The sequence below is a fragment of the Neoarius graeffei genome, chromosome 2 (assembly GCF_027579695.1).
Source record: "Neoarius graeffei isolate fNeoGra1 chromosome 2, fNeoGra1.pri, whole genome shotgun sequence".
In the NCBI taxonomy this organism is placed as follows: Eukaryota; Metazoa; Chordata; class Actinopteri; order Siluriformes; family Ariidae; genus Neoarius; species Neoarius graeffei.
Window position 1 is genome coordinate 121,476,036 of NC_083570.1, and position 63,948 is coordinate 121,539,983.

At 42.4% G+C, this 63,948-nt stretch overlaps 2 protein-coding genes and 1 gene segment (V, D, J or C); 2 read left to right on the forward strand and 1 right to left on the reverse strand.

The window, feature by feature from the left end:
* Positions 1-253: 253 nt before the first annotated feature.
* LOC132870866 (immunoglobulin kappa constant-like) lies at positions 254-1,385 on the forward strand. The segment is given in 3 exon segments: positions 254-304; positions 441-489; positions 957-1,385. Coding segments are annotated over 3 exon segments (420 nt in total).
* Positions 1,386-19,577: 18,192 nt separating this feature from the next.
* Positions 19,578-38,562, forward strand: glmp (glycosylated lysosomal membrane protein). The gene is made up of 6 exons (XM_060915488.1): positions 19,578-19,703; positions 32,679-32,951; positions 34,306-34,470; positions 35,150-35,368; positions 35,451-35,713; positions 36,008-38,562. Exons 1-6 carry the CDS (start codon positions 19,602-19,604, stop codon positions 36,174-36,176), a joined length of 1,191 nt encoding a protein of 396 aa, XP_060771471.1. The 5' UTR covers positions 19,578-19,601; the 3' UTR covers positions 36,177-38,562.
* A 5,168-nt stretch (positions 38,563-43,730) lies between these two features.
* On the reverse strand, positions 43,731-51,974 carry tmem79a (transmembrane protein 79a). 2 transcript variants are annotated; one of them, XM_060915489.1, is made up of 6 exons: positions 51,848-51,974; positions 46,051-46,144; positions 45,331-45,952; positions 45,042-45,230; positions 44,557-44,779; positions 43,731-44,354 (listed from the first exon to the last, which is right to left on the reverse strand). In XM_060915489.1, exons 3-6 carry the CDS (start codon positions 45,767-45,769, stop codon positions 44,162-44,164), a joined length of 1,044 nt encoding a protein of 347 aa, XP_060771472.1. In that variant the 5' UTR covers positions 45,770-45,952; positions 46,051-46,144; positions 51,848-51,974; the 3' UTR covers positions 43,731-44,161. The 2 variants fall into 2 exon arrangements, with proteins under 2 accessions (XP_060771472.1, XP_060771473.1); XM_060915490.1 differs by lacking the exon at positions 51,848-51,974 and adding an exon at positions 51,575-51,837.
* Between the last annotated feature and the right edge of the window lie 11,974 nt (positions 51,975-63,948).

Below are 63,948 nucleotides of genomic sequence, written 5' to 3' on the forward strand. Positions count from 1 at the left end.
AACTGTCAAATGTTAAATGCAGGAGCATGAGAGACATCAGTGCATTTTAATTTATGAAATTTAATATTCATAATTTTTGGAAGATGAACATCAGAATTCTCATATTTTCAGCATTGTTGTGCATCACCTGCTTGTTGCTGTACTGCCTCATTGTTGGTCTGGGTATCTCAATACATATCTTTCCGGTGAAGTGCAGTGTATAAAAAATGATCCATGGTTCGGAGAGTGCTACGACAGCCAGGTGCCAAAACTTATGAACAGGAGAAACAGCAATCTTAGCACTCTCACACTTGACTGGTGGCTGGTAAGAATGAATGAATCCATACTGCTCTTTTTTTGTTTATTTGATTGTTATTTTGTGTTTCTTATGTCTGTGTGTGTGTGTGTGTGTGTGTGGTCACTGGAGTGTAACAGAGGTTTTTGTACGACGGCTTTATTAGAATGTATCACTGTGGTACACTTTCGGTGGAGGAACCAAACTCATCATCAAAAGTAAGTGATTTTAATTTTTCCTTAAACTCTAAAATGCAATTTCTTTTCTCCATCAGTTTCACTGATAACATTAGATGTAAAGTTAAATATAATTTCTGCCATCACTGACATTTCTATAAAGCAGTCTGTGTAAATTGTGTTGATGGGTAAAGCAATGTTCTCTTTGTTTGTTCGTGGACCTGAAGCCAAATGACTTTAAGCCTAAAGCTTTTAGACTTTAATGAGTTTTAGAGTTCAGAACTGTTTTTATGTCTATGGGTAGAGTTTATAGATGCTGCTGAAGGTCATAGAAGTTTCCAGAACTTTCTCCTGAACTGCAGTAATGTGAGAACAGTGTGGATCACTGCACTGATTACTGAGCACACATGAATGTCTCCAGTCTGGACTCTTAATCAGCAGTAATGAGTAAATGTTGTGTAAGCGTGTGTAAATGTGTGTGTTTATTGTGTGTTTGTGGTCTCCAGCCGGTCCCACGGTGAAGCCCTCCGTGTCTCTGCTCCCTCCCTCCTCTCTGCAGCTGTCTGAGGGATCGGCCTCGCTGCTCTGCCTGCTGTCTGCCTACTCTCCACAGGGGGCGCTAGTGAGCTGGACAGTGGACGGCTCAGAGGTGAAGAACGGGGTTCTGACCAGCGCAGAAGAACACAAGAAGGACGGTTACACACGCAGCAGCACCCTGACCCTCAGCAAAGCACTCTGGGAAAAGGGGGAGGAGTTTGTCTGTACGGTCTCCCATGACGGCGTCAATCATCCGGTCACGTTCAGAAAGAGCCAGTGTGAAGGCTAACAGCTCCAAGATAGAATTTAACACTCAGCTGCTTACACATCCATCTACAATAGAGTTTCAATTCTACACAATGCTGACATTTCTGTCTTTACTTTCTTCACTGTCCTGTTGCTCTTCCTGTAGTTTTGCTCTGCTGAAATAAAGCTTCATTTTGGACATTGTGTGTTCTTTTATTGGAGTTAATAGTCATTATCAGTGTGAGGAGAGAGTGTGTTTAGCTGGAGATTCAGTGCTGTGTGTTGTGCTTCAGTGAGTTTGGCTGAAGGAAGTTGAACATCTGGTGAAAGTGCTGCTCTATTCTGGGAGAAAGAGGATCACTCAGCCGTCTCCATGTAAATTTCATCCTCTACACCGGTGGTTCTCAACCCGTGGGGCCTGCCCCCCTGGGGGGGTGCAGACACTCTCCTGGGGGGGCGCGAGTAGACTAGGATGAGGGGAAAAAATCAGGAAAAAAATAATTTAAAAAAATCACAAAAATTCCCATGTTGAAATTGCAAGTGGTTGGACTACTATAACACAGAACCAAATCAACCACACAGTTTCATTTCAAATTTACCATCACAGGGGGTAGTATTTTGAGCCTGTGACGTGATGTCATGTAACTGCTAGGCTAGCCTACTATATAAGCATCTGCACACATGTTGAGCTTCATTCACTCTAGTCTAGTCTCTTGCCAAGTTCGCTTGTGCCAGCCCTCACTAGTCTATCTGTTATCAGTGTTGATATCGATCTACTTTAGGCCTTTACTTCAAACTAGAGGTCTGCGCGGGACAGAATTTTCAGTCCCGCTCCCGCCCACTCCCGCATTGTGCAGTCCCGCTCCCGCCCGCTCCCGCAAAGAATTATGATTTTCAGTCCCGCTCCCGCCCGCACCTGCCATATTTTGTCCCGCTCCCGCCCGCAAAACCCGCATGATGCAGACGTTCGTGCTATTTTTCATGAAAGTTCTTGTCATTGGCTTGGGGAATTAAACATGCTGAGCTAAGCTGAGCTCTCCACTGACAGATCCTTCATTTATTGTAAGTTTATTGTTTAGATTCTGACATTCTGCTGACACATTCCAAGTTGAGCGCTGCATGCGCTCATGATTGACAGCTCTCGCTTTGATTGACAGCTCTTGCTTTGCGCACTCGCACTCCCACTTCCGAGTCTGTGGCATTATGATTCCAACCATGATTTCATTCTCCTCTCATATGAAGTGCTGCGCAACCACAACCAGCTCCTCAGATTATACACTGTCTATTTCTCGCTTGAAATTGAACAATCTGTGCGATACACAGTCCTTTTTAATACTAGTTAATACTTTTTTTTAATACTTTTTAATACTTTTTAATACTTAGGACTAATACTCTAGACTTTTTAATGATAAATGTACCTCTTTTTAAAGCAGCACTTACTTCTGAATCACTGTGAGCTTCACTAGAGGAGCTCTGCTCTTCTGCCATGATTGGAGATCTCAAACACGGAAGAGCGGAAAGGAATCGGAAACGTACGCGAGATTACATGCTGACCCGGAAGTGAACATCGGGGTGTGGCGCTGCTCTGCGGCGACACAGACAGCAGAGCTGCTGCATTTTATGTTGTTTGTTTATGTTGTAAGTCGTAATGTTCTCGTTTTTTCGGTCTGACTTTGTTTGATGTTACACGGCATTGCGAGATGGTGTCGCTGAAAGTTGTCGGTATTGGAGTGCTTCTGTTGCTTTTGGCACTGAAGCCATGTCAAACAGTTGACAGCAACCAGGACATGTTTATCTATGACAGGGGAACACTATTGTCTCTGCGCAACAGTTACACTGCAGAAACACAGCTTATTGTCAACCTGCCCAAGGAATTACAATGACCCACGGGAGTAAGCTAGCAGGACGACAACGCAGACAACAGGCCGAGGAGACCGCGGCGAAGGGGCAGAGCCGGCGGTGTGAAGAAGAGGCTCCGACGGAGAGGGAATAAGCCGCCACTACCGTCGATTATTTTGGGTAACGTGCGCTCTTTAAAAAATAAAATGGACGAACTAAAACTGTACACTAGAAACTGCAATGAGTACCGTGAGTCATGCGCTATGGTTTTCACGGAAACCTGGCTTCACCCGGACATTTCCAATCCACTTGTTGAGCTGAGCGGTTTCTCCCTCGCTCGTTTGGACAAAAGTTTTGAGTTGGGCAAGAGGAGAGGGGGTGGACTATGTGTTTATATAAACGATAAGTGGTGCAGGCAGTATACAACACGAGAGTCGGTCTGCAACCCGGACATTGAACTGCTGTGCCTGAGCCTCAGACCATTCTTCCTTCCAAGAGAGTTTGGAAACATCTTAATTTGCGCTGTTTACGTACCACCTAGTGCCAACACAGGGAGAGCTGCAGGCATTGTAGCTGACTGTGTACACAGACAGCTACAGTGTACACCTGACGCTCCCATACTCATCTTGGGGGATGTCAATCATTGCAAACTGGAAATGACTCTACCTGGGTTTGAACAGTACATTACATGTCACACCAGGGTTAATAAAATACTGGATAAATGTTATGGGAATATTCAAAACGCATATACAGCCATATAGCCAAGGCACCACTGTCCAACTCAGACCACAACATTATACATCTTATTCCCATTTACTGCTCTGCACTAAAGAGGTGCAAACCTCTGGTGAAAACTGTTAAAAACTGGTCCATGGACAGTATTGAAACCCTCAAAGGGTGCTTTCTAAGCACATACTGGGATATCTTTCATGAACCTGACCTGAATACATCCACAGATGTCATCACTTCATACATCAGCTTCTGTGTGGAGGCAGTAATACCGCACAGGACAATAAAGATATATCCAAACAACAAGCTATACATTAACAAGGACATTAAAGACTGCATCAGACGTAAGAGGATTGCCTTCAAAAACAAGGACTTACTACAACAAAGACTAGTACAAAAGGAACTAAACCAGAAAATAACCTCAGCAAAGCGATGATATAAGGAGACCATTGAAAAGGACTTTAATGCAAATAACACCAAAAAAATGTGGGACACTATGAAATCGATCACAAATATGACCCCTACCAGGAAACCATTGCACACAACTGATGATAGTGCTATGGCAAATGACTTGAACAACTTTTACCTCAGGTTTGATACACAAGATCATACCTCAGAGTGTGATAAGGTCATCAGCACCATATCATTACAGGGTGGTGTTCCAAAAATAGACATAGATTACTTGGCTGCTACAAAACTGTTTAAAAAATTAGATACAAACAAAGCAGCCGGCCCAGATGGTGTCTCGCCATTCCTATTAAAGACATGCGCAGAAGAAGACACCAGCTTGGGCTCCTGTTTACCAAAGGTCAGTGGACTCACATACAGTTCCATCTCTGTGGAAGAGGGCGACTATCATCCCTCTCCCCAAAAAAGCGGTCCCTCAAGAGAACAACGACTACAGACCAGTAGCCTTGATTTCTATTGTAGTTAAGTGTCTAGAGAAGTTGATGGTGGGGAAGCTGAAATCAAACCTACAAGGTCAACTAGATCCATATCAGTTTGCCTATAGAGACAACCGTGGCACTGATGATGCAATTCTGACCATAACACACTCAATCCTGCAACATCTTGAAAATCCTAAGGCTTATGCCAGACTACTGTTTGTTGATTTCAGCTCTGCATTTAACACCGTGCAGCCACACATCCTTCTTAGTAAACTTCAACACATGTCTGTTAATCCATATATCATCAGGTGGTACCACTCCTTTTTAACAAACAGGACACAACAGGTCAGAGTGAACCAAACAACATCTCACTTAAAAACAATAAGTACGGGAGTTCCTCAAGGTTGCGTGAGTTCTCCCCCCTTGTTCACAGCATACACAAATGATTGCATTAGTAGACACCCTACTGTTTCATTTGTTAAATTTTCTGATGACACTGCCATTTTGTGTCTGTTAGATGGGGATCTAAACACCTCTGTCTATAAGCAAGAGGTACATAGGTTCGTGCAGTGGTGTGAGGAGCACCACCTCACTGTAAATGTGAAAAAAACAGAAGAAATGGTCTTTGACCCCAGTCATGTAGGAGACCACACTCCATTACTCATTTTTGATACCAATATTGCTCAGGTTGACTCTTACAAATATTTGGGTGTTTACTTTGATAACAATCTGTCCTGGAATGTTCATGTTAATAATGTGTGTACTAGGATCCAGCAGAGACTACACTTTTTACGTAGACTCAGGGTGTTTGGTGTTTAACAGAGGATAATGTTACTTTTCTATCGTGCTGTTGTTGAGAGTGTATTACGCTATGCAATCACTGTTTGGTTTGGAAATCTAACAGTAAGAGTAAAGTCCCAAATCAACAGATTGACCCGCTCTGCACTGAAAGTAGTGGGGGTGAGGGATCACCCCACCCTCCAAGCAACATATGAAGAATCTGTACTCAGGCAGGCCAGGAAAATAATTGAGGACCCATCACATGTTTTGAACCCAGAGTATGAGCTGCTACCCTCTGGCAGGCAATACAGAGTCCCAGTTAAAAACAAAAAAAGGTTTTTGAACAGGTATAAGTTCTCTTTTATTCCAATGTCTGTGAACTTATTGAACTCATGTCATTAACAAACTACCAGTCTTGTAATCCTATGTATGTATGTATGTATGTATGTATGTATGTATGTATGTATGTATGTATGTATGGGGCTGCACTAGGTATGCACTTTAAGTACACACTTTATGCATCTCTACGATGGCACTTTGTCTTTTTTTTGTGTATGTGTGTTATGCGGCAGCTATGTGTATGTCCAAGACAAATTTCCCTTGGGACGAATAAAAAGAATCTTGAATCTTGAATTAGACCACATCCGCAAATTTAGGCATCTTAAAATGTTTTTATTAATGCCAAATAAAATATCCAGCACAAATTATATACGATAGACATAAATTAATAATTTATAAATTTTACTTGAAACACATTTTTAGTTAGCAGGACTGCAGCTTATCACCTCTCCCGCCCGCTCCCGCATTGTGCACTCCTCCTCCCACCTGCGCCCGCAATGAGCTTTCAAAATTTGTCCCGCGCCGCACTGCTTTGCATCGGGTCCCGCGGGACTCCCACGGGAGTGCAGGGCTCTACTTCAAACCCAAACAAACAGTCTTTTTAAAGACTAATACCACAAAAAGTCTCTTTAAAGACTATCCCAATCTCAGCCCTAGCTATTTTTTAACTGCAAAGTGTGCACTTATCTAATAGGGTAAGCCTCTGCCTTTTTCACCGTGTTGCAACACATTCGACACACACGACTAAGACAATCACTCACTCACTCACTCACTCACTCACTCACTCACTCACTCAGGACTACAATCTTAAGTCTTCAAATAAAATTGGTATTGCCTGCAAAATTGTTAAACATTTGCATTGAAGAAGGTGCATAAGTCCCATCTGATTAGTCCCCGATACTTGTCTCTTAACATAGCCACACATCCAAATTATAAGTAACAAAAATGGAGAGCTTTCTAGTGAGGACCAACAAGGCAGCTGACGCACCACCAGCTGCAAAAAAGCTTCGAAGGTACAATGAAGCATAGCTGCAGTTTGGATTTACAGTCACGGCTGATCTGAGACCTCAGTGTGTCGTGTGTGCCGAGGTGCTAGCAAATGACAGCATGAAGCCCTGCAAACTTACAAGGCACCTCAAAACAAAACATGCTGCTATTAAAGATAAACCGGCAGAATATTTTAAAAGAAAGCTTGATGGCCTCCATCAGCAACAGGCAGCCATTTCAGTGTACAGCACTGTGTCTAAACAGTGTTTGGAGGCATCGTATGTAGCGGCCAAAAAAAGAGCTAAACTGGGTAAAACGCATACAATTGCCGAGACTCTCATTTTGCCGGCCGCACAAGACATGCAGAATAATAATAGGAGATAGTGCAGCAGCCAAACTCGGTGCAGTACCACTGTCCAATGACACAGTCGTTAGGAGGATTTCAGACATGTCTAATGACATCAGAGAGCAACTCATAGAGTTCATAAAACAGAGTCCTTACTATGCGCTGCAGCTGGACGAATCCACTGATATTGCTGGGCAGGCACAGCTCCTCGCCTACGGTATGTCAGGTATCTACGTGACAAGGCGATTGAGGAGGATGTCCTGTTTTGCCGGCCTCTTCAGTCGCACACTACAGGAGAAGCCATCTTCAATGTCCTTGATATTTTTATCCGTGAAAATGGTTTGGGTTGGGACCGATGCGTTGGCCTATGCACAGATGGTGCATGGGCAATGACGGGCTGAGAGCGTGGCCTAGTTGCTTGTGTTCAGCAAGTAGCTCCACTTGTGAAATGGACACATTGTATGGTCCATCGCGAAGCATTAGCTGCTAAAAAAATGCCAGTTCTCTTTGACTCCGTGCTGGACCAATCCGTGAAAATGACAAATCTAATCAAATCACAGCCGCTAAACTCTCGCTTGTTTGGGGTCCTCTGCCAGGAGATGGGGTCAGGGCACGAACAGCTGCAGGGGGCGGGTGTTGCAGCAGTTGTATGAGCTGCGAGAGGAGGTGAAGTGTTTTTTGACAGAAATCAAATCAGATCTGGCGAAGCATCTGGATGACACTATGTGGCTTGCGTCTCTGTCCTATTTGGTCGATATATTTGACCATTTGAATGGCCTCAACCTGTCTCTGCAAGGCCGCGAAACTCATATTTTGCTCCTCGCAGACAGAGTGGACGCCTTCACACAAAAAATTGACCTCTGGCATGGCCGCATCAATCGAGGGAACTGCGACATGTTCCCCAGCCTTGCAGACTTTATCACTGATGCAGGCACGCCACACGATTTCTCCTCTCTATTTCAATCAGCGTCTGAGCACCTGTCTGCAATAAGAAAAGAATTTGCGATGTACTTTAAAGAGGATTATCGCTTTTTTGCATGGGTTCGAGATCCATTTGTGTGCACAGCAAACGAGCTGTCAATTGATATGCAGGAACAGCTTATTGAGCTGAAGAGTGACCATAGGCTGAAGGAACTTTTTACCTCCTGCCCTCTTTCGTCATTCTGGGCAGCATTGATGCAGGAATACCCTCAACTCTGTGATGTCGCCTTGAAGATTCTCTTCCCTTTTGCGTCCACATATTTGTGTGAGGCAGGATTCTCAAAAATGACTGCACTCAAAACGAAATACCGCAATCGTGCACAAATCAAGGATGATTTGAGGCTATGTTTATCAGACATTGCACCAAGAATTGAGGATCTTTGCAAGGCAAAGCAGGCTCAGGTCTCACATCAACATTGCCTACCTGCAAGCTTCTGTAAAACATGCAGATGATATGCCTATTATTAGGCCTAGTAATAATAACAATAATAAAGCATAAATTCATATCAGAGGTCTAGTGCCAATTCCCAATTATAGCAATAGCCTAGTAATGATAATAGGCCTACTGATAATAATAATAATAATAATAATAATAATAATAATAATAATAATAACAGCAAAACATGTAATCTCATAATTATATAGCTATAGCCTAGTAATGATAATAGGCCTACCACTACTCATAATAATAATAATAATAATAATAATAATAATAATAATAATAATAATAATAATAATGCCTGCAAGCTCACATTAGAAGTCTGATGCTACTTCCAGTTATAACAATAGCCTAGTAATGATGATAGGCCTACCTACCATTACTGATGATAATAATAATAATAATAATAATAATAATAATAATAATAATAATAATGTGGGCCTAAAAATAATAGTCTATCTATCTATCTATCTATCTATCTATCTATCTATCTATCTATCTATGCAAGGTGGTGTAGTGGGGGTGGGGCTGTGGCGCCGGGAGGAGGGGGGGCCCCAACTGCAATGAACCAGCTTTTGGGGGGGGGAGCTTGAAAAAGGTTGAGAACCCCTGTTCTACACTGATCTGTGTTTTACTGGTTCAAACTGACTCCTTCTGTTTTGCTAGATGTGGAGCATGAAGCTGGTTTCATGTATTTCTTTACTGCAGGATTATGACTGAGTTCATTGACAGATGCATTATGAGCTCCTTTACTCATTCCTACTTGGTGTCAGAACTGAAAACTAATCACCTTCTGACATTAACTGCCTCAGAATTATTTCTAATTTTTTGTTTGTGTAGAATTTAGCAATGTAACTAACTATATGGATAATTATGAGGTCTATTTTGATCCACATTTAAATTTAACAAAATATATACTATAAAATTGATTGTATCTCATTCTCAGAATGGTGTGGAATTAAGAGAGAACTTTCTGTAGGCACAAGGATGATGGTGGCTGATTTGTAACAGGTGAGGAAAACATCCCATACTAGGAAGATTTTAAAGATGTCTGTGAAGATGTTCTTGGGCCCACACTCTTTTAGCACATGACTGCTGCAGACATGAACTTCCTGAGACAGACTGCTGTCCCCAGGGCCGTCGACAGGGGGGGACAACCGGGTATTTTGTCCCGGGCCCAGGCATGAGGGCGGGCCCAGAACTGGTCCCTCATGAAGATGCCATTAATCATTCTGTTTCATTTCAAAATGTGTTGATTTGGGGGAGAAAAATGTGCTATATTTGCATTCAATGAATGATTTCTGGTTCTTTTGCCTTTATTGTCTTTGAAAATAGATTCAAGAACCCACGTACCACCCCTAATGCAGAAATGGTTTGGTCTTTGATTAAGGCGCCAAATAACATGGCACTATTCCATCATAACGCTTCGACAATAAGCGTGCGAGCCTGTTTGCCAACATGCACAAGTCAGGAGCAAAGAAAAGAAAAGAGAAAAAGAGATGAAGAAGCCAAGAGCCTCAGGGGCTCACTGCATAGATATTTTAGAAAAGATTCAGAAGATGCAGCAGGTGGTGAAGGCAGTGGGGCAGCTGAGCCAGGTAAGACACAGATAACTTTTTTCCAGCCCCGTATAACCCCAGCATGCGCGACGCGCCATTCATAATTATAAAGTAGGGGATAGCAGGGTACACTGAGTGAACACTGAAATGCACAGGGCATTGAATTATTTCATAAACATATCGGTTTAATAACACTGTGTTGCATATATCTCAATGAAGCAAAGAATAGCACATTGGTCCGCAATCATATCCAAATGTTTTAGGCACGCTTGCTGAGCTGCGCTGAGCTGGACTCCGGTTAGCTGAAAGCCCGTGGAACGCTGCCTCTTGTTAATTAAACCTTATTTTGTTGGAAATCATCCCGTGTAGATACGACGGCATGTGAAATTGCCAGCTAGATAGAGTTTAATGTAACGAATGGGCTATAAATGGGGTGTTTTGAGGTTAGTCTGTTGCAAAACATTAAACTTTCACTTAGACTGGATACTCTTCAAACAATTCCCTTGCTCAAGTGAAAAATGATAGGCCTGTATGAAAAGCGCAATTAATGAAAGTAGCCTAATAAGCCCTAAATGAATAAAACAACCTTTGTTTTATTGTTGTTGCTTACACGTTAAGATTTTGAAATCTTCTCGGTCCAGTTCTATATCCAGGGAACGTTGTAATCCTTTTGGTTTATCCGTAATAAACGTGTCAGCCCCCAGGTCAGATAGGCTAATGTTACGTGGTTGGGAGGGTGTCAATTTTTTTTGTAACATTCTAAATCGAGTACGGAAAGGACGTTTATGAAAAACAAGACAAAAAAATACACTGAAAAACTCACTGTACACATCACTAGTGGTGATGCTTCTATGTTCAGATTTTGGGAAAGCCATAACTCTGTTCTCATTGAGGCCCAGTTCCATCCCGTAAACAATCATTTTGGTTTATCAACTACCTGCACTCAAACATGTCACAGGAGAGCCTCAATGGGCTGGCTATGCTCTCTATAGAGCGCGAACTTGCAAAGAAGCTGGACTTCAATGACCTTATTGACGACTTTGCCACAGCAAAAGTCCGGCGCATTGCATTTTGCACCTGAATAGTTGCAGACTAAGGAAATGTTCAAACTGTAAATATGTTGAAATGTTGAAATAAAATGGTTGACTGTTATAATGGGCTTGGAATACCTGTTATTTAAGGGTTGGAGTGAATGGAGACTGTGAAAAGAGGGGTTGGGTGTGGGTGGTTGCTGTGTGGCGATGTGCGTGCGCGCGTATGTGTGTGTGTGGGGGGGGGGGGCACTCAGATTATTTGGGGGGGGGCACTCAGATTATTTTGTCCTGGGCCCAGCCAAAGCTGTCAACGGCCCTGGCTGTCCCCACCTTGTCTCTGAGATGTTGTTCATGTGTCAGAGGGCTTGGCTCTCTTCGTGCTGGTGGTGAGGTTGATTCTTCCTGCCCTGAGAGGTGATCTGTCACATGATCTGAATGCAATATCACAGGATTAGGGTTAGTGAGTGGACATCAGAGTTCAGCCACGGCCTCTGATTAGGTTATGTAGTGATAGTGCGAGTGATATACACTTGCTGATGTAGCTAGTGACAGATGATGCATACTCCTGTGAATCTACATAACATCCTTGAGCTTGCTTCAATCAGTGTGATCAAAACAGTCCTGCAATATTTTGATCACACTGAGAAACAATCACTTCCTCTGGCCAAACTTTGATAGTTTTAGTGGCAGCAGTTGATATGCAGAAATTAACAGCATAGACTTGTGATCTGAAACTCACAGGTGAGTTGATCACATTGTGTACACAGCAAAATCCCCAGTGTTGAATTAACACCCAGAGTGTTTATATAGGTCCAATTGGACCCAAATTAACTCTGAAAGTGTTAATTCAACACTGAGGAATTTGCTGTGTAGTGTCCCCAGCACATCCACAGCCTTCACACTCAGGGGTAAATTTCCTTGGCAGATAATGTGGATGGCACGTTCTCCTAAGGTACTCTACTGCTACAGCAAAGTAACTACTAATATTTGAAGCATTTGTAACTACTAATATCTGAAGCATCCTATGAATACACACACAATCCTCCTCCCCTGGTCTTCCCAGATGAGTAGTTTCTATCCACATGGAAACACTTGAGACCATCTAAGTGAACCAACTAGTAAGGAATGTTGCAATGGAGCCACATTTCAGTCAGAATTTAAGCACAGCAATCTCCCATCTCCCTCAGAATGATCAGTCTGAACCTAAGTAAGTCCATTTTATTGTCCACAGAGCGAACGTTTGCAGAAATAACAATAAATAATATTGGTTTGTATAATGTCCCATTATTGGCTGTAAACATGGACATAGAAAATATCCATCTTTTGACCAGATGTTTCTCAATATGAAAAAAGAAAAATCAGTTTGGAAAAATATGCAAATCACAGACATAGTAAAATGCAGGACATTGGACAGAGTCAGGATAGGAATGACATGCTCACTGAAACTGTTGAGAGACTTGAAAAGTGTGTGAAAATCATCGTGACTGCAGAAGCAGAAGGTGATGAACAAAAACGGACTGAAAGAAGTTGTTGTTTAAACTTGACACAGGTGCAGAATGTAAGGTAATGTCAGCCAAAATCTATCAAGCACTAAATATTCAAAGAAGTCTTCTCTCACCCAACTGCAAACTAGTTGCATATTCACACCATAAGATGGCACCATTGGGCAAAAGATTCATCCATCCATTATCTGTAGCTGCTTATCCTGTGCACTTATCCATCGGTTACAGGCGGGCTGGAGCCTATCCCAGCTGACTATGAGTGAGAGGCAGGATACACCCTGGACAAGTCACCAGGTCATTGCAGGGTTGACACGTACAGACAAATAACCATTCACACTCACGGTCAATTTAGAGCCACCAATTATCCTAACCTGCATGTCTTTGGGGGAAACCAGAGCACCCGGAGGAAACCCACACAGACACGGGGAGAACATGCAAACTCCACATAGAAAGGCCCTCGTCAGCCACTGGGCTCAAACCAAGAACCTTCTTGCTGTGGGGCGACAGCGCTAACTACTACACCACCGTGCCATCTGGGCAAAAGACCAAAATCAGAATCAGGTTTGTTGTATGTTGACACAGAAGGTATCTGGTTCCAGCAGTTGGTGTGGATTCTAGCAATACAAAAATGAAGAAGAAAAATGTATATATGGGCGGCACAGTGGTGTAGTGGTTAGCGCTGTCGCCTCACAGCAAGAAGGTCCAGGTTTGAGCCCCGTGACCGGCGAGGGCCTTTCTGTGTGGAGTTTGCATGTTCTCCCCGTGTCCATGTGGGTTTCCTCCGGGTGCTCCGGTTTCCCCCACAGTCCAAAGACATGCAGGTTAGGTTAACTGGTGACTCTAAATTGACCGTAGGTATGAATGTGAATGTGAATGGTTGTCTGTGTCTATGTGTCAGCCCTGTGATGACCTGGCAACTTGTCCAGGGTGTACCCCGCCTTTCGCCCGTAGTCAGCTGGGATAGGCTCCAGCTCGCCTGCAACCCTGTAGAACAGGATAAAGCGGCTACAGATAATGAGATGAGATGAGATGAGATGAGATGAGATGAGATGAGATGAGATGAGATGAGATGAGATGAGATGAAATGCATATATGTATATGTGCAATATAGACATTACACAATATACATAGTATATATGCAATCTACAATGCAGGTTATTTACAGACAAGACATAATATACGCAAAATAATACACATAAGACAGTCAGTGTACATAGAGTGCAGTGTGGTAGTGCAAACAAGCGAATGTGATACAAGAGGAACAAGTGGTACAATAGTATATGGCAGGGGTTCTCAAACATTTGCGATCTGGGCCCCCCGACTGTAGCAAGTGTACGTTTAGCCCCCCCTCCCCCCCAAAAAAAAAGGATAGATAAGCTATTAATTATTAATTTTGGGGCTGTTTTTTATTGTTGTGTATTATTGTATTCTTACAATGTTAGACAACACAGTCCGAGACTGAAAATGTTCAATTTTGCCCTTTATCCTTTTAAAAATTTCTGGATCCAGACACGGTTCTGGATCACCTCCAAAATTTAAGTTCTTCATTGGGATTTCTTCAAAATCCATCTGCACATTTTTTCTGCAAAGTTGCTAACAAACAAACTCATGAACAAACAAACAAACTCTACCGGAGTACCGGAGGTCGTGTTAATGAATGTCTCAGTGTGACACATGAGTCTGCTTTGTTTGGCAGAGTTCTCGAATTCTCGGCTCAATTTTAGTTAAACAGCCTCAGGTCATCGTCAATCTGTGCGCGATTGCGGTACTTAGTTTTGAAAAGCTTGCATCATACAAGTATGTTGACACGAAAGGTAGGAGAATTTTTAAGGCAGCATCACAGTGCTGGGGAGGTACTCCTGCATCAGTGTTCCCCAGAAGGATGTAAGAGATCAGGTGCTAAAAAGATGCTTCAGCCTGCTGTCACTGTTCAGCTCAATAAGCTGCTCTTGCATTTTCAGTGACAAATCTTTTGCAGTGCAAACAAATGGGTCCCGAACCCATGAAAATGACCGGCAGTCCCCCTTGAAATAAGAAACTAACTGCTGTTTAAGCCCAGACAGGTGATCTGCAGCTGATTGAAAAATAGAGGAGAAATCACTGCCGCGTGCCTCAGTGATGAAGTCTGCAAGGCTGGGGAACGTCACAATTTCCGACAATTACCGGTACATGGTCATGCCAGAGGACAAGTTTTTGGATGAAAGCATCCACTCCGTCAGCAAGGACCAACACATTGGAATCTCGGCTTTGCAAAGATAGATTCAAACTATTCAGTCTGTCAAATATGTCGACCAAATACGACACGGAAGCTAGCCACAGGGAATCATGGAGGTGCTTGGCCAGTTCTGAATTGCTTTCAGTCAAAAACAACTTCACATCTTCTTGTAGCTCATACAAGCGCTGTAACACTCTCCCTCTGGAAAGCCAGTGAATCTCTTTGTGCACGAGCAGCTGTTCATGCCCAGAACCCATTTCCTGACAGAGGACCCCAAATAACCGTGAGTTCAATGGACGTGACTTAATGTAATTTATCATCTGAACTGCCTGTTGAAGCACAGACTGGAAGAATGTCTGCATTTTTTTAGCTACAAGTGCCTCGCGATGGATCATGCATTGAGTCCATCTTGCTAACGGAGCTACTTGTTGAAGGTGTGTCACTAGGCCACTCTCACGTTCTATCATTGATTGCACCCCATTGGTACAAATACCAACACACTTCTCCCAGACCAAGTCTGCATTTTTGACAAATGAGTCAATAAGATGAAAGATTGCTTCCCCCGTTGTACGGGTTTGAAGAGGAAGACAAAACAGAACATCCTCTTCCATCCCCTGGTCTTTCACAAACCTTACATAGGTAAGCACCTGAGCCTGCTCAGCAATATCAGTCGACTCATCTAACTGCAATGCATAATCAGGACTCTGTTTAACTAATTGTAGCAATTGCTCCTTAAAGCAGATACGCAGAACCATGGCCTCACTTTCGTTTATAAATGCCTTGAGATCTCAAAAATGGCACAGGAATAGTTTTAAGCATTAACAATAAATCTAATAGAGTAATTTTTATGATTAAAGTGATTTATATAGGTCACGGTCTGAGTGAATGACCTTGACATCCGTAACGTCACAGCAGGAAGTCTATCGGTCTCATCGCCATTTCTGCTATACTACTGTAAAACACAGAGCCAACTGCAACTCTGATCCTCCATTTTGAGCTAATTTATCACCATGCCATGTAGATGTGTTGCTGCACCCACCAGCAACATGACAGAAGGTGGATTTATGTTGCATTCATGGCCCAAGAATGTTCAAACTGCAAAGATTTGGAAGCGTTTTGCAAGAAGTTCACGGGCACATTGGGCGCCTACGAAGTGGTCTCTCCTCTGCTCTGCACATTTTACTGAAGACTTGTATGAGACCTCTGATCTGTTGAGGAGTGTTGGCTATAAGCCTGTATTGAAAGAGGGTGCAGTACCAACAATTAAAGGAAAAGAAAACTACAAGAAAAGGAAAGTATTTATTTTATACATTTATTTTTTTTAAAAGCAAAGTTCAGTTGCACCAATCCTCCTGGAGTGAGCCGAGGGTTGTTGGTAAAACCAGGGATGGAACGGGACGTGACATATCGCTCAGGCAGTGACCTCCCCGCGGTTGTTGCTAAAACCAGTGATGTCCCGTCCCGTCCCGGGTTTTAGTAATTGCCTGAGCCCAGCAGTAATGGCGGAGTACTCCGTATGGACAAAATGGAGAATGAGTGGAGCAGCCGTCTGATTTCTAAACTGGATATTGCTGCCATCTCGCCCTTACATGGAAGAAGTGAATGAATGGAGAACTGAATGAACAACTGAAAGTCAGATTGTTTCAAAACAATCGGCCACAAGATCAGCCTTCAAGAAGCGAGAACACAGACGGGTAAGCTCCGACTCTCATTTGGATAAAAAAACAACAAAAACGCTTTGTTTACCTGCATTTAGATTAATACATGTAATTTGTATTGTGTGTTTAAGTTACTGGTATAAGATTATTTAATTTGCTTCAGAATGTTATTGTCTCAGTTCATCTGATTATTTAATGAGCCTTTTACGTTTTATCAGTGAAAATGTATGCATGTACATGTATGTTGCATAAGTTATAACACCCATCCTGTTTTAATGAGAGTCAACCCACAATCATCTCATCTCATTATCTCTAGCCGCTTTATCCTGTTCTACAGGGTTGCAGACAAGCTGGAGCCTATCCCAGCTGACTACGGGTGAAAGGCGGGGTTCACCCTGGACAAGTCACCAGGTCATCACAGGGCTGACACATAGACACAGACAACCATTCACACTCACATTCACACCTACGGTCAATTTAGAGTCACCAGTTAACCTAACCTGCATGTCTTTGGACTGTGGGGGAAACCGGAGCACCCGATGAAACCCACACGGACACGGGGAGAACATGCAAACTCCGCACAGAAAGGCCCTCGCCAGCCATGGGGCTCGAACCCGGACCTTCTTGCTGTGAGGCGACAGCGATAACCACTACCACTACACCACTGTGCCGCCCATGAGCCAATATTTGGCATGAAATTTCAAAATGTCTCACTTTCGACATTTGATATGTTGTCTATGTTCTATTGTGAATACAATATCAGTTTTTGAGATTTGTAAATTATTGCATTCCATTTTTATTTACGATTTGTACTTTGTCCCAACTTTTTTGGAATTGGGGTTGTATTCACTCCAATCTTGCCATTACGCCGATCGGTGTACCGACCGGGGAATCGGCATATACCGCGGGGTACACACTCGAGTCCACCCATACAATGTCAGACACACGAAAAGCGGAAAGTCAACTATTAATTTTCATCAACATAAATGTATCAAGTTATATACGTTTGTAACTAATCATGTGTAGTCAGGGCAGGCGGGAGATTTTTATGTTGTCAGCGGGAGGTCGGGAGGATTTTCTAAATGCTCCTGCCCATGGTGAGAGAGTTGGAGCCTGTACAGAGAAGGAAAACACATTTGATGCAATCCAATAATCCTTTCATTCACTGTGACTATTTGAAGAAATGATAAACATTCTTCTAAAGCATCACTTGTGTTATTTTCTGTGGGTCTCTGTATGGACACAACATTCAGGCAGGAGATTTTTCAGCTCAAAATCTGATTTAAGACTTCTCTTTCACTGTTATTATATTAAAATTCAAGACAAGAGTATTATTTCAGATTTTTCACTCTCAGGTCTGATACAGGAATCCCATAACCTACAGGAACTGATAGAACAATATCAACAATTCAAAAACTCTTTAATTGTATAAGGGTGGTTCTCCACTATAGTTGCAAATTGGGATATGGACCTTGAGCAAACTGATAAGTTCATAAGGGAGAATTCTGGTAGCCAATTTTGGAGTTTTATCAAAGTATCTTCTTATTGCTCGATATGGCAAAATTCAAGGTCAAAGGTCAAGGTCATTTCAAGGTCAAGGTTGCCCTTGTCTCTGTCAGTATACAAGCAGGTCTCTGAAATGCCTAATAAATCCATAATCTCTGACCAAAATCAAAATGTAATTGACCCCAATTACAAATCTGGGCCTTATTATAAATAATTCTATTTGAAAATGTATATTTATCACAATAGAACAATAAATATATGTATTAAAAGGGTGCAGCGTTTGTGTACTGACAGCATGTTTGTGTACTGACATGTTCAAAAATAAGACAACGAAGTTGATTATTTGAGCAGAACAGTAAAGATCAATCATTCAACCAGGTAGTAAGTAGGGGAAGCTGGAAGTAAAATTAACAGTTTGTAAAAGGTGAGTACGGGGGGGGCAATTTCAAATTTTTAAGTCAGTACACAGACACTCTCAGAAATTGACTAGGCCTAATCAGAAAACCTTTAAAGATATCCTGGTAGGATACATGTACTAGGTAGGCCTATATACTAGTAGGTTGACAAAAGGGATCGAGAGACATCAAACTGTCATCCTATCAAATTGGTCAATACACTAACACAATAGTCAGTACACAAACAGACCCTGGTGTTAGTGTATGGACTGTTAGTGTATGGACAAATAGTTCATCATCTGGTCACCAGGGTGCAGATGTGTATATGATGCCTGTGCATTGTAGTCTAGTTGAAAGGTCTTCTAACTCACATTCATGGCACAAACATGTTTTCATGACAAAGCTGGGCCTACATCATTCTAGAAGTGTTAGTGTATTGACTGCTATTATAAATTCTGTTAAAAATTGCCATACAAACGTGAACAATGCTGGAAAACTACCACAATATGAAATTCAATGTTTCCCTCCCTTGAACTTGTGGGATTCCCACAATGCACTGCAGTCATCTCAGTAGAATAGTTCTGTCCATTTTCCCCAGGTGTCTCTAGTAGTTAGTACTGTTAGTGTACTGACTTAATTACTTGGGACACCAAAAATCAATTTCTTGGTGGGAAAATTTCTGACTAGTATTGGAAATATTTTCAAAATGTGCTTTTCTTCATGCTGCATGGACAATATTGATCATATTTCAATGGGTGACACAAAATAATACCAATAAATATTTTTCAGCAAGGGTTTATTTTCCTTCTGGGATGTATGAGACACACATTTTGGACCCCCTTGGGTACTTCCAATGAAAAATTCTACCAACACTATTATATTTGAGTGGATAAAATTTAATATCAATTCATTTTTATAATCAGTAGGAAGGCATATAAACACAGACACCCTGATTTTATTTAAAGGCCTGGTCTCAGAATACTTGTTAAGTGAGGTGACACCAATTTGCAACTATAGTGGAGAACCACCCATAAATCTCCCCCAGGAGGAGTTTGAGCAGTTGGCACGCATGCGCAGAACCGCTGCGCCATGACGGTGTGAGTCAGCTGACCGGGGTCACGTGAGAGCAGAGTTTCACTTCCGCATGAGCAGAGTGCTGTGTTTGCTGCAGCATGGCGGAGTCTAAAGCGCTTTACTGCGTTTATTTCACTTTAGTTCAGGCAGTGTGCTGTGTGAGTGGATTCATGGCGAACGGGGACACTTTCAGACGGAAGGTAAAGATGTTTACAAGGAATTATTTCAGAGGGAGATCATAAATATGCTTTTATTTTCATACAATAATAGGTTTTTCCCTTCCAGTGATTGTTATTGATCAGACTGGACTGATCTGATAGTTTTGTGTTTGTACACAGTGTGTATCCTGATCTCTAGGACTGCTCACAAAATGCCTTGAGTGTAATTTATTGACTTTGCCACATTTACACAAAAAAATGTGACAAGGAGGATAACAGGAACAAACACAAGAACACTGTCATTCCATACATTTCTGGTCTATCTGAGAAACTCAGGAGGATCTTCTACAAACACAACATTCCGGTACATTCATGCCCCTTTTCCACCAAAGCAGTTCCAGGGCTGGTTCGGGGCCAGTGCTTAGTTTGGAACCGGGTTTTCTGTTTCCACTGACAAAGAACTGGCTCTGGGGCCAGAAAAACCGGTTCCAGGCTAGCACCAACTCTCTGCTGGGCCAGAGGAAAGAACCGCTTATGTCAGCGGGGGGGGGGGCGGAGTTGTTAAGACCGACAACAATAACAAGACTGCGAAAGATCTCCATTTTTAAGTGCCGAGAAGCAGCAGCTGTACAAACGCGAAGTCATCCATTATTATTATTGTTGTTGTTGCTGCTGCTTCTTCCGTGTTTTTGCTTCGATATTCGCGCCAAGGTTTATGCAAGCGTAGTGACGTAACTGACGTATACAGCGATGTAATGACGTGGCTTCTCTTAGCACCACGAGCTATGGAAAAGCAAACTGGTTCTCAGCTGGCTCGCAAGTTGAACGAGCACCAGCACTGGCCCTGAACCAGCCCTGGAACTGATTTGGTGGAAAAGGGGTATCAGACCCAGTAACACCCTGAAGCAGAAACCGGTCCACCCTCAGGACATAATAGCCAGACACAAACAGGACAACGCAGTGTATGGTTAGCACTGTCACCTCACAGCAAGAAGGTCTGGGTTTGAGCCCCGTGGCCGGCGAGGGCCTTTCTGTGTGGAGTTTGCATGTTCTCCCCGTGTCCGCGTGGGTTTCCTCCGGGTGCTCCGGTTTCCCCCACAGTCCAAAGACATGCAGGTTAGGTTAACTGGTGACTCTAAATTGACCGTAGGTGTGAATGTGAGTGTGAATGGTTGTCTGTGTCTATGTGTCAGCCCTGTGATGACCTGGCGACTTGTCCAGGGTGTACCCCGCCTTTCGCCCGTAGTCAGCTGGGATAGGCTCCAGCTTGCCTGCGACCCAGTAGAACAGGATAAAGCAGCTACAGATAATGAGATGAGATATTGGGGAAACAAAACAACCGCTTCACAGGCGCATGGCTCAACACAGGAGAGCCAGTTCCTCAGGCCAGAACTCTGCTGTCTATCTTCATCTTAACAACAAAGGACACTCATTTCAGGATTGCAACATATGCATTTTAGCCAGAGAGGATCGTTGGTATGAGCGAGGAGTTAAAGAAGCCATTTTTGTCAACCTGGAACGGCCATCACTGAACAGAGGTGGGGGTCTAAGACATCATTTATCAGCCACCTACAATGCAGTCCTTGGCACACTTCCCAGACAACTGAATGCACACCAAAACCCAGCTGTTTTCAGTGACTCACAGGAGGACTGATGCCCTTTTTTTTTTAACCAACTTTATTGGACTGTTACAAAATAAACATAAAAATAAACATAATAAAGTAAGTCAGCCCAAAGGGGAGAACACGAACGGGCGACTCATGCAAGGTGTTTCCTCGAAGGTATAAAAGAGAAAAATCATACAATTAAAATTAGACTAAATTGATCTGTGGCAACCACAGTCACGGTACACAGACCAAGTACATGAAAAGTCCGTATTATAGGTGGAGGTCAGTAATTCAAAGTACAGCTTGAACAGGGATGATTTGAAAACAGGGAGGCTACGGAATTTATCTGGGGAAAAATATTTACATACATAGTTCCGAAAGAAATTATCCTCCATAAGAGTACGAAACGCCTCGTCTACTGAAGATACGCCCGTGTTTGCTGGGGTGATTCGTCCGGAGACCAGATGACAGAACGAAGATTGACGTCTCAGACGAGAATAAAACAAGCTGGTGACTCTTGCAAAGAAAGGTTGAGCTCGTGTAGATCCTCAGGCCCCGGTTCAGGATGATAAAATGTATAAAGAATAACCAGTGAATTATGGTTCTTGTAGAGCTCAACAACTATGAACTCGGCATTGTCTCTCTCTAGTTCTTGCCGGCGTCAAGCCTTGATTTCGGGCTTAACTGCAATAAGTACGCCCCCGCCAGTTTTGTTTACTCTATCCTTGCGAAAGATAGTGTATCCTGTAAAAATCTCCAAAGATAAGACTGACTCAACCAGCCATGTTTCACTAATGCAAACCACGTCGTACGAATTTCGGTAGACCAACTTTTACAGAATGGCTAGTTTGCATATTTTACGTGAAGGGTTCTCTTCGAGTGGAATGAGAGCCTTGACACTTCTAGCATTTAAATATAGCGCGTTTAAACCACGCTCAGATGGAGCATTAGAAAGGCCAGGGTTGGGGCTCAACGTCTCCTCCGAGCAAAAGCACGCCACTAGCGAATAACTTGAGAGCACAAGATCTTGAATTGAGTGACAGTGAATCCAAAATGGCCGATTGACGGCAGAGAGCCAAAGTGAAGTAGGCTTCTGATCCATATGGCAAATAGGCAGCATGTGACGGGCTGCCAAATAAAACAGGACGTAGATGGTGTCTTTGCAGAGGATTTCTCAGAGGTGTTTTACATCTGGCTAAAACTGTTAACGCACACAATGTGAGACAAAGCGGAGCTAGGAAACTGGTTTTCGGCATTTTTTTGTGTTTACTCCACAAAATGAGTTCCAGTGCTGGTTCACAACTCGTTCAACTTGCGAGCCAGCTGAGAACCAGTTTGCTTTTCCATAGCTCGCGGTGCTAAGGGAAGCCACGTCAGTTACGTCACTACGTTTGCATAAACCTTGGCGCGAATATCGAAGCAAAAACAACACGGAAGAAGCAGCAGCAACAACAATAATAAGGGATGACTTCGTGTTTGTACAGCTGCTGCTTCTCGTTGCTTAAAAATGGCGATCTTTTGCGGTCTTGTTATTGTTGTTGGTCTTAACAACTCCGCCCCCCTGCTGACGTAAGCGGTTCTTTCCTCTGGCCCAGCAGAGAGTTGGTGCTAGCCTGGAACCGGTTTTTCTGGCCCCAGAGCCAGTTCTTTGTTCAGTGGAAACAGAAAACCCGGTTCCAAACTAAGCACTGGCCCTGAATCAGCCCTGGAACTGCTTTGGTGGAAACGGGGCAAGGGAAAACCAGCAATCCATTGATCACCCCAAAGACTCTCTAGGCCGTTCACACCCAGCCCCCAGTGACCCACACCAACAGGATGACTCAACGACACCTTAGGATTGCTTCTCATCCATGAGAGGATAAATACCTGATACTCCTTATTAGTCAGACAGAACTGAAGAAGCGTTTCGGATGAGAGGTGAAACGTCTTCAAGCAAGTCCAGTTGCTCTCTTTTACCACCCACAGTTAGCTAATTATGAACAAATGAAATGTGACAGAAGAAAGGAACAGGACCTGCATCCCAATCATCACCTCACCCCTACATGCTCACACATAGAAGGCAAGGCAAGTTTATTTATATAGCACATTTCATACACAATGGCAGTTCAATGTGCTTTACAGAAGTAAAAACAAAAACAGTAAACAATAGAGAAATAAAATTACATAAAATAATTTTATTTTTATTCTAAAACAATTAATTAAAAGAAATTAAAAGAAAATAAGAATTAAATAATAGTAAAAAATAAAATAATAAAATGAAGTAGTAGTTCAAATAAGATGAGAAAGAAGAAAAAAACCCCAACAGAATAGAATAAAGAATAAAATAGGATAAAGTTAAAGTAAATTTAAAACATGCAGAGAAGTAAAGATTATAAAGAATGTAAAGAAGACAATATTTAACAGAAAGCATCTGAAAACAGCTTGGTCTTTAACCTAGATTTGAAGCTGCCAACAGCAGGAGCATTTTTAATGTCCTCTGGCAGTTGGTTCCATAGCTGCACTGCATAGTAGCTAAAAGCTGCTTCACCACACTTTGTTTTAACAACTGGTTTTAATAGTAAATTTTTCTGTTGCGATCTGGTAGATCTGATTGGGTTAGGCCGTTGCAACATATCAGAGAGGTAATTGGGCCCTGTACCATTTAGAGATTTGTACACCAGCAGTAATACTTTAAAATCAATTCTGTAGCTTACTGGAAGCCAGTGAAGGGACCTTAGAATTGGAGTAATGTGCTCTGTTCTTTTTGTTCGTGTGAGAACCCTAGCCGCTGCATTTTGAACCAGCTGAAGTCGTTTGATGGTCTTTTTTGGCAAGCCTGTGAAAAGGCCATTGCAGTAATCAACCCTACTAGAGATGAAGGCATGTATTAGTTTTTCCAGATCATTTTTTGACATAAGTCCTCTTAGTTTGGAAATGTTTTTTAGGTGATAAAATGCCGTTTTAGTGATTGCTTTCATGTGACTGTCAAAGTTTAGCTCGCTGTCAATGAAAACACCAAGATTTTTAACCATTTCTTTAGTTTTAATCCCTTTTGTGTCAAGAATAGTGGTAATCCTGAGTCTTTCATCTTTTTTTCCAAATAGAATTACTTCTGTTTTATCTGTGTTCAGCTGAAGAAAATTTTGTGACATCCAGCTATTGATTTGATCGATACACTGGTAGAGACATTCAAGGGGGGCATAATCATTAGGTGATAGAGCAAAATAAATTTGGGTATCATCTGCATAGCAGTGATACAAAATTGAATTTTTATTGATAATTTGCCCAAGTGGGAGCATATAAAGGTTGAAAAGTAATGGTCCAAGAATCGACCCCTGGGGGACACCACAGGTCAAGGACATTGACGCTGAGGAACAATTTCCCAGGGTAACAAAGAAGCTTCTATCTTTTAAGTATGATTTTAACCAATTGATAACTTTACCAGTCAACCCAACCCAATGTTCAAGTCGATATAGCAGTATGTTGTGATCAACAGTATCAAAAGCTGCACTGAGGTCCAGTAATACCAGGACCGATGTTTTGCCTGCATCAGTATTAAGACGTATGTCATTTATAACTTTAATCAGCGCTGTTTCAGTGCTATGATTGGCATGAAATCCTGACTGAAAATTATCAAAACGGCTGTTTGATATCAAGAAGGCAGTTAATTGATTGAAGACAATTTTTTCCAGGATTTTCCCGATGAATGGTAGATTTGATATTGGCCTGTAGTTATTTAACACTGAAGGATCCAGATTATTTTTTTAAGAAGGGGCTTTACAACAGCTTTTTTTAGGGACACAGGAACAACACCAGTCTCCAAGGATGTATTTATAATTTGAAGCACATCTGTAATTATAAGATGAAGAACAGACTTAAAAGTTGGTGGGCAGAATGTCCAATTCAGATGTTGAAGAACTGAGATTTTGTACAGTTTTTTTCAAGAGTCTCATAATCAATTAAACAAAATTCTGACATTGTGTTGAAGTTATCTATCTGTGTCATTGGTGATTGCAGTTTTTAAATTTTTTGCAACTGAGATATATTATGAGAAATATTCTGCCGTATTTTATCAATTTTACCTTTGAAAAAGGATGCAAACTCATTGCATTTATTAACTGAGAGAAATTCAGGTGCTAATTGTGGTGGGGGATTAGTTAGCTTCTCTACTGTTGAAAATAGCACACGGGCATTGTTCATATTCCTGCTGATGATGTTGGAGAAGAAAGACTGTCTTGCTTTACGAATTTCATAATTATAATTACAAAGGATCTCTTTATGGATTTGATAATGGATGTGAAGTTTAGATTTGCGCCATTTTCTTTCAGTCTTTCTACATTCTCTCTTTAGCAGTTTAACAGCCGGGTACTGCTTCCATGGTGCTTTCTGCTTATCATTGACTCTTTTTTTTTTATTTTGAATGGAGCAATATCATCCATAATTTGGGTCATATTTAAATTAAAAAATTCCAGTAAATCATCTACAGAGTCTGACATTTTGGTTGAGTTCTGAGAGAGAGCTTGCTCAAAAAGAGCACGTGTTGTCTTTTATGACTCTCCTACCTATAGTCGTTGAGCTATTCTGAATGTGAGGAGACATAGAAACTTCAAAGAAAACACAAAAATGATCGGATAAGGCCAGGTCAACAACAGTATTAGAAACAGTAAGACCCTTTGTGATGACGAGGTCAAGAGTATGACCACGAGAATGGGTCAGTCCCTGTACATGTTGTACTAGGTTAAAGTTATCAATAATTGCAAGTAGTTCTTTGGCATAAATGTTATCAGTATTATCTACATGCAAGTTAAAATCCTCAGATATAATAAGACAGTCAAACTCTAAGCAAATGACTGACAACAGTTCACCAAACTCTTCAAGAAAGACTTTGGCTGAATGTCTCGGAGGCCTGTAAATAGTTAATAATAATATGTTAGGAGAGCATGTAACAAGTGCACATAAGTGTTCAAAGGACATAAAATCAAGTGAGGATTGTTTACATTGAAAAGAGACTTCGAATATATTTGCGATCCCTCCACCTTTCCCTTGTCGGGTAACATTCAAAAAATTAAAATTTGGGGGAGCTGCTTCAATAAGGGTGGTAGCACTATTTGCTTGATCCAGCCAGGTTTCAGTTAGAAGCAAAAAATCAAGATTGTGTTTACAAATAAGATCATTAATTAAAAATGACTTGTTTAAAAGTGATCTAATGTTCAGAAGAGCTAGCTTTACAGAAAGTCTAGAAGTAGTATCTGGTTGTGCATTCTGATGCTGTTTTAAAACAGGAAGGAGATTAGATTGGTTCACCCCCAGGGTTAAATGTGCTCTGTTTTCTGTTTCTTATCAACACAGGAATAGTGTCATGGGGTCCCAGCTTGTTTTCAACACTACACCCATTTGCAGGGACCCAGAGTACATCAAACAAGACTTTCTAAATGTTCCATTTGGTTTAAGGGTGAAAGGATTGGAGATGACGTATCTTTTGGATGGTGAAAAAGATTTGTAGCCAGCTGAAAGTCCTGGACGAACACAATTTTGATTAACTGGGTACACTGCTTGTCGCGACAGATTTGGGCTGGAAAAAGAGAGTGTAGCCATTGGGAGCAATTTTTTCATGCTATTTGGGAAATCCATCCGAGGAGAAGTGGAGTCGTCTGTCCTTGAATGTTGGGAGGCCTGCAAGTCAGATGTTTGTGTGTCCTTGATGACGACTTGCAAAGATGATTGTTTAGGCTTTGTAACTATGTCAGTCTGCGACATCTTATCAACTGTTTTCCTCGGTGCTGGCTGAGAAAAGATTGCAAGTTTGTAGTGGTCTGCTAAGACTTTGGCTCCAATCCAGCTGAGTTCAGTGCTATTTGGCTTGTAAAATTCTTTGCGATTCCAAAAAAGGTTAAAATTGTCTATGAAGTTCATACCAAATGAAGAACAAGTTTTTCCAAGCCAGGTGTTAAGACTGAAGAGTCGAGAAAAAGCAAAACTTCCTCTCGCTGGGAGTGGGCCACTGATAAAAGATTGAATTCCAGTCTTGTAGAGCTCAGAAAGTTTTCTGAAATCATCTTGGACAAATAGCTGTTCTCTGAAAACATCATTTGCTCCCACATGCACAACGATACGTTTAATAGTTTTATGCTCGGACATGAGTTTCAAAATGCTGTCTTTGGTGTCAGAGATGGATGCATTTGGAAGACAACAAATAATCATCTCATAACCTTTTAATTGTCTTACAGTGGAATCACCAAGAACAAGGGTTGTGGGATCAGGTGGTGTTACGAGCTGCTTTTTGCCTCTTCTCACAGCTCTTCGATCTTGGTGTGATCTCTTTTTACTATGTGTTTGTCCGCTTGACAAATCCTCTTCCACATCCCTGAGGCATTCAAATTTGTTCTGAAGCCTTATGGGCTGTGGATTTTCCATAGGATTGTAGATCCTATTGTAATTTGTAGAACAAGCTGGTGTTGAAGTAATTACTCTTTGTTTTTGGGCTTAGCACCCATCATTTGCCAGTTTTCAGTACTCACAGCTTGAGTTATGAATTCTTCCACTTGATCTGCAATGTCCTCAGTCTGTCGGAGTGCAATCTCTGCATTCTCAGCCACTGTTTCTGTACTCCTTTCCTGAGATATCGCTTTTAATTCGTCCGTCTTTGGCAGAGCATTAATCTTTGATTCCAGAATAGAAATCCTCTGTTCTAGTTCCATGCATTTTCTGCAGGATTTTTTGCTTCCTGGCATTTAAAAAAAAAAAAAAAAATAGTGGAAATTAAATTAAAATTAAATTAAAAGCTTATAAAGATGAAAAATAAAATGAGAAAAAATAGTGGAAATTCAATGAGAAAGTAAAGTATAGAAATAAAGATTAAGAAAGCAGGAGCAAAGCAAAGAAGCATCCTACTCGCTTGAGTAGGAGGAGCAGAAAAGTCAAAATACATGCAAATGCATAGAAATACAAAGATTACACTATAAATAAGAAGCCATGGCCTGATGGTTAGAGAAGCAGCTTGGGGACCAAAAGGTCACTGGTTTGATTCCCTCGCCCAGCAGGAATGGCTGAAGTGCCTTTGATTAAGGCCCCTGACTGCTCCCCAGGCTGCTCCGGGTGTGCTGTATGTCACTCTGAATGAGTGTCTGCTAAATGCCATTAATGTAATGTAAATAATTCCACCATAATAACAGCAAACATTAGAAAAAAAATTGTGTTGACATGAATCAGGGTTCGTGTTGATGAATAAATATATGATCTATAAAATTTAAGTCAGACACCGGTACAACATCAGGACCACATAACAAAAAGTGTGTGGGGGGGGGGGAGCCAAATAGACAGACATGACGAAGGCTATCTGTTCAAAGCCAGGTACTAAAAATTGAATGAATCTGATGAATGAGCAAAACAATATCATTACATTTTCATTAGACTTTAATGTAGTGGTTAGCGCTGTCGCCTCACAGCAAGAAGGTTCCGGGTTCGAGCCCAGCGGCTGGCGAGGGCCTTTCTGTGTGGAGTTTGCATGTTCTCCCCGTGTCTGCGTGGGTTTCCTCCGGGTGCTCCGGTTTCCCCCACAGTCCAAAGACATGCGGTTAGGTTGACGTGAGGTGCCCTTGAGCGAGGTACTGAACCCCTGACTGCTCCCCGGGCGCTCTGGTGTGGCTGCCCACTGCTCTGAGTGTGTGCACGCGTGTGTTCACTGCTTCAGATGGGTTAAATGCAGAGGGTGAATTTCACTGTGCATGTGACAAATAAAGGTTTCTTCTTCTATAAGTTCCTTGTTTTGACTGAGAAATATCAACGGATAATGAAACAAAGGATTTAATGTAAGATGGCAAAGTGATCCAAGGCTCAAAAGATCTAAAAACATATGATTTCCTATAATAATCTTGTCTATGTTCATAAATAAGGTGGTAGTTGTTGTTCTTAGGAACAAAGTTCCGTGCATCATGACGAGGTCCAAAAGTACGCAGGTATTTCCTAATATCAATAGATATTAGACCATTTCTCGATTTAAAGAAGTCGTAAGTCTGCGATCTCCCTGCAGTATTCTAAAGGGAGTAGTATTACAAGTTGCATTAAAGACAAACCTGGTGTTTGGTTAAACTTCTGATCTGACATTTAACACAGAAAAGCAGGAATGAAGAATTATTTTAAAAATCTACACAAATATTACGTACAAGATTACGTACAAAATTTTAGCAGTAAATCTGCTGCTTCTAATCAGATCACAGAAAAAAAAAGCCCTAAAGTCATGGTACTGTGATATCTTAAAGTAATTGATAATGATATTGATGTTATATCGTCATTGCCCATTTCTGGTTTTATGGATAAAATGTCACTATTTTAAGATATCAAAAGGAGGAAAAAAAAAACATATCAGTGTCTGGTTTATGATGACTGGTGTAAAAATTACAAACATGGCATCAATAAACTGTGTACACAAGAAAAATATTGTTTTGAAAGATTAAAATAATCATTGCAGGGCTAAAATTTTGGTGCGAATCGATTCGCGTGAGTATTCGCGTAAATTGTTCCCCAGGCGAATCTCAACGGATTCGCGCAAAATATTCAAGAAATATCGTAATTTTATCGTAAAATAATCACTTCAACACAAATTCCACAAATGGTTTCGATAAACAAATGTTCTGCGCATGTGCAAAGTGTGTTTCACTCTCTTGGTGTTGCTTGCATCTAGTCCGCCGAGTACTCGCCAGGTGGCTTTTGTTGTCAAGAATAACAAGATGGCGTACTCCAGCTCAAGTGATAGTCAGCCAAACACCTCGAAATCCGTTGAAAAAATGAAAAGAATATCGCGGCGCAGTTTACAGGCGTGGGGCGATGACCTACTTGGACAATTATGACTTCGACTTTGAGGACGATTTCGCGGTCAAGGCGAGGTGTAATGGCCCTTTTCCACTACCCTTTTTCAGCTCACTTCAGCCCGACACGGCTCGCGTTTCGACTACCTCAGAGCAGCACGACTCAGCTCGCTTCAGCCCTGCTTAGCACCCAAAACTCGCACGGTTTTGGAGTGGGGCTGAAGCGAGCCAAACCGAGCTGGGTGGGGCTAGGGGCGTGAGGAGACACTCTCCTGTGCACTGATTGGTGAGGAGGAGTGTCCTCACACGCCCACACACGCCCCGCGAGCACGCTGGGATCTGTAAACACCGTAAACCCGGAAGAAGAAGAATTACGAGAATTTCTGAAGCCTTATGCGCCTCGCCTCATCTATACGCTCTTGCCAGTATCTGTTGGCGTTGTCGGTGACAACAAGCCACAGCACCAAGACCAGCAACACTAACGACTCCATGTCCTCCATGTTTATTGTTTACTATCTGGGTCATGAGACTACCGCTTAAAAGGCCACTGATGTCACTGTTTGCGCCGCCTAACGACGTCACGTGACATCCACCCACTTTCGCTAACTCCACCCAATGTGTCCACCCACTTCCAGCCAGCACGGTTCAGCGTGGTTGTAGTCGAAATGCAACTCCAACAGCCCCGCTCAGCTCGACTCAGCACGGCACAGCTCAGCCCAACTCGGCCGCGTTGGTAGTGGAAAAGCGGCATAAGACATGCAGCCTGCACTATGACAAAATCAAAGCACGGTGGGCATTCTGTTTCACGGTCGATGATCGTCACGCGCATATATATATATATATATATATATATATATATATATATATATATATATATATAATATAGCCTATACAGGAGTCTGACACACACAAAGTGCAGTCATTCAGAATCAGAAAGACAAGACTAATGAAATGAATGAATAAATATATGATAAACACACAAAAATACAGGTTACTGACATGAGAAAAGACAGAAACAAGATCCTCCATGGCTTGACCCCAGAATGTCACTCAGACAGCTCTACTCCTGCCAGTACTGACTTGTATGCCGTTGTGCATCCTGAGCCTGACTCTAGTGTGGCTGCTAGTAGTGATGATGATTCAGACTCAGCTGTCTGTGATGACGCAGAGTAAACTAAATGATAGTTTGGCATGACCCGGACACATTGGTGCAGTTAGGCTTCTGACATCCAGATGTTCTGTTGTTCAGTTTTTGATGATTAAGGACTGAAACAGAGTGATGAGTTTGTTACTGTGAATAACTATATGTATTGTAATGTTTACTGTAACAGTTACTGTATTTGCGGCAGGCTTTTGAAGATGTTGTCCTCGGCTCCATTCTTCAGTTGTTGACTTGATTAAGGAGTGAAATAAAAGTGATGTGTATTTTAATTACTGTAACTGGTACTGTATTTGTGGTTTGAGGGCTGAGTTGGAGGCTAACTGACTGCCTGTGAAAAGAATTCAAACTTGTACACACAGTCACAACAAACACAAAAGTTGTTGAAATTATTTTATTGGATTCTCAGGATTCTCGCAAAACCGTTTTGTGAGAATCTAAACAGATTCCTGCAAATTTTCACGAAATTCTAGCCCTGAATTACATCATCTCAAATATTTCTGTTCCTGGCCTGCCGAACTTCCCAGTGATGTTTAATTCAGTAAAGTGTGATTTTAAAACAAAGCCCAGTATTATAGAGATGGGAATAAAGTGTAAAAATAAAGTATTTATATTAATCATTTGGAATCACTCATGAATAATTCTCATTTTAAAATTGTATTTATATAATTATAAAATATATCTTTAGCTGGATGAGGAAGTCCTAGTGTGTGTGCGCGCGCGCACTCACGAGAGGGTGCCAAAACTAAACCACTGAAATCCATTCAAACCCTATTGGTAGAAAATTAAAATGCATGTTGTCTCAAGTTTCAGTTCTGACTTTCTAAAAGCCCTGGTACACTTCCACTCTTCACTTCTGTTCTTCACTTCCTCTTGTTGGCCGGTCATCGTGGCATGGCGTTTCAAACTCCAAACCGTTTTGGAGCGCGTCTCCCGTCATCATGAGCAGAGACAAGGCGACTGTTTTGGACAATCTCAGCTACAGGGACTTGATGTTTGACCTCACACTGATGTGTACGAGCTCCGCATTAATCACACAGTGTGTGTGTGTGGTCATGTGACCTTTCAGGATGAACACACACATCAGTACTCCACAATAAGGTGTGATATGATGGTGATGTGACCTTTGACACGCTGTACAGGGCTCGGATTTGGCTGTGGCGTGTCCCAGTGCGAAAATTATAGAAAGATCCAGCATGAATTGGAGCAAAAATCCTCATGATCTACTGGAATGAAACCCAAATTAATCAGTTACTTATTGAATATCTTATTTAATTTTTTTTTTTGTCTTCATGTTAATAATAATAATAATAATAATAGTAGCAAAATAAATTAAGAGAATAAATTGTTTAGAAAATATATGAAGGAATGAGTGTTATTTGTTTTAATTTATTTTACAGATGATTTTTGAAGCACAATCACTGTCATTATTAAATTTCTAAGTCGCATCTCCTCTTTCCCTGTTCAGGTGTCACTGGAGATGAACCCTGGGTTAGCCCCGTCCACAGAGTTGCCCCCTGGGGTCTCGGTGCTCCATGCACGGGCCCTCGGCCCCAACGACACGCTGCACTTCCTGTTCTGCAGCGGTGGAGCTCCAGCCCTGCTACTGATCCACACACACTCCAACGAATCGACGCTGGAGATCAACTGGAGCAGCTTCTTGAGTCCCAACCCAACCGGCAGTGTGAAGGTGGAACCCGAGAGCAGCGTGCAGTACCGAAGTGCTCTCGTCTTCACCCGCGTGAGTCTCACTGTCCCTCTGAGAACACTTCTGATCATGTGCTAATCAGAGCCGCGGTGGTACGCTGTGCCTCGGAAGTGAAATGTGAGGTGGTGAAAGCATTTCCTGTTTAACGAGCTGCTCCAGAACTTACAAATGTTGTTATAAAATGTGTATAATCTCCAGCACCTGGAGAGAGTTCTAGATCTGTGTACTCACAAGTGCTCTAGAACGCTCCATCTGTTGGAGCGGTGCTCTGGAAAGCTCACCCCACCCAGTACATGTGCTAGAACATTAGAACCAGGAAATGCTCTAGGAGGCTTGACCAGAACATTCAAACTCGGATGGGTTCTGATCAACCAGGAAGTGTTCTCGAAAGCCTGAAACCTTCTTCTGTAGAACATTTAAAACCAGAATGCTTTAGAAAGCTTGATCTTGATCTAAAAAGGCTGGAAGAGGAAACTCTCTAGTGCCCCTTTTCCACCAAAGCAGGGGCTGGTTCGGGGCCAGTGCTTAGTTTGGAACCGGATTTTCTGTTTCCACTGACAAAGAACTGGCTCTGGGGCCGGAAAAACCGGTTCCAGGCTAGCACCAACTCTTTGCTGGGCCAGAGGAAAGAACCGCTTACGTTAGCAGGGGGGCAGAGTTGTTAAGACCAACAACAATAACAAGACCGCGAAAGATCGCCATTTTTAAGCGGCGAGAAGCCGCAGCTGTACAAACACGAAGTCATCCATTATTATTGTTATTGTTGTTGTTGCTGCTGCTGCTTCTTCCGTGTTGTTTTTGCTTCGATATTCGCGCCAAGGTTTAAGCAAACGTAGCGACGTAACTGACGTATACAGCGACGTAATGACGTGGCACCGCGAGCGATGGAAAAGCAAACTGGTTCTCAGCTGGCTCGCAAGTTGAACGAGTTGTAAACCAGCACCAGCACTGGCCCCGAACCAGCCCTGGAACTGATTTGGTGGAAAAGGGGTATATGTGAGCTGCTTCAGAAGTGCGTGAGAGTGTTAAAACTGTGAAGCGTTTTAAACGACTGAACCAGGAAGTGCCTGAGAAATGTTCTCGAGCTGTGAAGGGTTTGTGTACCCGCTTCATATATATATTACAGCCATTTTGAAAGCTGCATCTGAACAGAGCAGCAATGATGTGTTGACTCAAACACGTATCTCTCACACGCGAGGAGGTAGACGAGGGTAAATGCCCTTAGGCGAAGTGTTCCAGGGCTGTTTCTAACACTTCCTGTCCTTTCAGTAACCTGAAGCTTTCTAAAGCATCTGATAAATCACACTGTGTCTTTTGGAGCAATAACTTTCCTATGTGACTCCATTTTTTTGATAATTTTTTTTTTTTTTGTGTGTGTGTGTCTCAGTTGTGGGAGTATGATGAGTCGAACAGCACGGGGCAGAATGTCTTGTCTCCATATGAGCTCAAGGACTTTGACTGGGACGATGTGAACAAGACGGTGGATTACACACACCACACGGCTCTGCTCTGTGGGAGACTCGACAGCAGCAACTCCTCCCTGTGTCTGCATGTGAGGACACACACACACACACACACACACACTCTGAGGAATGATGATTCTTCAAGGGCAGGTAACCTCCAGGTCTATATTACGAGCATCTGTAGTCTCTCATGCTGCTAAGATGATAAAGACGTTCTTAAAGGGCCAGCGCACAGTTTTCTGTTCATCAACTTTAAGCGTTCCACCATCTTCAGGACAGAGTTGTTTACGCTACTTTGCACTTTTTCAGTAAAATGACAAGCTGTTTTGTTTTTTTCCCCTCCATAACAGCACGCCCCCAAGTATTTTATTCCTTACGTAAAATATAAAAGCTTTTAAAGCTTTAGTTTCCCAAAATGCTATCCTAATAATGTTAATAATAATAATAATAATGAAAATAGTCACAATGAGACAATCATGGCGTGGTTCACTCCAGCCCCGTGTAGTCCAGAAGGAACGATCTAAAGTGGGCCACCTTGCACAATAAATGTTGTGAGCTATAAACACTACAAGCTATATATAGAAGCGATATCCACCCTAGGAATACCGACCTATTTACCAGAAAGAATCTAAAACGGTGAGGAATTGAGGGAGAAGTAGTGATTTTCATGAAACGTGGACGATGCTGGACGGATGACGGCCAATACTTGACTGTATAAACTCCGCACCTGTCAGCTCGATGAGATGATGATGTATTCATTTTTCTCAGTTTTCAGTGTACGATTCTTCTGGCCGAGAGGAGGCGTGGCCTAGTCTCCTCCACAATGCCAACTCCTCCCAGCTGCGCATCGTGTTGAAAGGTGTGATGCCACGAACCAACCAATCACATTTCGCCCTGGAACTCCAGACAGTGAGCGAGGTGGACCTTCAGACCCAAGTCGACATTCACAGGTCCATCGACGATGAATACACACCTTCCATCTTCCAGGTGGGCGTGGACGCAAAGTTAATTTACATATTACTGTATAATATTGTGTCTAAACTTGACATTCATAATCCTTCTTTCTCAGGTGTCAGAGTGGGTGTGGTCTCATGATAACTCCTCCTCCACGGTGGGATTCTCTCAGTGGAAGCCTGTAGTGTATCAGAAGAATCTTCCTGCCATTGAGGACGCAGCACCGTGCAGCCACTCAGAACCCGCCATCCTGCCTCAAGCTCCAGCCTCACACATCATCGCAGCCTATTTTACCCAGAATCCCCTCACACACGGTCTCAACATCACCTTTAACGTGACTTCTGAGCCTGCCCCAAACTCCACCCACTTCCTCAGCTGGTCAGTCAGTACACACAGCTCAGTGTTCATTAATAAAATGTGAAATATAATAATTTGCCAGAAATAAATATACAAAAATATTAGTTATTTCAATTTATGATCAAACATTTTTAATTTTATTTCACCAATAATTAAACCAATAATTTTAATTTCATGTAAAGAAATCGATCAGTAACAATATTGTGTGGGAACACAGGAAGATGATGTAACCATAGCAACAACTGTGCAACAGTAAATAAAATGGCAGTGAGTTTGTGATTATTTTCACGTAATTATTTTTTTTCTCTGTCTCAGGACCATGCTGGTGGGAGTCGGGACTCCTCCGTCAGATTTCTTCTCTGTGCTGGTGATCGCCATCATGGCTGTCGGTCTCGGTACTCCTCTCCTCCTCCTCATAGTGGGCGGAGTTTACATCTGTGTACGAAAAAGGAATATGCTCAGCCATTATGAAACGATCAACTGAGGCTGGCAGCTGCGACACGAGCCACACCCATATGTAAAAAAAAAAAAAAGATCAAAGGGAAGACATTTCACCTGACGATAAACCTCAATCAACTGATGTCATGCTGCAAGCCCCTCCCACGTGCATAAAATGACTACTGACTTATAGAATTTTTTTTTTTTTCTGTAAATCTATGTTCTAAATATTAATTACTTCAGTTTTTTTTTTAAATAATGTTGCAATAATAAGTCAACTGATATGGCATTCTAGGCCCCGCCCACTTGTGCAAACTGACTAATGCAAAGACCAGTGACAGGGCAAACAGCGAATAACAATCCACTGTGTTCTCTGTATAATTCGGCTCGGACCTGAGCATAATAACTGACCAAAAATTAATCAAGTCCGAGCTGAATGTAACCTCGACTGTGATGTAATATTTAAGCCCCGCCCATGTTTATACTGACCAATAAAACATCTCAATGACAAGACAAACAGCAAATCACAGTTCACGACACTTTCTGAAGCCAAGCTCTGTTTGAAAATGTAATCAGTAAAAATAGTTACATGCCCTGCCCACTTGTAGAATATAATGTGTAGCCCCACCCTTGTACAAACCAGCCAATGAGAAGTCATGATTTAATCACTGCTGGGAGTGTGAAAACTGACCAATGAGAAGAGTAGTAATTGACTGTGTCAATCAACTCTGTACCATATGTAGCCCTGCCCACATGTAAAAACTAACCAATGGTCAATCTCAGTTCACCATCATTGTCGTTCATATTAATTTCTCTCACTCCTTCCTTTCTTTCTCTCTCCATGGTGGAATTTGTCATTGTTTTTTACGGAGACTGACTGACCAATCAGAAGTCACCTTTGGATCTGAATGATGATTGGTGTGGGCGGGGCTTAATTAATTTGACTGCTTTTCACACAGTAATGGGGTGTGAACTGGAGCCAGACCTGGTGTTGGCTCAGGGATTAGAGAACCTTTTTAAGAAGCGGTTTAAGAATCAAACTGCCATGATACTGGATGTGGGCGTGTCCTAATACAGTATGTCAAATTACTGCCTTTGTCCCCTCCCTCTCCTGTTGTTCACACCATCACACTGGGGTTCTGTTCTATTTCTGTTAAAATGTTCTCACAGAGGGAGCACATCTAGTAAAATGTCCCCCAGCACTGTTGGATTCTGGACTCTGATTGGCCAGAAGGCATTGATTAATTCTCTATAACAGCAGCTCTGACAGTCGTGCAGCTGAGAATCACAGGTTTATATAAATGCTCGTTCACAGGGACTTGTGATGTTCCACACAACCCCGTCTGGTTTTATTGGTTGAATCGACCTCAGTGATTTTCAGAGGCGAAAGTGAGACTAAAACATTTCCACACAGAATCAGCCTCAGGGATGCTATTGTGTTTCACTGACTCACTTTACTGAAGGAGAACCCAGGGATCTGCGCTAGGGATCTACCGAGAACCTTTAATGGTTCCCACAGAAGGACAAACTGGAGAACCCTGACTTTTTTCTTCTCACCTCAAATTGTTTTATATGACTTGTATTGTGTACACAAAGACATACTGTATATTATTATATAACTTGCTCCTTTGTGACAAAATTGAAACACTTCAGATTTACAGGGAAAACATCTCTAAACTGCCTTATACATGATACTTTCTTTCTCTTGGGTTGTTTTTTTTTTTGTTGGTTTTTTTTTTACATTTTTCAAAAAGAAATTCACATGCTTTTGTATAAAATGCAGAGCTCTGGGAAGAGGGCAATATTCTGAGGAAAAATACCTCAAATTCTGAGATTTAAGGTGTAAATTTATGAAGGGAAAACCCCGTATTCTCTGAGACAACAATCATGCTTTCTGGCTGCAGTGCATTCTGGGAAATATTGGAAATCTGTTGCATTTTCTTCTTTTATATTGTGCAATAGAGGAGGAAAGACTGCATTTCCCCGACCTCTCGGCTCAGCCGTGGCGTCTGTGGTGTGATGGCGGTGATCTGCAAAGTGCAATAACACGGGTCTTTAACCTGCTATTTTTCCAAGGGTTTTTTTCCCCCTCATAAATGTATAACTTTTTAATCTGAGAATTTGCATTTTTCTCTCAAAGTTGTGACTTTCCAAGTTTTTTTTTTTTCTCAGAATATTACACACACACACACACACACACACACACACACACGCTCTGTAATTTACTTCTTTAACCAACACGGGCCCTAATACATCATCGTACTTGGGTTTATTTTGATGGACAGTAATCCACACTGAGATGCCATGAGAAAAGATCAGTCTTGACTTTAAGCTGTAGAACTGACCTGAGCATGATGTGTGATGTACAGAAGGTTTGTATGAATATGCATTTTGAATCTAACTGAAGAAATAAAATTCATGATTATATTTAAGACCATCTTGTTCCTGAAAGTTTGTTTGTTTTGTCAAACTTTATTATACACTCAAGTGAGTCTTACAAAAAATACTAAAACAGTAAATATAAATACACGTAATCAGTTTGTTGGACAGCAGTCTAAGATTAAAGATCATCCTTCATAACCAGTCCATGCTGACCTTGCTGGCCATTTGGCCAACTGCATTGCAAATCTCCACATTTACCAAATCCACACTGATTCCAGGTTTAATAGATCTGGAGCCTCGGATACAGAGACCTGCTGATCGAGTGAGGTAGAAGGACAGTTTGGTTCTCAGCCAGTCTACTGAAACACTCATTTCAAGGTCTTCTCACTCAGCTTTAAAGAAAGCTCTGTTAGAAAGCACTGTTTCTCTCCCACTTCCTCCATACAAACCAAAGGGCTGAAGGAGCCATGTTCAGTTTCAGTGATGTGTTGGTTTTAATGGTGTTTCTTCTTGTTTTCACTGGAAGTAAAGGCAGATTGTAGTTTCTGGTTTTGGTGGGTCTTTGTGAAAGGATGGAAGATCATTACATCGAAGGATGCACATTGCCCCCTTTGCCAAAAACCACGAGCACTTGTGTCCAGACGGGCTTCATCAGATGCGTTGGCGCTGTTTTCCAGTGCTTCACCTGCGAGTGGCTGAAACTGAGGTTCCACTTGGACATCATGGCAAATATCATTCAGCAGGTTGGCAAATAGATCACAGATGTTATTGTGTCTTTGATATATGAAACCGCCCTTCATATAGTACATGGCATAGCATGGTCACCATTGAAGGATTTCCCACATGTGCACACACCATTGGCAAATACTTTAGTGGCCATTGGTGTCCAAGGCAGACAGCATCATAAAACTCCCTTTTGTTCAATCGGAAATTTTCTTGGTACTGAAAGCTGGACAGCCTTGCAATTTCATAAAATCAATGAAATTTAGTTCCGTCTGAAATGTGGTCATTGTGATATGTTTATTTCTGTAATATCTCACAAAACATCAGGCCATTCTGTGGCTGGGAAGTTACTTAATTTGAGGGGATTAAAGCAAATAATGTTCATGAAATCGCAGTCAAGCAGACAGAGGAAGTCCGTGTGCGCATGCGCAGGTTTACCACCTTCTTCTTTTGGGTTTTACAGCAGCTGGCATCCACAGTGTTGCATTACTGCCATCTACAGGTTTACCTTTGAGCGTGCACTGACAGTTCCATCATTCTGTCTCTAAACGAACAGCTGTAGTCTGATAGCCAGTCCTATATGCACCATAGTGAACCCAGAAATTATAACTACAAGAAGGTTTTTTGATTGATTTGCATTGTATGTGGTCTACAGATGAATTTTAGCTTGGTTGCTAAAAGTTGCACTTTGGGCAATGTTTCTAATTTGCATAATTTATTCATAATTAGCAAAAATCAAATTTTTGGTAAGATATGGTTCTTGTGTGGTGATACAAAAAGCCATATTTGGCCAGAATGACTGTCAGGGGTCACTTCTTTCAAAATACAGATGTTGCCGTCTGAATTCTAAGATGGCCGCAGAGAGATGTTGATCTAGAAGAGGTACTCCAATATGAACTTTGCGCAGTTCCATCTGCATTAGTTGATGAATTAGGATGCTTGAGGAAAGGAAACAAATCAATTCTTGTAAAACATCTGGGAGTCACAGAGGAGCCTTTGAAGTCTGATGTCATGCTGATTGATGGAAACCAACTCTTGTATCACATTGTCTGGCCAGCACCAGGAACAGGACATGTTGGAGACCTGGTAGAAAGCATGAAAGCTAGAATAGGAAACAAGTACATGGGAGCACATCCTGTTTGACAGATACGATGGTCAAAGTGCTAAGGACCATGAGCGACAAAGGCGTGGCAGGGAGGGCTCAACTGAGTATAACATAGACCACATGACACCACTTGTGGGGCGAGAGGCAGTGATGAAAAACACAGCCAACAAGCGAAAACTCAGTTGCTCTGCTCATATGACTTGGGACTCAATGTCTACATGGTCAGCAGAGATGAAGCAGAAGTCACTCATGATGAAGCTGATATCACATTGATAAGCTACATGCTGAAGGCTGCTGAGAAAAGTGCAAACACCATCCGAATAGTCAGTGATGATACTGATGTATTTGTACTTCTTGTCTACTGGACATGGAAATATGAAATTGCAGCAGAAGTGCAGATGGAGAAGTGGGATCAGGAAGGGTCTACGCTGTCAAATCAACAGAACAGTTGCTAATCTTCGTGACAAATGCAAAGGGCTACTTGTGATGCATGCCGTCTCTGGATGTGACAGTGCTTCATACCCTTGTGGAAAAGGGAAGATATCTGCGATCAAAGCCTTGCAGCAGTGCAATGTAACAGAACTAGACCTAGTTGGAGAAGAGTCAGCTACTGAAGATGATCTGATGAAGGCAAGCACAAACTTCTTCCTCATCCTGTATGGGCAGAAAGATAGTAGGAACATGGCTGAAGCCAGATACAAGGTTTTCAAAAGGAAGAAGAAGCCACGTGCTCTGAAGAAACTGCTACCAACAGATGAAAACCTCCAACTCCACACTCAGCGGGCTCACCTTCAGGTGTTGTTGTGGAAAGCTGCACCCAAGGATAGGCCACTGGAAATAGCAAAAGACAATCACTAGCTTTGGGTGGATAGTGACTGAACAAGCAGTTATGCCTGCACTATCCATCCAACCAGTGGCTCCTCCCCAGCTTTTGGATGTCGTGAGTTGTGGGTGCAAGTCATGCCAAAAGAACTGTAAACGTAGAAAGGAAAGATTGTTCTGCACTGACTACTGGAACTGTGAAGGAGGTGATGGCTGCTAAAATCCCCACACAGAACCCACTGATAAACCTGATGATGCAGAAAATGATGAAGAGGACTAAAGTATACAGCGGCTCATTGATTATAATGTACATTTATATAATTTGAACTGTAATGTACATATGTGAACTGATTTGTTAAAATATTAATGTCAAAACATGCCAACTCAGTTTATTTATATAGCACATTTAAAAACAGCAGCAGTTGACCCAAAGTGCTTCACAGATAAAGGCAGTAAAAAGACATTTAGAAATCAGAGCAGGACGCAGACTACAGCATAAGAAGGAAGGGCAAAGAATATAAGACAAGTTAAAGGGAAAAAAAATAAAGATATCTTTATCATCTTTATTATTATTGATCATCTTTAAAAATGAATAGTGTGTGAAGTTACATATTCTTTCTTGTTGTCTTTGAATTATGAATATATACATAATATTATAATGGTTGTGATTAGAAAACATATCCCCAAATTTTTCAAATCCTTAAATCATCTCATTATCTCTAGCCGCTTTATCCTGTTCTACAGGGTCGCAGGCAAGCTGGAGCCTATCCCAGCTGACTACGGGTGAAAGGCGGGGTACACCCTGGACAAGTCGCCAGGTCATCACAGGCTGACACAAAGACACAGACAACCATTCACACTCACATTCACACCTACGCTCAATTTAGAGTCACCAGTTAACCTAACCTGCATGTCTTTGGACTGTGGGGGAAACCGGAGCACCCGGAGGAAACCCACACGGACATGGGGAGAACATGCAAACTCCACACAGAAAGGCCCTCGCTGGCCACGGGGCTCAAACCCGGACCTTCTTCCTGTGAGGTGACACTTTTACCACACAAGAGCCACATCTCACCAAAAATTAGATTTTTTCAAATTGTGAATAAATTATGCAAATGAGAAAAAAATGCCCAAAATGCAACTTTTAGCAACCAAGCTAAAATTCATCTCTAGACCACATACAATGCAAAATCAATCGAAAAACCTTATTGTAGTTATAATTTCCGGGTCCCCTTCCCTGCCTACCAGACTACTGATCACACCGAGGTGCTTGCTGAGCGCCGATATTTATTAGTTTGGTCCTGCGTTTCCTTTCCTTCGTATATAACATAATGTCTTTTCTTCTCGCTTTCCGTTACTGTAGTCGCTCTTTCACGGTTCATTTGCACACTCGCGTCCTTCATTTTTCTCTCCTGTTTCAAATTTGTATCTCACAATGCCTTGCGTGAACGGGGAAAGCCCACCACGTGATGCATGACGTAGTATCTTGTATTGGGTCATGGTGAAGCAGGAAAAAATATCAGAGAATTTACAGCCATGTGGCTTTAGTCATTAATTGCTCAATTTAAAAAAATCTAATAAAATTGGAAGTCTGTGATTCAAATTCAGTAGCTTTCATTCACTAAACAAAAATAACTGGGTGTCGGGAAAGTTCTTTTTATGACCTACATTTGAACAATCTGAAAGACAGTCTACGCTGAAAGCTGCTGATTTGCTGCTTCTTAACAGGAGGTCAGAACATTAGCCATGAGATTAGCTGGAACTTAGTAGGTTTAATCCTCTCATTAAAAACCTTAACGTTAATGTAAATCCATATGTTCCCATCATTGTTTATAACCAGGATAAAAATAAATGTTATTAATTTTGAATGTGTTTTTAATCCATGTCTCAACCTGATATGTATCCATATAAAATGTCCCTTTTTATTTCTATGCATGCAGGTTACATGTTTTTGTGCTTTTTGATTCAAAGAACAGAATAAATAGATTTTTTTTGACGCCAGTTCGTGTGAAAGCTTCATGAATCCGCTGCTTGTGTAAGAGATTGCTAGCAGAGCAATTTGGACACATGTTTAAAAATCTCCTGAAACAGTCCAAACACATTTCTATCAAGCTTTCGTCATAAAATCAGCTATCGTCTTCCCTCAAAACACTGATTGGGTGAGGAATTAAGTTACCTCGCCACCTGGGGGGCAGAATAGTGAACTGCAATAAGTCAGAGGCCCCTGAGGCTGTGTGCAGTGGGAGCAGGGAATGGGTTCAACACTGAGGAGCAAAAACACACTAAAGTAAGAACACACTGGAATTATTACTCACAAATAGCACATAACATTAAACTTAACAGCTGTGTAAACTGTGATAATCTGATAAGTTATTTAATGACAGGTTTAATTATAATGCAGTCAGAAAAGGAAAATACTGAATAAATTAAATGAGTGAGCAGGGATATTTCAACAAAAACAGAAATAACTTGGTTTAATGAAAAGGACATTTTTTAAAAGGTGTTGCATTTTTTTCTTAAAAAAAACCTTTATAATATGTACTTATATATTATATATAAAATACACGGAAAGTTCAATAACTTAAAAAAACAGATTTTTCAGTAAAAGTGTAAATTCATAATATGACTAAGCAGATCTGAGTAACAAAAACTAAAATTTCAAAAGACTTCTAATCACGTATGAATAAAAGGGTTAATCACACAGTAAACACCATCATTATGAAGTTTATATTGCAATTTATATAATTTAAAAAAAAAAATACAGATTATTCTTAAGACTAAAAGGTCCAGTACTGAGTCCTGACTCCAGGAGGTGTAAACAGGAAGTGGGGGAAAATACAGGAAATCAACTCTTCAGGATTTCACGTTGCGCAATCTCTAGAAGACAGATCTCCATTCGAGCAAGACGTCTCATCACAATGGTTATTCAGTGTGTGTTGCCCATAATGTCCTGCACATGAGCAGTGAGTCAGAGTTTTATTTATTAGCGTGTTTATTCTTCAACCCCACCACCTAGCTTTAGGGGGTGGGGGTGTGGTCGGTGGAGTTACATCAAACACAGCCCCCTCTCCTGTTGAGGAGCAGACGAAGTAGAGATTGAGTCCCACCAGAGCAAGAACAGGTGTGAAGGAGAGGGAGAACCCCAACACACGCACACTACTGCTGAAACACACACTTGGCCAGTAGATCAACCTGCAAACACACACACACACACACACACACACACACACACACACACACAAATCAAGTCTCCATTAAGGAATGGTTAACACACACACACACACACACACAAATCAAGTCTCCATTAAGGAATGGTTAACACACACACACACACACACAAATCAAGTCTCCATTAAGGAATGGTTAACACACACACACACACACACACACACACCTGCCGAAGACGAAGACTATGGTGAACAGTGGGATGAGTTTGAGAGCGTCCTGGTGAATGTACGTCGATGTCACGGCGAGCTGCACGAAGAACAGCAGGAAGAGACGGAGAGAATCGTGGACGTAGGTTATGTGGACGAGTGTGTGACGACTCACACGCTTCCCCTCAAACAAAGGATTCAGAGAACTGAACTTCAGACGGGACACGCCATGTACCAACACACCTGAAACATATGCACACACACAATTTGTCAAATCATATCCCATCATTCTTTACCACAGAAAGTGTGTTCTGACTGGCTGAGAGCAGCGGGGATGACAATTAACCGTGTAAACAAACAATACTGTGTGTTATTGTAGCTCGCCGTACTGTAGCCTGCATTTTTCCAGACATTAGTTAACTCTTAGTTTTTCTTACATAATTAATAAAGTTATGATGAAATTGCAAAGCATGTGGCTGCTACATGCAAATTTATACTAACTGACCGAGTATGATGGGGAAGGTGGCGAAGAGCGCACAGCGCAGTGTGTACACCAGCCTGGTGGGGGCGGTCCTGAGCGTGGGGAGGTCTAACGGCAAGAGGTCATGACCCCCCCACACCAGGAGAGGAAATATCACGACACCCACTAAAAGACACACGACCGAGCTCATCATCTCACCACAACACACACAACCTGAGAGAGAAAATAAAGAAAACAGATTTCACAAAATGTACAGGAATTAAATTTTAAAATATTGATAAATTACAAACAAACAGTGAAAGTTTTTGCTCACGGCTCTGAGGACTCTGCTTTGTGTTCTCCCAGTGTGTGCAGACATCACTGGCTTTGACATAGTCAACGCTGACATCGTCAATGCTGACATCAGTGGCTTTGAGATAGTCAACACCAACCTCGTCGCACTCCATTTGTTTTTCAGCCGTTTTCCTCACAATCTTCACCAGAGGAGTGAACGCAAAACTCATTGCATGTCCATCATCATCATCATCACCTTCATCTTCATCATCAGCCAATGATCCATCTCCTTCATCCCTCCATGTCTCCTGTCCTCCATCCAGCTGTCTCTCGCTCTCCGTCTTGCTCTCCTGACCCGTCGACCTCTCCTCTCTGTCATCTAGCCTTTCTTCGTCTCCGTTTTCTACCTCCTGTCTTTCATTCATTCCTTCTTCTCTGGATGGTTCTCGGTGAAAGACTGGAAACTGTTTTTCTTCCATTGCTGCATGGGTGTGGATCCTCTCTGTATGCCTTTCTCTCCTTTAGATCAAAAGTGTGTGTGTATCTCTCTCGCTCTCAAAGTCAGATTGTCCAACCAGATTCACGGCACATGTGCAGGAGGTCAAATTCAATAAAAGGTAAGATGTCAACAAGTTTCTTCTTTTCAAAATCACTGGTGGTTCCTGAAGAAAGCAAGACGAAAGAAAGACGGATAAGAAACAAAGTCCACTCTGAGAATTACTCATTAACTGATCCAGTTATCAGCGTGTGAAACACCTACACAGGAGGAGAGGGAAGAAAAACAGCACAGAGCTCCGTGAGGTTGTTAGAGGAAAATCTTTGCTGTTCAGTTAAGATGGTGGATGAAATCTGATCTGTGTGGGAAAAAAAAAACAAAAAAACAGAACAAGTGACACACAAAGAAGGACAAAGCATTTGCAGGTGACCGATGATCAGGAAACGACTTGTGGTTGAGCGTTAACCCGGTTTTTGTAGCTTCATGGGAAACAGACTGTATCACAGAGAACATATTCAATATCTTTCAATAGATCAGTTTATACACCCTTACCACACCTGAGGATGAAACTGTACACTTGAATTTTAAGACACTGGTTTTTATTTTAGTTGCAAAAGTCCACAGAAACACTCGTGGAACTTACAGACTTCCACGTGCTGCTCATACCGAACATCCTGCCTACTCATCTACACCTGTACACTCTAATGATCACACAGTCTGGTATCGCCCAGAAGAGGACAGGTTCCCTTTAGACTCTGGTTCTGGATCCATGAGAAAGAGAGCTTATATTTCACCACCATCACCTCTGGCTTGTTCATTAGGAACCTCAATCTACATCTGTTTACGTTCAAGTCATTCAGCAGACACCCTGATCCTGAGCGACTTAGAGTTGAAAGAACATTTCTCATTTAGCAACTGAGCATTTAAGTGTTAAAAGGCCTTGTTAAAGGGTCCAGCAGTGGCAGCTTGGACAACCTTTATTGTCATTCGTGTACACCAAACAAAATTTTGTTGCAAATTGGCTCAGCACAGAAATAAATATGAAGAGTATTAAATTAAATTATGCAGCAGCAGAAACATTATAAAGTGCGATAGTATAAAGTGACCTGTGGAATTTGGAATGTTCAAGTTATAAATAGAAGTTTAGCGTTTGGGTTTGGAGTTCAGCAGTCTGGTGACCTGGGGGAAAAAGCTGTTACAGAACCTGGTGGTCCTGCACCGAATGCTGCAGAACCTCTTTCCAGAGGGGAGAACAGTCCATAATGAGGGTGTGAGGGGTCACTGATGTTTCTGGCTCGAGGTGGTGGTGCTGAGATTTGAACTCATGACCAGTAGTCCAGTGTCTTAACCACTTCCAGATTTCTGAGAAGTGCAACTGAAAAAATCTGAACTTTTCCTAAATGTATTGGCCAAATGACCTTTGTCACTTAATGTAAGAAGACTGGCTTGTCAGGAGAAGCCATGGCTTAATGGCTTGAGAAGCAGCTTTAGGACCAGTTAGGTTAATGTGGGGTGGCTTTGGGCTGAAGTGCCCTTGAGCAAGGTACCGAACCCCTGACTGCTCCCCGGGCGCTGTAGTGTGGCTGCCCACTGCTCTGGGTGTGTGTGCACGCGTGTGTTCACTGCTTCAGATGGGTTAAATGCAGAGGATGAATTTCACTGTGCTTGACGTGTGCACGTGACAAATAAAGGTTTCTTCTTCTTCTTCTTCTTCTTCAAAAGGTCACTGGTTTGATTCCCTAGACCAAGAGGAATGGCTGAAGTGCCCTTGAGCAAGGCACCAAACCCCCAACTGCTCCGAACGCCCTACCCATTCTACTAAATGTGAAGACTGAGTAACTCCTAAACACCGGAAATAAACAGGTTTTCACTTCCTAAATGGCCATTGCCCATCGCCTTGGAGCTGACTAGTGGACATTCCAGGCTCTGGTTACCTCGGTGTCCCTTTCATATATTTATTTATAACTCAATGTTGGTGTCATCTATCGGTCAACAGTATCCCTCACTTCCCCTGGTAGTCGCCTCAATCACATCATCTCAAAGTTGAGATTAGTTTAGCTCGGTACTCGCCTCCTTCGTGTCACCTGGAATTACAGAGAATTAATGAAGAAGCAAGACACCGAGAGACAGACAGATGAAACAGAATCACACTTGAACATCAGAAAAAGCACAGAATTGATTCAGAATGATTCTGAATTTTTTGTAATGTAGTTTGGTTTGAGCATATTCTCATGTTCCTAGCTAATAAATCTTTAGTTTACTTTGTTTTCTCAGTCTTTCTTGGCAATCACATGGCTATCAACTCAACTTTATCATTCTTACACACACACACACACACACACACACACACACACACACACAGCATACAGAAAAATGATATGTCGTTTTCATATGGACCAAGGGGTGCTTAGACAGTGCAAACAACAAATATTAGGACAAAACAGGAAACAAAATATTGCAAGAGTTGGTACAGAGCTGTGCAAACATCACATAACACAACAGAATGCAGTAGAACACAAGCTGTTCTACTCCAAGAGTGAACAGTTATTCTTGGAGGAGTGCTCCAAGAATAACGCAAGGCCAAAATATAGGACTTAGTGCAAGTTAGCTCACAAGCTGCAATCTCATCTCATCATCTGTAGCCGCTTTATCCTTCTACAGGGTCGCAGGCAAGCTGGAGCCTATCCCAGCTGACTACGGGCGAAAGGCGGGGTACACCCTGGACAAGTCGCCAGGTCATCACAGGGCTGACACAGACACAGACAACCATTCACACTCACATTCACACGTACGGTCAATTTAGAGTCACCAGTTAACCTAACCTGCATGTCTTTGGACTGTGGGGGAAACCGGAGCACCCGGAGGAAACCCACGCGGACACGGGGAGAACATGCAAACTCCGCACAGAAAGGCCCTCGCCGGCCCCGGGGCTCGAACCCAGGACCTTCTTGCTGTGAGGCGACAGCGCTAACCACTACACCACCGTGCCGCCCCAAGCTGCAATCTGTACGTGTAAACCTGTACCTGAAGTAGGAGACAGCTGCTTGATGCCTTTCTCTCATGAACTACAAAGTTTCACCTAAACAAACAGTTTGAGACGCGTTTTGAAGGTCACAGGATATCACAATGCTGCCCAGATACAGGATACCGACAAACAGCGATATTCACTCATCCCAAAGCCTCTGTTGGGTTGATAAAATATTCATAATCATTGAGAATGTTAAAGCTGATGCAGTGCTTTATGTACATCAGCTGAGGTCAAAATGATTATCAGTAACTTCTACATGTACATGCACCACGCCTGTTCCTCCAGGGTTGCCCCACACTGCCTGCTGGACAGAATCATGGGATACATACATGCAAACATATGACAGACAATGAAACGTGTATGCCACCTTCATCAAACAGCATAATGGTGCAGGTTCCTGTAAAAGTGCATAGCTGAGCTTCAGTGGAGGAATTTCATGGTGAAATTTCAGTAATGCAGGCTCTGCCTTCTCTCTCTCCAGTCTAAGAATGCTGTTCCTCCACTTTACCTACCACTACCAGCAAACTCAGAGAAACTCACACACCATCCTAAACAGTCTTGGCAAGTCTGAAAGACTGAGTGTAGTGGAGGATTGGTGAATCTGAGAGAAATCCTTGCATGAGGTCAATTCAAAGTTCTTCGCTAGTAACCAAACATGGAAACAGGAGAAGCTTTACCAGGCCCATCAGGTTCTCCTCTTACTGCCATTCAGTATACCCTGAACTATTCATTCATTCATTTCATTCATCTCCAGTAAGAAGTTTAAATCCACTGGATAGATGGGATGGTCCATCACAGGCATCATACATTATTCACTTTGCCTGGGGACGTTTATGACACTTCATTATACACAATATGTGCATTCCATCAGTAACACCACATCACATGATGACCTCTTATCCTGCAACAATAAAGCTACAACAAAGAGAGAGAGAGAGAGAGAGAGAGAGACAGGAGACAAAGGAAGAAAGACACATTGGTGTGTTACTGGTTGAACATCTACTGATGTGTGTGTAATTATATATATCACACACACCGTTAGGTCCATAAATATTTGGACAGAGACAACATTTTTCTAATTTTGGTTCTGTAGATTACCACAATGAATTGTGAACAAAACAATTCAGATGCAGTTGAAGTTCAGACTTTCAGCTTTAATTCAGTGGGTTGAACAAAATGATTGCATAAAAATGTGAGGAACTAAAGCATTTTTTAAACACAATCCCTTCATTTCAGGGGCTCAAAAATAATTGGACAAATTAAATAATTGTAAATAAAATGTTCATTTCGAATACTTGGTTGAAAATCCTTTGTTGGCAATGACTGCCTGAAGTCTTGAACTCATGGACATCACCAGATGCTGTGTTTCCTCCTTTTTAATGCTCTGCCAGGCCTTTACTGCAGCGGTTTTCAGTTGCTGTTTGTTTGTGGGCCTTTCTGTCTGAAGTTTAGTCTTTAACAAGTGAAATGCATGCTCAACTGGGTTGAGATCAGGTGACTGACTTGGCCATTCAAGAATATTCCACTTCTTTGCTTTAATAAACCCCTGGGTTGCTTTGGCTTTATGTTTTGGGTCATTGTCCATCTGTATTATGAAACGCCGACCAATCAGTTTGGCTGTATTTGCCTGGATTTGAGCACACAGTATGTCTCTGAATACCTCAGAATTCATCCAGCTGCTTCTGTCCTGTGTCACATCATCAATAAACACTAGTGACCCAGTGCCACTGGCAGCCATGCATGCCCAAGCCATCACACTGCCTCCGCCGTGTTTTACAGATGATGTGGTATGCTTTGGATCATGAGCTGTACCACGCCTTCGCCATACTTTTTTCTTTCCATCATTCTGGTAGAGGTTGATCTTGGTTTCATCTGTCCAAAGAATGTTCTTCCAGAACTGTGCTGGCTTTTTTTTTAGATGTTTTTTAGCAAAGTCCAATCTAGCCTTTTTATTCTTGAGGCTTATGAGTGGCTTGCACCATGCAGTGAACCCTCTGTGTTTACTTTCATGCAGTCTTCTCTTTATGGTAGATTTGGATATTGATACGCCTACCTCCTGGAGAGTGTTGTTCACTTGGTTGGCTGTTGTGAAGGGGTTTCTCTTCACCATGGAAATTATTCTGCGATCATCCACCACTGTTGTCGTATATGGGCGTCCAGGTCTTTTTGCATTGAGGAGTTCACCAGTGCTTTCTTTCTTTCTCAAGATGTACCAAACTGTAGATTTTGCCACTCCTAATATTGTAGCAATTTCTCGGATGGGTTTTTTCTGTTTTCGCAGCTTAAGGATGGCTTGTTTCACCTGCATGGAGAGCTCCTTTGACCGCATATTTTCTTCACAGCAAAATCTTCAAAATGCAAGCACCACACCTCAAATCAACTCCAGGCCTTTTATCTGCTTAATTGAGAATGACATAACGGAGGAATTGCCCACACCTGCCCATGAAATAGCCTTTGAGTCAATTGTCCAATTACTTTTGGTCCCTTTAAAAACAGGGTGGCACATGTTAAGGAGCTGAAACTCCTAAACCCTTCATCCAATTTTAATGTGGATACCCTCAAATGAAAGCTGAAAGTCTGGACTTTATGTCCATGTCCATTATATAACTATAACCTGAATATGTTTCAGTAAACAGGTAAAAAAACAAAATTTGTGTCAGTGTCCAAATATATATGGACCTAACTGTATATATAAATAAAACAGTATGTTTACACGTCTAATAAGTTTAACTAGTCAACCAGTGATTCAGTCGAACTTACACTGCTGAAGCAGAAACTGTTTTGGGTGTCATTATTTTTAGGCTGCTTTATTTGAAAGGAACGCATCAAACCAAACTTCATTTTTCAGCCAGACATTCCACTCAGACAGCAAGACAGACAGGCAGGCAGATCGATAGAGAGACAGACAGGTAGAGAGATAAAGAAAGAGACAGACAGACATATCAACAGGCAGAGACAGAAACAGAGAGAGACAGCATGTATATTATATTAATCCATATTTGAACTAAACTAAATCTACAGCACTTTTCTTACCTGATCTTCCATTTCCTGTCCACTCAGTCCTGTGTGTGTGTGTGTGCTGTTTCCTCCTCTGCTGATTGGCTCATGCTGAGGTTACATAGGTGTGTCAGGTAAATCAAGTCACTGAGAGACAGGTTGTGGTTTCTAAAGAAAGACATTAGAAAAACAAAAAGCTTTAAATAAAGGAGGAAGCTTTTATAAGCAAAACAAAACAAAGCCACGCCCCTTCTGGTTGCCAATGGTTATTGCAGTATATTATTCAAGTCTTGGGGAATAATTTATTAAATATGTTTATGGTCTATAACTCAACAATTTACTTATTTTTAGGAAAATACATGAATGCATATATATCTCCCACTTGCCCTTCCTTTGGGTGTTTTTTTTTTCCCCTCAAGCTCGGGTCCTCTACCAGAGGCCTGGGAGTTTGAGGGTCCTGTGCAGTATCTTAGCTGTTCCTAGGATTGCACTTTACTGGACAGAGATCTTGGATGTTGTTCCTGGGATCTGTTGAAGCCACTCTCCCAGTTTGGAGGTCACTGCACCGAGGGCTCCTATCACCATGGAGACCACTGTTGTCTTCATCTTCCATATCTTTTCTAGCTCTTCTTTCAGCACTTGATACTTTTCGAGCTTTTCAAGTTTCTTTTTCCTGATGTTATTGTCACTTGGTATTGCCACATCTATCACCACAGCCATGTCCAATTGGTTAGCTATTACCAGTTTGCAAATCTGTATCTGGAAGTCCCACAGAATCTTAGCTTGGTCATTCTCAACCACCTTCAGAAGTGTGTCCCACTTTGACTTTGGGACTTCTAGTCCACACTCAGCTCAGATGTTTCTGTATGCTATGCCAGCCACTTGGTTTTGGCGTTCCATGCACGCTCTTCCTGCTAGCATCTTACACCCTGCTGTTATGTGCTGGATTGTCTTGGGGGCATCTTTACACAGTCTGCACCTGGGGTCCTGCCTCATGTGGTAGACCCCGGCCTCTATCGATCTTGTGCTTCGGGCCTGTTCCTGTGCAGCTACGATTAGTGTCTCTGTGCCGTCTTCCAGTCCAGCTTTATACAGCCACTGGTAGAATTTTTCAATATCAGCCACTTCTTCTATCTGCCAGTGGTACATCCCATGCAGTGGTTTGTCTTTTCATGATGGTTCCTCTTGCACTTCATTCTAAGGTTTCTGCTGACTGAGGTATTTACTAAGCACTTCATCATTTGGGGCCATCGTCCTGATGTACAGTACTTATGGATCTGTTTTGTTTCATCCTGGATAGTGGCTCTGATGCTCACTAGTCCTCGGCCTCCTTCATTCTGCTGGATGCTGGACTTGGGGTAAAACCCTCCATGCATTGTCAAGAGTTTTTTTTTCTCCTGATGTCAGTGGCCTCTATCTCCTCCTTTGGCCAGCTTATTAAGAAGAATTAGAAGAAGAAGAAGCCTTTATTCGTCACATGCACACTCAAGCACACAGTGAAATTCATCCTCTGCAATTAACCCATCTGAAGCAGTGAACACACGCACACACACCCAAAGCAGTGTATGCCAGCAGGATATCCGATGACCGGCAGAGCGGAGGTATTGATGGCCTGGACCTTGTTCTTCCCATCCAGTTGACTTCTCAGGACTTACCTTACCCTCTGTAGGTATTTGACTGTTGCTGCTTTCCTTGTGGCCTCTTCATGGTTGCCATTTGCTTGCAGGATTCCAATGTACTTATAGCTGTCTTCCATGTCTCCTATTATGCCATTTGGTAGCCTCACCCCCTCATTTCTGACTGCTTTCCCTCTTTGTTACTATCCGGGCACACTTATCTAGTCCGAATGACATTCCAATGTCATTGCTGTAGATCCTGGTGGTGTGGATCAGTGAGCCAATGTCTCACTCAAACCTGGCATACAGCTTGATGTCATCCATGTAGAGGAGGTGGCTGATGGTTGCTCCATTTCACAGTCTGTATCCATAGCCACTCTTGGTGATGATCTAGCTGAGGAGGTTCAGTCCTATGCAGAACAGCAGCGGGGACAGGGCATCTCCTTGGTATATGCCACACTTGAGGGTGATCTGTGTTATTGGCTTGAAGTTGGCCTCTAGGGTTGTTTTCTACAGCCTCATTGAGTTATTGATGAAGGTTCTGAGAGTCCAGTTGTTGTTGTACAGTTTCAAGCATTCCAGGATCCATGTGTGGGGCATCAAGTCATAGGCTTTCTTGTTGTTGATCCAGGCAGTGCACAGATTGGTATGTCTGGTTCTGTAGTATTGAGCTACTGCACTGTCTGACAGTAGCTGATGTTTTGCTCCTCTGGTGGTCCTTTCTGGACCTCACTCATGTATTGACTCATGTGCCTACTCATTTTATCCACTATGATGCCTGACAGGAGCTTCCATGTTGTGCAGAGGCAGGTTATCAGGTGGTAGTTGGATGGGACTGCTCCCTTCTGTGGGTCCTTCAGGATCAGAATTGTCCAACCTTCAGTCAGCCATTCCAGGTGAGTCTCATCCATGAGCAGCTGGTTCATCTGTTCTGCCAAGCACTTATGTAATGAGGTTAGCTTATTTAGCCAGTAGGTGTGAACCATATCCGGGCCTGGTCCTGTCCAGTTCTTCATTTTTGAGACTCTTACTTGGATGTCTGCCACAGTGATGTTTACTGGGTCTTGTTCAGAGAGATTGCTGTATTTGGCTCTCAGGTCTATTAGTCACTGAGCACTGTCATTATGTGATTTTTCCTAATCCCATACCCCTTTCCAGTGTTGTTAAGTCTCCAGCCTTGCTGGATCTGGAACCATGTTGTTATTACCCTGCCACTGGGTGTAGGGGAGAGTGGGGAGGAGTGAGCCATGGGGAGAAGTGAACCACTTAAAATTTTTCTAAATTTAGCCAGGGTTTATCCCAGTTAACTTGTCATATGAAGTCACCAGGGAATTCCCCTGACTTCAACCCACAGTGGATGGAAGCCTGGCACCCTGCTCACAATAGGAGAACAAAAGTCTAAAATTCAAGGTAGTAAGTAAATATTTCACTTAGCATGTTTTTTCATCCTATTGTCTAATAAACCAAGATAACAATCACATTGTTGTTGTTTATTAGGCATGTACTATGGTATTGTGTGATGACATAACCTGGGCCACATCCTTCCGTTCAAATGTAGGTTGGCATCAGAAGCAATGGCAGGTCGTTTTGGGAGGAGTGAGCCACACAGTGCATGGGAGGAGTGAGCCTAGGTTAGTTGGTTATTTGGCTAAGCGTGCCCATTACTAGTATCTCATTTCAGATTATTTTGGTGTTTCGGCTAAAGACAGGCCTCAGGTTTAATTATGTTTTATAGACTGTAATGCTGCTGTGCAAACATGTGTTCCTACAAAAAAAAACTTATAATAGCTGGACTTTTTTTGTTAAGATTTTAGATTTTTTTTATATCTTTACTGTTTTACAAGTTTTACAGTCTGATTTGTTTTTTTTAATACGTTTCATTTGTTACAGTTCAAATAAAAGTTTGTATTTCATGACAAATGTCATTTGTTCATGATTTCAAGCCAGTGGTCCAGTCCTCCCCATGGGGTGGTTCACACCTCCCTTAGATCGGGAGGAGTGAGCCATAAAATTAACAGGCTTTTTCTCCCATCTGTAGAACTGATGGTTGCACGATTAGTTGTACAACTTGGTTCGTGTTGCAACTACTCTGAATACCTTTCATTTGCATAGGATCATTTTAACTTCAGCCCTTTTATTTTGGCTAGGGGTCCAAAAAATTAAAAAAGCGGCTCACTCCTCCCCACTCTCCCCTACACCTTTGATGGTTGAGTGGAGAACGTCCTATTTATTCTCCTGGCTTCAGCTTTGCTTGTGTACCTCCTTAGATGGGTAGCCAGGGCTGTGAGTCTTTGGATGGCAGTCTGTTGGGCCTCAGGTATGGACAGCTTGCTGTATTTCTTAGGTAGCCCTTTCCTTGCCATACTTTTCTGGAGTCCTGATAGCTGTTTAACTTCTCTCTGAGTCGCCTTGATCTTAGCCTCTAACCTTCTCTTCCATGGTGACTATTGCACCTTATGATTTGTGTCCATCTTATAGCCAAGCATTTCCAGGATCACTGTTGCTGTGATGTATATCAGCTTGTTGGTCTCAGTGATGGTCATAGTAGGGATCGTTGATACTGATGCATTCACATCATCTAGGAGATTTTCAGGAGGTACTTCACACAGTCGTGGTCATTGGGTATGGTGGTTCAAGGTGTTCAGCTTTGTTACTACCTCATATAGTGAAGGCTACATCAGGGGGCAGAGCCTTTTCTTACAAAGCCCCACAGTTATGGAACAGCCTTCCAAGTAATGTTTGGGAATCAGACACAGTCTCAGCATTTAAGTCTAGGCTGAAAACATATCTGTTTAGTCAAGCCTTTTGTTAATGGTGTTTATGAGGTAAAGGAGTAGATCTGGAGGGTCCTCAGACATAGAGTGTTTTGGTAAACTGGGATGTATGGATGCTGTCAGTCCCCACTCGCTTGCTCACTCGAGTTTGTTGACGGTGTAGTGGCTGGCTGCTTTATGTCCCGGGACTCCCTCATGCCTGTGTTACCTTCTGGCTCTCTCCTTTTAGTTATGCTGTCATAGTTAGTTGCTGGAGTCCCTGCTTGTACTCGGTGCAATATGTATACTGCTCCTACTTATTCAGGTGACATTGGGCATACCTAACAACCTGTGTTTTCTTTCCCTCCCCCCCACCCCAAATCTGTCCCTCTGAGTTACATGGAGTCAACAGGAAATCTTTTGGTGGAGAGGGTGGAGACCTCGACTGGCTATCGTAGCCTGCAGGGAATCGGCCGTCAGACATTCTGTCGCATGTCCCAGACCCGGTGAAATGTAACTGAATTGTCTTGGCCAGCCCTAAGGGTCCCATCTGCATCTCATCATTGCTGAGGAGTGTGCTCCCATCACCCAATCAAGCATCCAGCCAGAGCAGGTCATGATATTTTTTACCATATTAACATGCCATTGTTGTGTGTTATGCCTGATGTAAAGACTCTCGTCTCTGCAAGTCTACCACACAGATTTAATACTTGTCATTTTTAGGGCATACCTAACAACCTGTGTTTTCTTTCTCTCTCTCTCTCCCCCCCCCCCCCCCCCAATCTGTCCCTCTGAGTTACATGTTGATCCTGGGATTGAGATGCTGGCCTCTTCTGCCCCTCGGACCTGCTTGATCCATCCTGGTGCCCTGTGTCTGGTCGGAGTTTTATCACACCGCTCCTGTGAAGGACGGCCCCATGAGGACAGCTGAGGGTTATATCTGTTAAAACTGTTAATATTATAGTCAGGCTGTCTGTTGTTGCCCAAATGAGGATGGGTTCCCTTTTGAGTCTGGTTCCTCTCGAGGTTTCTTCCTCATGTCGTCTGAGGGAGTTTTTCCTTGCCACCGTCGCCACAGGCTTGCTCATTGGGGATAGATTAGGGATAAAATTAGCTCATGTTTTAAGTCGTTCAAATTCTGTAAAGCTGCTTTGCGACAATGTTTATTGTTAAAAGAGCTATACAAATAAACTTGACTTGACTATCTTCAATTTCCGGTCAGCTACTCGTATATTAAGCTCTTGCTCACAAAGGTGTGTTGCTGGGGGTTTCCCAGTCTCAATCTCTGAGTGTGAGGATGATGATAACCCCCCCCCCCAACCTGGCATCCTGACTCCTCCTTTACATAGCATTTGTGATGTATCTCATCAATCTCTCTCTCTCTCTCGCTATATATATATATATATATATATATATATATATATATATATAATCTCATTATCTCTAGCCGCTTTATCCTGTTCTCCAGGGTCGCAGGCAAGCTGGAGCCTATCCCAGCTGACTATGGGCGAAAGGCGGGGTACACCCTGGACAAGTCACCAGGTCATCACAGGGCTGAGACATAGACACAGACAACCATTCACACTCACATTCACACCTACGGTCAATTTAGAGTCACCAGTTAACCTAACCTGCATGTCTTTGGACTGTGGGGGAAACCCACGCAGACACAGGGAGACCATGCAAACTCCACACAGAAAGGCCCTTGCCGGCCACGGGGCTCGAACCCGGACCCTCTTGCTGTGAGGCGACAGCGCTAACCACTACACCACCGTGCCGCTCCTATACGATATATATATATATATATATATATATATATATATATATATATATATATATATATATATATATAAAAAAATCAAGTCAACTCACTTTATTTGTATAGCACTGTTAACCTATTAACAAAAGACATTGTCACAAAGCAGCTTTACAGAAAAATAAAGACTTTAAACATATGAGCAAACCTTATCCCGAAAAAAAATATTTATCCCTGACGATGAAGCCTGAGGTGACGGTGGTGAGGAAAAACTTCCTCAGACGACATGAGGAAGAAGCCTTGAGAGGAACCAGACTCAAAAGGGAACCCATCCTCATCTGGGTGATAACAGATAGCATGATTATAAAAAACGCACTTCTATAACTGTGTCTTATAGTGTCACAAAGTACAACTGTGTAACCAGGAAATTCATTATAGTTTAACAGGAAGTCTGTTTTGTTGAAGTTATAAACTGTTCATTGATGGAGACTTGAGTGTAAAACTGTTCATGACAACTGTAGACCTAATGTTATCATGGTGATTGTAATCCTAAACCATCGTAGCAAAACTGTAAGTGTCCAGAGCATCTTCGAAGTGTGTCTTTCAACTGTCCATATAGGGCCGTCAATATGATGAGACTCCAGCCAGACGTAGGGCATCAGGATGGATCAGGTGGGTCTGAAAAGCAGGAGAGGTCAGCATCACTGGTATCTCAGTATCAATGTGTAATGAGAGAGAGAGAGAGAGAGAGAGAGAGAGAGAGAAGACGGGGGAAGGGGGACTGAGTGGGGGGGAAAGGTTGTTAGGTGTGCCTGGTGTCACCTAATGGTTAAGAACCGTGTACATTTTGCACTGAGTACAAGCAGGGACTCCAGCGAGACTATGACAGCATAACTAAAAGGGGAGAGCCAGAAGGTAACACAGGCATGAGGGAGCCCCGGGACATAAAGCAGCAGCCACTACACCATCAACAAACTCGAGTGAGCAAGCGAGTGGGGACTGACAGCATCCATACATCCCAGTTTACCAAAACACTCTGTCTGAGGACCCTCCAGATCTACACCTTTACCTCATAAACAATAAACACCATTAACAAAAGGCTTGACTAAACAGATATATTTTCAGCCGAGACTTAAACACTGAGACTGTGTCTGATTCCTGAACATTACTTGGAAGGCTGTTCCATAACTGTGGGGCTTTGTAAGAAAAGGCTCCGCCCCCTGATGTAGCCTTCACTATACGAGGTACCAGCAGATAGCCTGCACCTTTTGATCTAAGTAGGCGTGGCGGGTCATAGATGAGCAGAAGTTCACTCAGGTACTGTGGTGCGAGACCATTCAGTGCTTTAAAGGTCAATAGTAATACTTTATAATCAATATGAAATTTTATATATATATATATATATATATATATATATATATATATATATATATATATGTGTGTGTGTGTGTGTGTGTATATATATATATATATATATATATATATATATATATATATATATATATATATATATATACTGTCTAGGAAGATTTTTAATCATCAAAGCTAATACAATGATACAAAATTGTATTATGCTCCTTACCGTCAGTAAAAATTGTTTACAGTAATAGTGCTGCTGCTAACCTTTAGGACTTCAGTAGTACTCCTCCTTCAGCTCTCTGATTGGTGGCTCATTTGTTTCCCACCTCCCGTATGTCACCTCTGATTGGCCAGTGAAGTAGAAAACTCTAAATCAGAGTTATAATGATGAACATTGAATCAGAAACATGCCTTTGCTGAGGGCTGTATGTTATATTTGTTTTGTTCACTCATGAGTCAGTATCAGACAGGGCTGTAGTCAAGTCCACCTTAGTCGAGTCCAAGTCAAGTCCGAGTCCAAAGAGGTTCGAGTCCGAGTCAAGTCCGAGTCCAAAGAGGTTCGAGTCTGAGTCAAGTCCGAGTACAAAGAGGTTCAAGTCCGAGTCAAGTCCGAGTCCAGGACAGCAAATACAAGTCATATACTTGGAGCATCAAGATAATAACTTTGGGTTATTACTAACACAGTGTCACAGTACTTATGGTTTGTATATATATACAAACAATAGCTTGTACAATATAGCTTCACTCATACAGTAAGTGTGAAAAATTATTACCAGTATTGTACTGTAAGTGTGTACCTGTGGTTAGAGTATGCCTTGCCTGAAAAAAAAAAAACTGTACATGCCGTGAGTGTAATGAAATAAGTAATTTTTATTTGAGCATTAACTGTAACAACCCCCCCCCCATAGAATCATTTGTCAACATTAATCAACAGTCTCACTCACTCACTCACACACACACTCTCACACACACTCTCTCTCTCTCTCTCTCTCTCTCTCTCTCACACACACACACACACCTCAAGAGGGTGGAGCAAAATGAATTGCATTCAACGGCTTGTTTTAACAAACAAAAAAACAACAACAAATACAGGTAAATCAAGGGAAAGTAAAGGAAGGCAAGTCTGGTTAGGTAAGTAAAGCTACCATCTCTGCTATTAAATCAACAATGTCCATCATCACCAAACATGCATTTTGCAGACAGACATCTCTAAAAAAGAGATTTCTTGCATTTCAAAAACATGAGCGAGGAGAGCATTTCCGCTCCAAGACTGGCCCTATGGGGCCTCATAATCAACCCTCCAGCACTGAACACTCTTTCTACTGGCGCAGAAGAAGCGGGTACGGAAAGCACTTTTAGAGCTAGGGCATGCAAATGGCTATATCTGTCCTTGTTTTAGCACCAAAATGCAAGAGCATCCTCCTCTGCAGAGTAGTTTTTGATATCTTCCAGGTAAGATTGTACCTCACTGTTGATGCTTTGATAACCAAGGGCGGAGTGGCTCCTGTTTTGAACTTTGTATTTCCCCAGGAGCCGTTGGATTTTCGCCTTCGGGGGAGACTCTTCCTGGGTAGGTTCTGGCAGCTCACAGTCCATTTTCTTGGCCTGAGTAATCAAGCTGCCTGGAAACACACACACGCACAGTACAGGCAGACAACCATCATTACTTATAGCAGACAACCATTATTATTTCACTCCAGGTTCTACTTTCAGTTTTTCTATGCATGTCACAAATGAAACTCACTCCTCTCTGTATATTTGATTCATATCTTCCACTGCAATGAAAATGCTGCATAATGCACTTTAAGGAGGGGATTTTGAAATACAGAACATACCTGTTAGTGATCTTTGCAGCTCAGTCTTTGCACTGTCACTGGTTTTAACATCCATTTCCACCCACTTCAATCCAAACTGGGGGTCCAGCATTGCTCCATGCATGTACACATCCTGACTGAATGGCAGATCAAGGCCCTGGTTGTCTGACAAGCCAAGCCTAACAAAGATGCCAGCAAATCTTCTTTCAAGTGAGGCTCTGAGAGCCCTTGTCAGCAACCTACACAGTCTCTTTTCTCCATCCATTGCTGCAAGGTGGGAATGAAGTTCCAGGACAGTTGGTACAACCATGCTGATCGTAACAACTTTGTCACCCTGGGTCAAATCAGTGGCCTCAGCAAAAAGGTCCGAGAATTTCTCCGAGTTCTTTGCATTGTGCCCATTCACGTGAGTTGAGGACCACATTCTCAAAGTCAACAGCACACATTTGTGTGAGTGCAGTATGGTCCAGATCAGTCACTGCCTGTACCTGCCTGAATTGTGAGCTCCACCTGGTTACACTTGATACAGGGATACTTTTGCCACTCCCAAAGACAGACTCAAACTTATCCTTAAATACTGTGCTGGTATGGAGCAGACTGGCAAGCTTGGTTATTTTTGAGATTGCCCGTGACATTGCTTTCAGCTCTCTCATTCCATCCCCAATGACCAGCTGTAGTGCAAAGCATGACAACCGCTGATGGGAACCAAGAAGACATTCTGTGTCCAGCTGTGCCCCATCCATGTCCTCCTCATCTGAGCTGCTGCCACCTTCAAAGTCATCAGAATGGTCTGCCATCTTCACTTTGAATGCCTTTTTCATGTTGGCTGCATTATCGGTGATTATAAAGTCAACCTTCTCACTGATGTTGTATTCATCTAATATTTCATCAAATGCTGTAGAGATATTTTCAGAGCTGTGGCGGCCCTTGAATCTCCTGCAGGCAAGCAGGTAGGTCTGAAGATGGGGTTCAGAGGTGTTGTTCAGCATGTGAGCTGTAACTCCCAAATAGGACCGCATTGTGCGGTCGGACCAGATGTTCGCTGTGACGGACAGGGAGCGCTGCTCTTCCAGCCGTGATTTGATGCCCTCTTTCAATGTTGCCACTAGTTGAGGGATGTTTCTTGTTGTAATGGTAGCGCGTGAGATTGGTGTGTACTTGTTATCCATGACGTGGAGGAAATGACGGAAGTTTTCATTTTCCACGATGGATAACGGCAGGCAGCACCCGATGATAAGGTCGTGAATTATTGACTGGCTGATCGCCTGTTGCCTCGAAGAAGATTCATTATATACTTGAACCGGCGACCACCAAAATCCCGTGATAGCTGGTTGATTTTCGTCCCGTTGTCGTTGGCGATACTCCTGCAGACTAGAGATGGAAACACAAAAGCATATGTGAGTGTTAGAACTAAATAAGATATAGATATCAAGCCTCATTATAAGGGAAGTAAAATCTGTATTCCCAGTCATACATTTATGTCCATAAAACTAAAATGAGTTGCAACATAATCAAACCTAGCCAATGGCTCTGATTATTTAATAAATGCCATGTCACTGAAATAACATTCAGAGGCATAAAGGAAGTCATGTTTGCTTTTTATTTAACTAAGGGACACGCCATTTCTTTGCAATTACAACTGACCATTCTACTCACTAGAGGGAGCCATTTAAAATGATATGCATTGAAGTGGCATGAAGTAGCATTCCCAATTCAGGCACAACCACAAACGTCACCTGAAACTGCGCTGCACGTAGTTAATATTGTAACTTAATTCTCATTTAGCATCTAACGTTTTACCTGATGAAAAAAATACTAACGTAAGGAATTGTAGCGTCGTATCCGTATCTTCCATTGGCCAGTGTTCGCTACTGTTAGCACAAAGCTAAGCACTTTCTAACTGTCACTTACCTTGCTGGGTGGTTCCTCTGCAGGTGTCTGTTAAAATTGGACGTCGTCCCAAGCGTGTCTGAAATTGTTTTTTTGCAGAATCTGCAGTCTGCCCGGTGTTTCTTTTTCTGATCTGTTGTTGAAAACTCATGGTGATTTGTGTAGGCGAATTTAATTACCCCCGAATTAGCCGACATCTTCGCTGTATAGGCTATGTGTGAGAGAAAACAATGAAGGTCGCGCGGGAAGATAATAAAACACATATTTAGAATCTTAAAGTAACAAGTTCAAGTGTGAGACTCTACCATTGGTTGGCGGATTCCTTGGTGGACTTGACGAGTCTTGCAGCTATATTTAGCGAGACCACTAGGGGAGTCCGAGACAAGTCCAAGTCCAATTACAAGCGAGTCCGAGTCAAGTCCAAGTCCATCAAAAAAACGTCTCGAGATGGACTCGAGTCCGAGTCCGGACTCGAGTACTACAGCCCTGGTATCAGACCACTATGATTTTACTTTACGTGGGCGGTACGATAGTGTAGTGGTGCGCACTGTCACCTCACAGCAAGAAGGTTCTGGGTTCGAGCCCAGCGGTCGACGGGGGCCTTTCTGTGTAGAGTTTCTCCCCGTGTCTGTGTGGGTTTCCTCCAGGTGCTCTGGTTTCCCCCACAGTCCAAAGACGTGCAGGCTAGGATAACATGGGGCAGCCATGACCTGAAGGTTGGCACCTAACCCCCAACTGCTCTGCGCTGCAGCATAGCTGCCTGCTGCTCTGGGTAGGTGTGTGTGTTCACTGCTCGTGTGTGTGCATGTGTGTGTGTTCACTGCTTTAGATGAGTTAAATGGGTTAGGTCTGTGCTTGACTGCATATGACTAAATAAAGTCTTCTTCTGCACACTCATGTACAGGACAGGCTGAGGAAAGTCACCATGCTAATGTCAGCTGTTTTAAAC

Bases quoted from the DNA above. Each gene is read 5' to 3' on its own strand.
- glmp (XM_060915488.1), top strand. From the start codon at position 19,602: ATGGCGGAGTCTAAAGCGCTTTACTGCGTTTATTTCACTTTAGTTCAG. The intron at 34,471-35,149 runs GTGAGGACACAC...CATTTTTCTCAG, and splicing joins ACTCCTCCCTGTGTCTGCAT to TTTTCAGTGTACGATTCTTC. The intron at 35,714-36,007 runs GTCAGTCAGTAC...TCTCTGTCTCAG, and splicing joins TCCACCCACTTCCTCAGCTG to GACCATGCTGGTGGGAGTCG.
- tmem79a (XM_060915489.1), bottom strand. From the start codon at position 45,769: ATGGAAGAAAAACAGTTTCCAGTCTTTCACCGAGAACCATCCAGAGAA. The intron at 45,231-45,330 runs GTGAGCAAAAAC...TTTCTCTCTCAG, and splicing joins AAAGCAGAGTCCTCAGAGCC to GTTGTGTGTGTTGTGGTGAG. The intron at 44,355-44,556 runs GTGTGTGTGTGT...GTGTGTTTGCAG, and splicing joins ATAGTCTTCGTCTTCGGCAG to GTTGATCTACTGGCCAAGTG.